Consider the following 68,622-nt stretch of genomic DNA (forward strand, 5'->3'; position numbering starts at 1 on the left):
CTGAAGGGGGGCAAAAATGATTTTCTTTGGGTTCTTCGTTAGACCAAAATTGTGCCTTTTTCTTTTCCTGACAGTTTTCGTGAAAGCCTAAAGCTTTTGGGCTCCTCCTTCCCCACACAGGCCCAAACCCTGAGCTTGGTCTTTCCTTTAAGAATGGTATCCAACTGTGTGGAAGCTCCTGTGCAAGGACTGCCAATGTGAGTGGCAAATGGGAAAGAACAGCAGCATTGCTGTTGCTGTACTGGCACATGAAAGGAAGGTGGGGGCAGGTAGGGAGGAAGTTGACTGAGCTTGCAGAGCATTAACAGGAAAACAGCTTGAGTTTATATGCTTTCCTGTAAAATACGCAGGGGTTAATTGAAGCAACTACCTTTCTCCTACCTTGGAATCAACAGCATCTCAGCAAACTTTGTGTGCCTGAAGTCAGTGGGTTGACTGGTAATTTTGCTCAGGGGTAAAGCAGTGATACAGTGATGGAAGTGTACGGGGAGAGAAGACACACTAGTGCCTCACAAGAGCGGTGAATATTGTGTTTATCATACTCAAACATGTGGTCATGGACATACGAAAAGTACGGCAGTCTTTCCTCCACACACACTGTAAGGGCATGAACTGAGCTCAGTAACACAGATGTGAAGGCATGTGCTAGCCATCCCCTCTCCTCCCCTGAATACTCCTTGATAGCCCAGGGCTTCCCAGTCCACGCAAGCAAACGCACTGTGGAGCCCTTCCGTCAGGTAAGCTGGTTGAAGAGAAACTCCTGCTCCTCTGCCTTGCTAGTAAGGCATAAGGTGTCGTTGACCTGCTGGAGTAGTTGCTGCTGACTGTTGTGGTGAACTGTCTATCCTAAGAGCAGCAAAAGAATACGAGGACATACAAACAGCGCTTGGAAGTAAACTCTTTATTCTCTGTGGGGTGACCATTTCCTGTAGTTTTCTTGCTGACAGTTCTCAGCACTGGTGTCAGAAGAAGAACTGGAGCCTGCAGACACACACCTCCTCAGAACAGGCTCCAGCAGCCGCCCAGCTAATGCTGTCTCTCCCGATTCCCATTGCTGCAGCTCGCCTGGCACAAGCTTTACATGCACGGGTCTACGCTGGGCTCCTCTCTGGGAAGGGGGCTTTGGAGCTAGTGGTGGAGTGGGCTGTCTGGTTAACTGCTGGCCCATGGAGGGCAAGGCTTCTTGCATGCTCCCTGGCCTCGCTTTAGGCATGGGAGTATAAAGTCCTGATGCATGTGCCGAAGGATAATACAGGGGCTTCTGAATGCCTTCTGGTGGGCTCTGAGCATCTTGCGCAGAGCCTTGGAGGACAGAGGGGAGGAGATGAGGTGACAGCTCCTCTGCAGACTGTGCTTCTGCCTCTGAAGGCATGACCATTCCGGGGACCATGATAGGTGGGAGCTTCATGCTTGGTTGAGGCGTGTCTAATATTTTAGCGGGGATTTTCTTTTCCGCTGGCCTTAGAAAGCCCTGGCCCGGAGAGCTCTCCTTCCCATCTCTTGGGAGATCCCAGCTGGAGGGGCTGTGCCACGCGGTGAGGCCTGTTCTCTGCTGACACGCGAGTCGGCACCGTCAGCAGCCCCTGCGGCTCAGAGAGAGCCAGGGAAGGACAGGGGCATACGTGCCACAGAGTGCCGAGCCTTCCCTGGCCCGGCAAAGGCAGCGGGAGTGAGGTGCAGCACAGCCCTCTGCGATGTGCTTCCTGCATGTTCTTCTCCCCACGGATTGTTCAAGAGTCTGAGCAAGCTCCCTGCCTTCTCTTGCTGACCGTCACTTCCGAGCACTGGTGTCAGAAGATGATCTGAAGCCTGGCGCCACGCACCTCCTCAGCTCACCCCCCAGCAGCCACCCAGCTAATGCCCTCCCTCAGCAGGCGCATTACTCCGGCGTGGCCCTCACAAGCTTTCCACGCATGCGTCTCTGCCGGGCTCCTCTCTGGGAAGGGGGCTTTGGAGCTGTTGGAGGGACGGGCTGCCTGGAATACTGCTGGCCCGTGGAGGGGAAGGTGTCTCGCGTGCTCCCTGGCCTCGCTTTAGCTTGGGTTTCTGGCACTGGAGCGCAAGGTCTTGATGGGGGTGCCGAGGGGTAATAGAGGGGCTTCTGCACGCCTTCTGCTGTGCTCTGAGCATCTTGCTGAGAGCCTTGGAGGACAGAGGGGAGGAGATGAGGTGACAGCTCCTCTGCAGACTGTGCTTCTGCCTCTGAAGGCATGACCATTCCGGGGACCATGATAGGTGGGAGCTTCATGCTTGGTTGATGCTTGTCTAATTTTTTAGCGGGGATTTTCTTTTCTGCTGGCCTTAGAAAGCCCTGGCCCGGAGAGCTCTCCTTCCCATCTCTTGGGCTGGGCTGTTTTGCGACCCGCCTTCCACAATGGACTCCTGAAGCCACTGTAGTCAGAGGGGGACCACACCGCTCTAATAGCTGCTCCACTAGCCCACTCTCCTCCGTGCTTTCTTCTGAAGAGTCCTCAAAGGAGCTTGCCTTTGCATGCATTTCTTTTTCTAACTTCTCCTCCTCCTCCTTCTTCAGGGTGTCAAGAGCATCACGGACAATCCTTTCAGCATACGCTTTTAATTCTGCGTGGAGATGCTGAACTTTGCAAATGGCGTTTTGGATGCTACGCCTTGCAAGCGTGCTACTCTCTGGGGATACAGCCGCAAGATTTTGCAAAGGCTGCACCGGGGGCAACCTTGTGGCTTCTGACAGCCAATGTTCAGATTCACGAGATGATCCTTCCCCTTCTTTGGTGACCTGGGTGGAGACAGGCATCTGGGGTGGCTGCGGTTGTCTCTCAGCAATCGTTTCAAGGGGCAGCTTCAGGACTTCAGAAAATTTACACTGGAAGTGCCGTTCAAATTGAGAAGCCACGAATGATTGCAAGGTGGCTCCAACACTCACAACTGCATCTGTGGGGATTTGGTCAAGAGAAGGCAGAGGAGATGCTCCATCATAGCCTGCTCCCTCAGCTTGCCTCGCTCCGCTTCCTCCCGCTTCGGCAGCTCGCGTGGCTCCTCCGGCAACAAGCTGCTGCCTCCGCCTGGCCAACAGCCTGGGCTCAGAGGCGTCTGACGGGCTGCATAGCAAACGCTTCCCTAAGCGATCCCAAAGGGTTGCTGCAATCTCTCTGGCCGCCTGTCCGATTTCCTGCTGGAGATCTGCAGGCGATGTCTCTGAAGGCTCTGCCCTTCTCGCACTAGCCAGTATCCTTCCGCTGATGGCCAGGGGAGCCCTCCTTAAAATGTGGACCGCCGGATGCAGCTCTTTCACCCTCTGCAGCACTTCCTCGACCACGCTCTCAGCCAGCTCTTGCAGCTCCTGGGCTTCTGTCGGTGTGCAAACCAGCGTAGTCTGGACTTCGTGATGCACTTCTCCCGTTAAAGGCTTCTGTAACAGAAACCAGCAGGAACTGATGAGGGAATGGTGAAGAAAAGGGTAGAGGAGAGGGAGGAGGGTAAGTTGTTGGGCTGGACTCTTTGCGCTCTTCTGCCGTGGGTGCTGCCTGCTCTCACGACACCTCTGCCTCTTCTCTGAGGCTCACTTGCACCTTTTCCAGTGCGCATGTGAAGAAGGCTAGTTTTGAGACCAAGAGAATAGAAAAGCAGTCCTTGTTCCTGGAGCACCCAGCTGCTCCTGTACTTTCCCTGCCAGGCTGTTGCACCGAATGGAGCCAGGCAGCATTTCCCACGCCCCGCTAATGAGACTCGGGCAACAGCAGGCTCTCCTCTAAGCTAACCTTGGAGCTCCTGCAGGAGGGAACTAACCCACGGGTGGCTAAGCACTGGCACTATCGGCCTCAGGGACGCTGCATGTCTGGCTGCTCGCCACACGAGAAACAAGCAACAGGGACCGTGGGGACACGTAGTGCAGCTAAGGGATTGATGCTGAGTAGGGGAGTCTGAGAGCACAAGAGCCCACCAAGAGTGCCGGGCACACCTGGTCCTGCTCAGCCTGCTGGGGGAGGCGTTTGTCTGCTTCAGGAGCCTCAGGCTTCTCCATGCTCTCTGCAATCATGGCGAGATACCTTTGAAGAGAAATACAGATGGCTGAAACAGAGCGCCTGCAGCTCTCTTGCCCAGACCACTCCCTGCTCAGCCACTGCCCTCGTCCCGCTCTGGGCTTCCTGGCTCCAGCGCCCCAAACAGCTTCCAGCTGCCTTTGCCAGGCTCCAAACACTGATTGCACCACTCTAGGCACAACCAGCATCTGCTCACGCAGCAATTTGGCGGTCTTTCGTGGAATGCAAGGCTCCAGCCGGCACCTCGCTGAAGGGCCACGGTCCCGCTCCTAGCGCAAGCGTTCCTTGGCCTGTCTCTTACCTGGCCCTCACGTCCCGCTCTGCAGCTCTCCAACTCTCTCGTTGCTCCCACAGCAGCCGCTCTCGCAGGCGAGAAATGTCCATCCCCTGTGGCAGTTCGGGGGCACTCTTCAATTTTGCCAGTTGTTCTCGAAGCCTTTTCTGAAAGTTGACACCGGCTCTCAGCTCCCCTCTGCCACAACACGCTCTCACGCACCTGCGTGTGGAGCCTTCACCCTGGCCCAGAGCAGCACTGTGCTTCAGCCACGCACCCGGGGCGGGAGAGAAGGGCTTGCCTCAGCACTCGCGGCGGGCCCTCGGGCCTGCCTGTGCCCAGCCCCGCGCCCTGCGCTAGCTCAGCACGGAGCCGCGCAGTCGTTTCCATGCCACAAGGCCTGGCACGCCAGCGCAGCCTTCCCCGCTTCTTCAGGTCAGGCCTTGCTGAGAGAAAAGAAGTGAGGCCCCGACCCTCTGCACCGGGAAGCGTGCCTGTGAGCCCTGAGCTGTACGTACTTGTTCTCGACGGTACGTTTTGTCCGCCTCTGTCCTGAGCGTGGCCAGATACTGCCTGTAGTCGTTGAACTCCCGCAGAGTGCACACCACCTGCGGTGGGACGAGGGCAGAAATCACCCAAGGCTTGTCACGCTCGCTACGCAGCCTGCCTTGCCAGCAAGAGCGCTAACGCAGCGGGAGCTGCTCCCCTGCACCCCCTGCCCTGCGCAGCGGCTGGGGGCTCTGCTCCCACCCCCGCAGCGGGCAGCAGCGCTCCTCACTCCGCCGCCAGGCCACGCACCCGCTGCTCCGTCGGCGCCCAGGCAGCGCGGCACGGCCCTGGGAGAGCAGGCGTGGGACTTCCCCGAGCGGGCTTTGGGCTGCTGCTGCCCCCAGGCAAAGCAGCGCAGCAGCCCCGTGCCTTCCGCCCACAAGAGGCGGCTGCAGCAAGCGCTCTGGCAACCCTGCCTCCTGGAAACTCTTCTTCTCACCCCCATAGCCAACCTACTTTGCCATCCCTGGTGACGTAAGCTCCTCTCTTCAGTCTCCGCAGGTTGTCTTTGCGGTTGTAGTAGGCCTGCAAATGCGGGTCATGCAGACCGTTGTACTCGTTGCTTAGTGAGTGGCAGTGTGGATCGCCCAGATTGAAATAACCAGATGGCTGGTGAAGCTGTAAAACGTACCGTCCACAGCATGAGCAGGGTAGGAGGGATCAGGAAAGAGACAAAGACACTTCAGAGCTTCCTCAGCCCATAGGGTAGCTTCTTCAGCCTCTGAGGTTTAGAGTAATTCCTGGCTCAGCACTTAGCGCAGCTCTGAATTTTACCCAAAGGACAGATTTCGCTACTTGAGAAAAAGCCTGGGGCCTACAGCTTCAGTCTTGGGGTCATCTATTGTTACTGTATGCAAGTGAGGAGCTATTTATGGGGCCATTTGAAAAGATGTCCCATTTCTCCACTAACATTTACTTTTCCTTTTCTGCATCCAGTGTTGCAGTTCTAAGGAGCTCGCCAGAAAGTTTGCATCTACCTATGGTTTCTTTCCTTTGGAAATTCACTGTGATTGCAAAACGAGGTTGTTGTCAGGAGAGCCACAAAACTGTGCTTGTGCAAATAGAAAGTGAGTTTGAATAGCTGATACCAAAAGTCTTTCCCATCATTGTGAAGTCCTAACAAATACCACAGCCACACTGCAGGGCAGAGGAGGGTGGGGAGAAGGCAAGAGAAACACCACCACCCCCATCCAAGCAGAAGAGGCATGCAAGCCAAGCAGGAAGAAGTGCAGGAAATCTCCACACCAAAAACTTTTGTCCTGGTGTTTCACAGTTAGCAAATCTCTGCTCCACTGTAAGCAGTCTCCTCAGGGTTAGGCAGTCCTAAGGAGCGCCTTGGCTAACTTTGCCTCCGAGTAGTATCTGTATTGGCAACAGTGTATTGAGGCCTGGAAGGAAAAAGGGACTTCCTCTATTTCCCTAGCAGAGAGGCCATGGCATTGGCATATCCCCAAAGAACTGAAGCAGGAGAAATTTTGACTCTCCTTGATGATGATGGTGAGCCCTCCCATTTCTTCTCCAGGCTGCTCAGTGTATCTGGGCAAGCAGAGGCTGAAAAAGCAGGGACTTTTCCTACTCCTTTCTACTGCTTTTACCTTTTGCCCCAGCTTGCTCCGGTAGAACACAGGGTTGGAGCCAGGCAGCAAAGGGAGTTTGACCCCGAGCGGCATATCCAGCAGCTCAGGACATCCTGCTCCGAGTTGCTGTCTTCTGCGCCCGGGCTGGAAAGACAGAGACGCTCATGGGCATTCAGGCCACCATCTCAAGAGCCTTCTTGCAGAGCGCTTACCGGAAATGCTCTTTAAAGAGCCCAGACAAGGAGAGTGCAAAGAGTGGCCTATTCCACAGCAGCTCTTTGCTTCATCGCCTCCTTCCCCACAGCTCCAACGCCTGTAAACCAACCCCCTGGGGTCCTTGCACAGCACCCCTCCCACCTGCTGAGCTCCAATCCAGCACGGGCAGAGAGACAGGAGCCCCTGGGAGCCTGCACTGGCATCCCTCTAGGCCTACCACTCTCACTTCCCTCCGCACTGCCCCAGGCCCCAGAGCAGCCCGCGCGGTTGCCGGCTCCCAAGCTGAGCCCTCTCCATCCGTCCAGCACGCACCTCGCCCCTCTTCTCCTCTGCACTCAGCAGTCCGTCTGCGTCTCGCAGCCCTGCAGCCAGGTAATGCTCCATGGCTCCTCTCGAGAGCCCTCCTGCAGCTGCGACCCTCCACCGGCACCTCTCGCTCCAGCGGCACCCAGCTCCGGTCGCCCCAGCCGGTCTCCCGGCGAGCGGCACGCCCAGAACAATCGCGCATTGTTGCATTGCCGCTTTCCCGCGCCACCGCCCCGCTGCTGCCGGGCCAGCCCGGGGCCGGCCTGCAGCCCTGGCCTGCCCTCGGCTTGCAGGAGAGTTCAAGAGCAAGGCCGACCCAGTCCTTGAGGAGGCTGTGGCAGGCCCTGCGCAGAGCTCTTGACCTTTCCTAAGCACCAAGCAGAGCACCCAAGCTGCTAATCCCCAACCACAGACGTGCCCAGGCAGCGCTGCCAACCAGGCAGCCTGGGAGGTGCCGAACGGTGAAGGCGGAGCCCCAGCATCCCCCCAAAACCACACAAAACTGGAAGGAGACTCAGCCACAGCTGCTGGGAACTCTTCTGCTCGGTAAGGGGAAGGACATCCGCCTTCTGAGAAGAGCAGCCAAAACTAGAGGCCCGTGCAGGCCCGCATGGTGCTGGCGACCTTAGACCTGCCAGGTCATGGCCCAAAGTGGCTCTCAGGATGTGAGCTTCCACTGCACTGGCGGTGCTGCTCTCTACCTGAGGAAGGTCTCTCTGAGCATGGCTGGGCTTTCTCCTTTGAGCAGGAGATGCCGTGATGCTGTCTGTCGGCGGTCATCACCTTCTCCGAGTGTGCCGGGACAGCCTTTCAGCAGGGCAGGCTCACAGGTCGCGTTCCTTCCACGCCAATGTGCCAGGAAGGCAGTGCAGCACTCACTGCTGCCCTACCTGCCTGTGGCTGGCTGAGCAAGGGCTTTCAGAAGCATCCACCCCATGGACATGGGGTGCTGGTGAACGGGAAGGTCTGGCAAAGTGGCAGTGTGCGTGTGCCAGGAGGATGTCTCTAGCAAGGCTGCAGGTGGAAATGGCAGCTGGAGCCGTTCCCTTCCAGAGGTCTCCCTGGCACAAAGCAAAGGGCGCAGGAGCAGCAGCACTGGGGGTCAAGGGGGAGCTCCAGCTGGCTTGGCTCCGCAAAGAGCTTGCCCCCAGCTTCTGCAGGCAGGGCACAGAGGCTGTGCTGAGCACCGCCACCGCCTCAGCCGCACACGAGCCGAGCTGCTGTCAGCTTGAGTCACCAGGCAAAGGGCTGGCCCTGTGCGGGCACGCAGCACAGCAGGTTGAAGAAGCTGCTTTGGGGAAGGTGCAGTCCCTGCCCACCCGCCGGCTGCAGAACCCAGCACCCACCATCTGGCAGCACCGCTGCCCCGACACCCTCTCTCCGGGACAAGAGCAGCCCACTGCAGCCTGACACTTCCCAGCCACGGCTGCACCCGCTCTCAAGGCCGACTCCTCCAGCCCCAAGCACATCCCCTGCTGACGGCTGCTGGACGGGTCTCGCTTGCCCAGCAAGCTGCCCCCTGTGCCAGGCTGGCTGAAAGGTTCCCTTGCTGGCAGAGATGAATTCCCACCCCTAGGGGAAGGACACTAGAGCCAAGGAGAGACAGAGCGAGAGATTTCCCCGGTGCCGTAGGGTGTCTCCCTGCCTCTGAGAAAAACCAACCCAAACCAAGCAGCGCGGTCCCCCTGCCTAGCAAACTCCTTGAGGTGAGCCGAGTATTTTCCTGCTCTGGAAACGTGCTGGATTTCATGCAGCAGTGCCCCTGCGAGGCATAGCCCAGCCGTTGGGAAGGGGCTGCACCGAAAGGTGCACGGAGGGTTCTGGGTGGCTCCGAAGCAACCCCAGGGCTCGTGCTGCAGTGGATTTACAGCAGGCATTCGACTGCTGGCCATGGAAATGTTTGCGGCGGCCTCTGAAGCACAGCAGTCTTCCCTCCACTGACACCCTAACGTAGGGGCAGGGGCTGAGCTTGGTAACACAGGTGTGAGGGCAAGTGCTGGGAGCCCCCTTGCCTTCCCTGATGACGCCTTGATAGCCCAGGCCTTCCCAGTCCCCCGCCCCCCGCCCCGAGAAAACAGGCTGTGGAGCCCTTCCCTCAGGCAGGCGGGTTGGACAGAAACTCAGGCTCCTCGGCCTTGCTAGCCGGGCAGAAGGTGTCGGCCAGCTCTCGGAGGAGTTGCTGGTGACGAAGAGGAAATCGCAAGAGCAGCAAAAGAATACCAGGACGTAAAAGCAGCGCTTGGAAGTAAAGTCTTTATTCTGTGCTGGGGGCGGGGGGGGTGGTGGGGGATAAGAGGAGGAGGGGGCTCCCCTCCCCGGGGGCTCTCTGGCTCTGGGCAGCAGCTGTGCTGGAAGATGCTTAGAGGATCCCAGCTGGAGGGGCTGTGCCACGCGGTGAGGCCTGTTCTCTGCTGACACGCGAGTCGGCACCGTCAGCAGCCCCTGCGGCTCAGAGAGAGCCAGGGAAGGACAGGGGCATACGTGCCACAGAGTGCCGAGCCTTCCCTGGCCCGGCAAAGGCAGCGGGAGTGAGGTGCAGCACAGCCCTCTGCGATGTGCTTCCTGCGTGTTCTTCTCCCCACGGATTGTTCAAGAGTCTGAGCAAGCTCCCTGCCTTCTCTTGCTGACCGTCACTTCCGAGCACTGGTGTCAGAAGATGATCTGAAGCCTGGCGCCACGCACCTCCTCAGCTCACCCCCCAGCAGCCACCCAGCTAATGCCCTCCCTCAGCAGGCGCATTACTCCGGCGTGGCCCTCACAAGCTTTCCACGCATGCGTCTCTGCCGGGCTTCTCTCTGGGAAGGGGGCTTTGGAGCTGTTGGAGGGACGGGCTGCCTGGAATACTGCTGGCCCATGGAGGGGAAGGTGTCTCGCGTGCTCCCTGGCCTCGCTTTAGCTTGGGTTTCTGGCACTGGAGCGCAAGGCCTTGATGGGGGTGCCGAGGGGTAATAGAGGGGCTTCTGCACGCCTTCTGCTGTGCTCTGAGCATCTTGCTGAGAGCCTTGGAGGACAGAGGGGAGGAGATGAGGTGACAGCTCCTCTGCAGACTGTGCTTCTGCCTCTGAAGGCATGACCATTCCGGGGACCATGATAGGTGGGAGCTTCATGCTTGGTTGACGCTTGTCTAATATTTTAGCGGGGATTTTCTTTTCTGCTGGCCTTAGAAAGCCCTGGCCCGGAGAGCTCTCCTTCCCATCTCTTGGTCTGCGCTGTTTTGCGACCCACCTTCCACAACGGACTCCTGAAGCCACTGTAGTCAGAGGGGGACCACACCGCTGTAATAGCTGCTCCACTAGCCCACTCTCCTCCGTGCTTTCTTCTGAAGAGTCCTCAAAGGAGCTTGCCTTTGCATGCATTTCTTTTTCTAACTTCTCCTCCTCCTCCTTCTTCAGGGTGTCAAGAGCATCACGGACAATCCTTTCAGCATACGCTTTTAATTCTGTGTGGAGATGCTGAACTTTGCAAATGGCGTTTTGGATGCTACGCCTTGCAAGCGTGCTACTCTCTGGGGATACAGCCGCAAGATTTTGCAAAGGCTGCACCGGGGGCAACCTTGTGGCTTCTGACAGCCAATGTTCAGATTCACGAGATGATCCTTCCCCTTCTTTGGTGACCTGGGTGGAGACAGGCGTCTGGGGTGGCTGCGGTTGTCTCTCAGCAATCGTTTCAAGGGGCAGCTTCAGGACTTCAGAAAATTTACACTGGAAGTGCCGTTCAAATTGAGAAGCCACGAGTGCTATTGCCTGCTCACAGCGGGCACCCTCCCACCAGTTGATCCCTTTCCGAGCTGGAGAGCACTGTGGGCAAGGCGGCAGGCAAAGAGCCGGTTTTGTGCCTGTCACCGGCTACCCAGAGCATCGGGAAGGCTGTTCTCCAGGACACACCTGGTCCTTCAGCATCTTCCCTGCAGCTGGGAGAGAGCCTGGGAGGTGGCAGGGCCTTTGTTGCCAGCATGGTTCAGCGCCTTCGCCTCTCCAGCCGTGGCAGCTGTGCCACTTGCCCGCCAATCCTCTGAGCGGCCAGCTCCTCCGCGGCAGGATGGCGAGTGCCTGTGGCCTTTTTGCCCACCCGGGAGGTCACAGCAATGACGGACTCCCATAAGCACTGCTGAGAGCCCGTCCCCAAGTGCTCCTGCCCAGGAAGTGCTTGCAGGAGGAGGCTGACTGCTTATCTGCAGCCAAAGGCATCGCAGTGTCCTGAGGACACCTCCTGGCCTACTCTCCCAGGACTTCCTCAACTGACGTGTTTGGGAGGAAGAGGAAGGACCAAGCCCCGATCGGTGCTCGTCCAGCCAGCTGTGGGGGGAGTACCTGGCCAGTGCTGCCATAGCTCTGCCAGTCCATGGGCTCGGGCTGGTCACCAGCAGCCTGCCCGCCGGTCCCCAGAGCCTGAAACAGAGAAGGAGGCGATTGCAGGGAAAGCCACAAAGGCAGCGGGCTCTGGCACCAGGGCCTGTCTTCCTCCCAGAGCCTTTCCTAGGAGAGCTGCTGTCAGTGGCGCAGTGCCAGAGGCTTCCTGAGCAGACCTGAGCCCAGAGCCAGGGAGAGGGGCTCAGGCAGCAAGCCCCCGAGGGCTGTGCCGCTCCAGCACCTTGGGCGGCAATGCCCCAGCGCCCGTGCCTGGGAGAGCTCCTAGACACCTCTGGCAGGCTCCCCGCTGGCTGCTCTTGGAAAACCAAGCCCTCACCTGTCCCCGTGCAGCCAGCTGGCTGCGGGGGCAGTACCTGGCCACTGCAGCCGTAGCTCTCCCAGTCCATGGCCTCTGGGATGCCACAGGCAGCCATGCCATCCCTCTCCAAAGCCTGCAAGAGAAAAGGAGGCCTTTGCAGGGAGAGCCCTGAAGCCAGTGGGCTCTGGCCCCAGGGCCTCTTTGCGCCTCCCTGCCCGGGACAGGTGATGCACAGCGCAGGCTGAGCTCGGCCTGCCCGCAGCAGCCTCCCTGCCACGGGCGGTCCCTTTTCCAGGGTGGCGGCAAAGTGGAAACTGGAGAAAAGAGAAAAGGGAAATCTGAGTGGTCTGAGCGCAGTCTGGCCTGCAGTGGTTTTGGGCCCTGCCTTCTGAGCCATCACGCAGGCCCTCCTGTACCCCCGCAGCTCCCCTGCGTCTTCTCCCGAGCATCAGTGGCCTGTGGTGCCGGCCGGCCCAGCTACACACCTGGCCTTGTCGCCCTGTGGCCAGCACTGGAGCCACGGTGGGACGGAGCCTCTGGAAGCAAGGCGACCCGCCTTCCACAATTGACTCCTGAAGCCACTGTAGTCAGAGGGGGACCACACCGCAAATCTGGAGCAAATGCAGTTTCGGAGCATCTTGCCAAGTCCACAAGCTTTTGTGAGTCTGCTGCGAAGCATTAGCGGCAGATAAGGCCTCCTTGGAGATGGATGTCTGGCGAGGGAGCCGAGTCTCCCTCTTCTCTTCCCAGCCTGGGGACACCGCTGACTGTGCAGGGAGGGCGCTGGGCTTCAGCCAGCCCCGGGATACCAGCTGCCACCTCTCCTCGCCTCTCCTCTCCCCCATCCCAGCCGCTGCCGGGCTCCGCGAGGCAGAGGGATTCCTGGAGGCTGCTCCTCCTGGCATCCCGGGGCGCTCCAGCATCCACCGCCGGGCTCCCTGGGGTGCTCAGTACCTGAGCGAGCAAGGGCAAGGGCGCATGGCTTTGCCGTGGTGAGGTTGGGACGGACCTACCACGGCGTAGGTTGGTGCTGAGCCTATGCACGGAGCCACTGTGGCCTCCAAGGCCGGATTCATCCACCTTGCAGCCACAGGAGCGGTGGAGCTCCACAGGCCCGAGCGGGCAAATTCCCCTCCCGCCTCGTCTGCGCATGGGCCGTGTCCCGTGGCGCCCCAGGCCTGCCCTGGGGAGGTATTGCTCCTGAGACCCTGCACTCCCCGCGAGCCCCCCGAGCCTGGGCGCCAGAGCCGCACTGGGCGCAGCATGGCTGCTGCAAGCCCTGGTGCCCCCGGCCCCTTCCCAAATCGTCCTCCCCGCCTGGGGCTCGAGGCTGCGAGCAGCCGCGGGGCGGCATGGCTGGGGCAGCAGGGAGAGGTGGGCGACGCAGGCGACGCAGGCGGGGCGGAGGGGAGCGGTGGGGAGGTTAAGGCCGTTATAACACGGTGCGGGGGGGGTCTCTAACAGCCGAGGGATCGCTGGCCAGATGGGGAGCCTCGCCTGCTGCTCCGGGTGTGCAGGCCATGGCCACAAAGGAGGGTCCCCTCGTAGCAGCTGGCCGCGAGGAAGAGGTTAAAGAGACACGTGTCGGGGCAAAGCCCAAGGGTGGGAGACGCAGCCCTGGCTTTTGTCTGGGGGCACTTCCCATCTGACGGGCGAGCAGGTGGGACGGGAGCCCTGCAGCGCGCCGCTTGCACCCAGGGCCGCGGCGCCGAGCGGCACTGGGGAGGCCGGGCAGAGGCCATCTCAGCCGGGCCGGGCCGCCGGCCGTCTCCAGGGGCACGGCTTCAGCTGCAAGGCCTATTCAGCGCTGCGACTGCCTTTGTTGCTTTTGCGGATAATGAATCGCTGCTTTTTTTTTTTTTTTTTTTTTTTTTGGTCCCCTCTCTGGAAAGAATGGAGACATCCCCATTGTGCGAAGCCTTCACAGAGGTAGCCAGAGGCCCCTGCCCGGCACAGGGACAGAGGAGGGGGCAGAGCCAGCCGTCACGCACTGCCTGGGAGGGGGCACAGCCTGGGAAGGGGCACCGCCGTCCCTGCACAGGGACCCCCCGAAGCATCACCGGGCTCAGCCACACCGTCCTCCCTGGTCCAGCTCGTGGGACCCTCGCGGGCGCAGGGCCGGCGCTGGCATCAGCTTGCCTCTCGCCTCACTTCTTCATACTAAATGTAGCCCAAACTCCAGGCAATCGTTCAGGGATGGATCTGCTGCAGCAGTGCCGGCATCCCTGGTGCTTCTCCGGGCCAGGCGTGAGCTGGTCGGGGACCGGCGTCCAGTGGAGCCTGTGCACCCTCCAAGAGGCCTCTGGCAGGGTGAGAGTGTCCCCTCTCCAAGGGCTGCCCCTCACCGACCCGTCCGGGCCCCAGGCTGTTGCAGGCAGTACATGTGCACGCCCATCCGAGCACACGCGTGCACACTCGCAGATGGGCACGTGTGCATCTACACACACGCACACACAGACGCCTGTGTGCACGCGCCGTGCTGCGTTGCCCCTTCCCTCCTCCGCCCTTTGGCCTCGCCTGCGTCTCCGCACTCCCCCGTCCCCTTGGCTGCACTAGAGACACCGTGGCACCGGCCCGGTGCAGCTCCCCAGCCCGTGGGCACCGCTGGGGGCCGGGACTGGCAGCGCAGAGGCGGGGGCTCAGCCGGAGGTGGTGGCGGCAGGAGCCTGCCGCTCCCGAGGCACGGCTGCGGTTTGGCTGAGCACCTCGCATCCGGCTCGGAGCCTGGCTTTCTGCTGCCCCCTTGTCCTCCCCTTGCAAACGGCGCGGAGCTAATTTTGGTTATCTTCTCCGGGCCATATGAATTCTATTAATATGAAAGTAATGAGGTAATTACTGTGATTTGGAGAAATGGCTGGGGAATTGCTTTGGATAGGATTTCACCAGCCAAGAGGGCAAATTCAAACCGCTGTTTGGAAAGGAGCAAAGGGCTGTTCTGGACGGGGCGCTCTGCGGTGACCGGGGAGTGGTGGCTGCCGGCCCCGATGCCGCGAGTCCTGCTCAGGCTGCCCGTCTCCTGGGGGTCCGCGCTGCCCTCCCTGGGGTCTCTTCTCCTGGGGCAGCCGCTGGGGTTGGCAGGCTCCTTGGGAAGCGTCGTGGACTGCAAGGGGAAGCCCGTGGCCAGCGGCAAAGAGCAGCAGCCCTTTCTTGCCCCGGGTAGCAGCGTGGCCCGGGGCAGACCCTTGGGTCTGGCAGCCTGAGGAGGGACAGCTGATGTTCACGGCCACTCTGCGCTAGCTACACAGCCCCCGGACCTGAGGAGCTGGAGCTCTCCCAGGTCCAGCAGCCCTTTCCTGACCATCCAAAATACCTGGCAGAGCTCCCAGCTGGCTGTGTCCCAGGGAGCCCTGAGTTTGCCAGGGGAAGGAGGCTTGACTGTCACCAAGATTGACAGGAAACCAGCCAGAGACAAGATGTCCATCTCTGGCCCTGGTCCTGCTGCTGGGATAGGCAGCTGAGAAGACCACTGGGAAGGGGGAAATAGCAGAGGCCGTGTACATACACAAGTCCTCCCACCAAACAAGCTCCAGTTAACTTGTCAGGCCACAAAAAAGAGCTTTGTACTGCCAGGTGGAAGGGGGCACTCGGGAAGGAAGAGCTCAGCCCACGGCAAAGTGGGGGACGGGGGGAGGCATTTGGGACCTCTGTGTCAGTTCCTGGACAGACACACCAAGAAGGAGGATAAGGATGTGGGCTCCTAACCAGTGCTGTGTTGCCTTGGGACCATGTCCCTCCCACCCAGGGAAGAAGAAGTGACAACCCCAATGAAGAGAAACGCCCGTCCTGTTTCCCTTCCCGGCGTGGAGGCTGTTGGGGGTACACGCAGGTGAAAACAAGCAGAACCTGGCGCCAAGGCAGCAGAAGGCTGGGTCCCATTGGGCTACTGGGAGGGGAAGCAGGGATGGTTGACACCACAGCAGCAGTGACGAGGGTCCCTGGGCACGGCGGGGCAGGGAGACAAGCGGGCCCCGTGACGCCCGAGATCGGGAGCTCCTCCGGCAGGTTTGAAGGCGGGAGTGTGTGCACAGCTAGGAGTAAAAATAACTCTTGTTGCAGAGCAGGAGTAGCATGGACATCTACCAATCAGGTAGGGAGCGTGAGATGCAACCCCAGCTGGTATCAAAGGAATTTGCTAAGAAACTTGCTGTCCCAGTGAGGACAGCTTTGCGGAGCCCTCGAGAGCCGGGGCCATGTGGCCTAGCAGACAGCCAGAGCATGCAGAGGAGGGACATGGGGCTCAGCACCACCCTGTGAAAACCAGGGCTGGGCTAGCTGAGGGCTGGAGGGGCTGGGCTGTCAGTTCAGTGGGAAGGAGCTCCCAAAGCCCTCTTCAGAGACTCTCTCAGCCTAGATAACCAACAGGGAAGCGGTCAGTGGTCAGCCTGGTGAAGCGTGTCCCCTGTCCCCGTGGGGTGCTGCTCCAGGACTCAAGGGCACAACGCCGTGCCTGCAAGATGGACCAGAGGGGAGCCATGGCCCCATCCCTCTCCGTGCTGCCAGCTGTTGCGCCAGGGCAGAGGGCAGGGAGAGGAGCCCGGGGCTGCAGCGGGCACTTGCAGCTCTGAACATGGAGCTGCTCCCGCCTCCTCCGCGGAAGGGGTGGGGGTGCTTGGGGCCCAGCTTCGGTGCCCTCTGGAGAGAGGCGCAGCCTCTGTCCAGGGAGCCAGCTCTGACAGGGCTCCTGTCCCCTTCTCCAGGCTGTGGGACACCCAAGCCCATGCCCCGTGCTTCAGCTCTAGGTCCAAAAACCCACAAGCACACCCAGCCCCAAGAGGCTGGGTGCACCCCCCCGGCAGGAGCTGGGTGCACCCCTGCTTGCACCCACCAGGCTGCCAGGTCAGGGCTGATGTTACAGTTTGTGAGAAGCTTGGTCTCTAGTCTGCAGCACCCAGCGGGCCGGGTCAGGCCATGCTGGGCCTGGCAGCCCTCGGGCGGGGTGTGCAGAAGATGCCCAGCATTGCACACGGTGCTGAAGCCGAACACCCCCTGCACACAACAGGCCTCCACTTGCTGTAGAATAGCTCTTTGCTGGCACCTGCTGTCAGCTTTAAATTATGCATTTGCCTTTTCCCACAGTGCATCAGCAGCAAGAGGTCAATCCAGCAGCACCTGGTGTGGCAAGAGCAAGGGCAGTGCATCTGGGGCTTCCCTCAGCTGCTCTGCACCCCAGGACCACGGCTTGGCCCCAGCTCTGCAGCTGTGCCTGTGCCCGGAGGACGATGCTGCCGGGCTGGGATGCATCCTGCCATCCCACAGTACCCCAACAGGATGAGAAGAGCAGACGTGGTGACAGTAACCAGGGCCAGCTGACACTTTGGCGGTTGCCAGCACGGCCATAGCGACGAGGCAGGTCATGGGCAAGGCAAGGGCAGGATCAAGGAGGTCGTGCACAGCTTCCCCCCCCCCGCCGCGTAGCTCAGGCAAGGTCCATGGGGAAGGGTCAGAGATTAAATGAGGCTCTGGAGCCTGTGGGAGGAGGATGCATTGGTGGAGACACCCCGGAGGCGTCCCACAGCTGTTTCTCACACCCTTAGCAGTTTCTGCAGCAGCCTGCCCCGCGCTTACCCAGCGTGCCGTACCGGAGCAGACCCTGGGCACCGGGCACCACGACTGCTGCAGGGGGAAGCTGCAGCGCCTCATGGTTATGGGCTCACCAGAGCAGCTACAGCCTGGGGGTCACTAGTCCAGATTTGCTCCGCAGCATTTCTCCAGATGAACCCTGACACAAATAACTTGATCCAGAGCTACTCCTCACCCCACACGTGGGAAGGAGAAATGGTCCCTTGGAGGGTGGGTCAGCACCAGCAAGCCCACCAGCCACGACACAACAGCAGCAGCTATTGAGGCACCATCAGCAGCACCCTGCCAGAGCCATAGCCCAGCTTGTGCCTGAGCATGGGCCAAACACCTGCTGGAAAGGTGAACCCCAAGGCAAAATTTAATTTACAAAACTGACGCTGAAGGGTCTTTTCTTCCAGATGCGGAGGAGCATCCTTCAGGGCCCATAAACAACCTTTTCCTAGGACATGAGGGTCTTCCTGCCCGTCCTGCCCCCCTGCTCTGAGAAGCCCCACGTTGGCGACAGAAGACTTTTCCTCCAGTGTTTCCCACTGGGCCTGGGAACTAAATATTGCAGCCAGCTGCTCTAATACTTCTGCTCTCTTAAAGCTTCAAGTAACATCCATCAAGATCTCCTCTCGCTCCAGGACATTTCCCACAGGCATCCCGGCTGCATGCAGAAGCCAGGAGGGCAGCTGGCCTGCCCATGCATCACCCAGCGCTGGCCTGTCCTCCCCCGGGGGCTCGGGTAAGAGGGTGGGTAACTGGCACAAGGGGGGCTGCAGGCAGCAGCAGATCACTCCAGGCCCATGGGGACAGGGTGGCTCGCTCGTGGGGGCGAGGAGGCTGGGCTGAGCAGGGCAGGGTATTGGGGTGGCGGCTTTCAGCCTGCAGCTTTCTTCTTTTCTTTTTTTTTTTTTTGCAGGTCTCTCCGCCGGCCAGACTGCCAGTGGCTCTGCATTTGCAAGGCAGGAGGATTTTGCCTTTCCCCTGGCCCAGCCTGCAAGCACGCGTGGCCATTTGCCTCTCCCCTCTGCACTCACAGCCCACTCCAGGGCTAGTGCAATGTCCCTAGCAGACATGTGAGGCGCAATAGATGCTGGGCCTGGAGCAGACAGGAACAGGGCTAGGGTGGGAGGGTTTTGCTACGTCTAAACAAAGCATCTCTGAGGTCAAACACCTTGGCAGGCAGCATGCGCCCTGGCACCTGCCAGTCTTAGAGAAGGAGGCCGCCTGTGCCCATGGGAAAGGCCACGTCACCGGTGTTTGCCAGCAGATAACGCCCCCGAGCCAGCGAGCACCCGCGTGTTGCCTGTGCAGCTGGGAAGCGTGATTTCAGTGCCTGCACTTCTTGCAGGGCCATGCCCATTTTGACTGCCCATGAGCTCGGAAGTGCCAGGGCTTGAAATACCGGGGTTCAGATCCTGCCCTGCTGTGTTTGTCCTGACTTCTGCACTTCTGTCTTGACTTCAGCATCAGGCTGAGCTGGGCTGGGAGGAGGACCCAGGCCGGGAGCAGAGCTGCACTGACGCTCCCAGCCTGAGTTTTTGCTCTCAGCCAGTGGAAAACATACTCTCTTTGCTGGGTCTGGAGCTGTCCCATGTCTGCAAGGTTGCTCCCAGCTGCAGCAGCCTCCAGGAGCCAGGAGAAATGAGGGCAGCTGTGGCTTCGCCTTCAGCCAGCTGCTGAGAGCCGAGGGGCTGCTGCGAATAACGCGTCTGTGCTGCCAGCCCAGGGTGATCGTCGCTGTGGGACAGCCGGGCTGCTCTCCCCGGGGAGGCACTGCCCAGGCAGCAAAGGGGAGCGGGCCAAGCCCTGGCTGCGGTGGCACAGACCCTTCAGCATCCCGCACCCAGCCGGGACCTGCATCACCTCGCTCTGTGTCTCAGTTTCTCCATGAGCACGGTGTGGGTGAGCAGCTCCTGGCCAGAGGGGAATGCTGCACCCATGGGAGCTGCGCCCACGGGAGCCAGGGGATGAGCAAAATCATCCGCTAATGTCTCCAGGAGGCAGTTCCCAGCCCAGCTCTAGACTCTGTGCCATCCAAGGGTACCTCTCCTCACCTCTCTGTGCTAAAGTTAAAGCTAGGACCCCACCACAACACTGGGCTCCAGAGAGCCGTGTCCAAACAAAGAGGAGCGTTTCTCCCGGCAGAGAGGCAGACGGCCCTCAGCATAGCTGGAGAAGCCATAAGCACCTGCGAGCAGTGTTTAAACAGAGGAGGCAGCCAGTGCTTTTTTCAGCTGGGTTTACCCCTTTGCACCAGGGCCTTGTCTCAAGGGACTGCCACGTGCTGGGGGAACTGGAGCGGCAAGTTGGCCCTGGGCTGCTCAGGCAAAACTGGGGCTGCTCCCTGTGCGGGCTGGGGGCTGCTCCCTGCCTCCCACTGCTAGCGAGGGCATTTGCCCTGAGCCCATGCGTCTCCGAGGCCGTGCTGGGCAGGGCCTGGCAGGAAAGCAACAGCACTATCGTTTGCAAGATGCTGATTAGCCACAACACTGGGGTCTCACGCCCATTCCCCAAGAGGCCAGCGGGGCTAATCAACCCAGCATAAATTGCAGACATGACAGTAGATTTTACAGTCTGCAATTCATGTGCTGACTTTTATGTTTAACTTATGTCAACTACATCACCCGAGGGGCTGACTGAAGTCCTTGCCGTTGATGTCACTTGGTTGTAGAGCAGATGTATAGCATGCAGTAAATATTTGGGTTTAATGTGTAAAGTTTCACTGATGTGCAGGCCAAGAAATAGTCTTCCAGAAGATTAACAGCTTCACTTAAGCAAAGAGTAACTGTTAGAATTGCTGGATTTCATAGTCAGTGATTCACTGGCAGAAAGGATGGGATGGACTCCAGCACAGGTATGTCGCAGCACTCAACTCTTGCCTTTCCCAAAGCGGTTTTACTGCCCAAGGGCTACTTTTTCCCATCCTGTCCCTTGTTCTTCATTAGAAATTATCCTACCTTGATAGCCTAAGTCCTGCAGTGTGGTAGCAAAAGTCTTTGCACACCAGGAGAGTCCAGGTGACTGTGACTTTCTTGTAGGGATGTTGTAAGAGGAGAACCCAGACTGAGAAGGAAGAAACTTTGCAAGAACAAATTACATCCTAGAGCAAAGAGAAAGTGCTGTCAAGTTAAGAGAGTGATAGATTTCAGTGATTTTAAGATCAGGCAATACCATTTCGCTGCATCTCCTGTATAACAAAGGATGAATCAGTCAGTCAACCATATATTGCACATCTGAATCTCTTCAGCCATTTCCCTCTCCATCCATTTCAGCATTTTCCCAGGGCTTAGCCCTGCACCGTAGGGATGGTGACAAGCCCACCGATGCCAGGTCGGGCAGACCGGGCTTGCAATACGCATCGGTGTAATCCTGGGGACGGCGTGCCACCAGCCTTGCTCGTCCTCTGCAACAGCCCAGTCTCCGTAAGGAAGGGGCTGCTAATCAGAGGGGGCGCAAGCAAGCGGGATCAGTGATGGGAAAGGTGGTGACTGATGCTGCTCTCTCCCCCTCCTCGCTCTGCCAGGACCCTCATGTAAAGCCACACCAGGTTTGGGGAGCTCTGGCTGAGAAGCCTGGCAGCAAATGCCCAGCACAGCTGGGGCTGGATCCCTCCTGGGGTGTACGTCTGTCTGTGTGTCTGTGTGTCCGCATCCTCTGTGCCCAGCTCATTCCCACCCCTGGCCCCGCTGCTGCCGACAGCCCCTGGCAGCCCCTCGGCCGCCCTCCCTGATTCCCGCGGAGCTGCCCGGGGAGAGCCGGCGGTGCCTCTGCACAGCAGCCCTCACCTGGGCGCTGAGCACTAATTAGTGCCTGAATAGACACAGCACCGCAGGAAGCCCGATGGATTGTTATCCGGATGCTTGCAGCCTGGGAATCTTGTTCCACACTCTGAACGTGAGCTCTTAAGGTCTTTTATTTTTTCAGAAGGGATCAATTTAATTAATGCAACTAACAAAACGTCTAACTGCGCTCTGTAAGTAGACCTGCAGGCTTTGTCACAGCTCCTGTCTATGCCAAGAAATGAGTCTAATAATAGCTGCTTAACGATGAAGTTCAGGGGACCAGAGAGATTATGCAGAGAAAATGCCAGGACAGGCTCAAGCAGGGGATGGAAATCAGCTGTGAAAGTAGCATCAGAAGGTCTCAACAGGACTCTGAGAGACTGCTGCTGGAAGGAGCTCCTCAGCAGCCCCAGATATGGCTTTTATCGAACAGGAGAGACACACAGCTCAACAAAACCCGGCTTGCGAAAGGCTAAGGAGCCCATTAGCTACCAGCAAGCAGTCTTTGGCTTTGCTGCCGCAGGAGGGTAACGTGGTCGTACACGCGCGCACGTGTGGGCTGTGGGAAGGGGCCAGTAGATCATCCTAAGCCATACAGCTTACGGATTTTACGTGTGGCCCAGCTGTCCCACACGGGAATCTGGACAGTTGCTTCAGAAATGCTGGAAATCAGTGTGCTATACAGGCACGCAGTCACACGTGCTCGCTGAAAGGTAAAACACACACAGCCACAGCAGCAGAGCAGCGTCTCAGCACCCAGCCTGCAGCTTCTCTCGCTCCTGGTCCTCTTCCCCTTCACACTGATTTTGCTGTCGGTGAGGAGCTCCAAGCTGGGCCTCTGCCACTGACGCACGAACGCTTCTCTGTTTCTGTGAATCAGATTTTTTCAAACAACCCCCTACTCCAGTTCATCAAAAAAGTCCTGACTAAGGATGCTGACCTGCCTGGAAGCGCGCAACTCACTTGCACGTGCCAGGCAGCCCAGACTCAGGCCCCACCCAGGCCCCTGGCCCAGAGCCAAGGCATGAATCAATCAAGCTCCCGGCCGTTTGTCCTTCCTGCAGGACATCGCGGCAGTTATTCCCACGACGTCTCGCCGTGTGTCAAATAGAGCTGCAGGCCGGGACGCCTCCAGCGCTGGGTGCTTCTCCCATAGCTCACCACATGCCTGGGACACGCATGGGGGTCCTAGAAATGCGGGAGTCTCCTGCCTGAGAAAGGATGGGCTTCGGAGCATGCCCAGGGGGGAGCATGCCATCCCAAAAGCATGAACCCCCCGCAGAGCATCCCAGCGTGTCCGTCCTCCCAGTACTGCAGCACCTCTCACCTGACCCTGGTTGGGGAGGTATAGTGGGGCTTCCCTCAGCTGCTCTGCACCCCAGGACCACGGCTTGGCCCCAGCTCTGCAGCTGTGCCTGTGCCGGGAGGACGATGCTGCCGGGCTGGGATGCATCCTGCCATCCCACAGTACCCCAACAGGATGAGAAGAGCAGACGTGGTTGTTAAAGAATAGCGAACTGAAACTGTCTAGAGGTAGCCGCTTAGCACAACTTCTATAAGACTTGCTTAGCATGAGTAGCTAAATTTGCTGAAGCCTTAGGCTGCACTTAGATAAAATAATGAACTTTTACTTAGTCCAGTAAGAAAAGGGCCTCAGAGCTGGTTCAAGCTAGGAAGATAAGGAAGTTACAAGCAGTCTGCATTCCTGCCTCTCACACTCCGAAAGGGAGGGTGTCTGCAGGAATGTATCTCACACCCCGAAAGGGAGGGTGTCAAGGCTTTGAAAGAAGACCAGCGCAGGGCATTAGGACCTTGAGGGACAAAGCCTCAGCTCACTGCTGGGGCAGTGTTAATTGTTATGATTTAGAATCACCTCCTCCTCAGGACCTTAAGACACAACAGTAAGACTCAACAAAAACAGAGGTACAACCGTCATCAGAGACCGCAAAAAACAAAAATAAGGAGAAAAACAGCTTACCTCAGAATGATGATGAGACCCAATGAGGAGCAGGAGACCCCAGGCCAAAAAATTACTATTGGTCTAACTATCGCGTGAGGGGTGGGAAATGTAAGTTGAAAAAACTATAATTGCCCAGGATTTGTTTATGTTAGGGTCCCTCTTAGGAGGCACCCAGCTCGAGCTGTAATTATGGCACGCGCGTGATTAAAATTTAATTTGTTTTGATTTGGCTCTGAACTTTACTTGCGGGAACCTAGGGTCGAGCCCTGTTATGGTGGCCAACAAGCCTAATTTCCATAACAGTGGTGACAGTAACCAGGGCCAGCTGACACTTTGGCAGTTGCCAGCAAGCCCATAGCGACGAGGCAGGTCACGGGCAAGCCAGGAAATCAGGTGGGCAAGGCAAGGGCAGAATCAGCAAGGTCGGGCACAGGCCCCCTGTGGCGTAGCTCAGGCAAGGTCCGTGGGGAAGGGTCAGAGATTAAATGAGGCTCCGGAGCCTGTGGGCGCAGGATGTGTTGGTGGAGACACCCCGGAGGCATCCCGCAGCTCTTTCTCATTTGGGTGCTTTGAGAATAAAGCCCTTCCACCAGGAAGCTAGAGGAGTGAACTAAGTATGGGGCAGGGGGCAGTGATGGTGAGGCAGGAAAGGCTCAGGATAAAGAGAAGAAAGTCTTCTGAACCCTATCAGTGGGTACCCCTAAACCATGTCAGAGCATGACAGCTGCTATCTTCTGAGATGTAGGGGGATGCTGATGTCATACCTGCAAAAATCTTCTGCTCTCTTTCAAGTCAGAGTCATTGTCTTCTTCAGAGGCTCCTGAAGAGAGGGATGTTCTTGTCTCAGGACAGAGACACAGCTGTCTAGAAGAATCCTCTGTACTGCCTTCTGCAAGAAGAAACAACCAGCCACCAATGAGTAACTTCTAAGCCTGCAGTTCTACCTTGGCAAGAGGGTATAGAAAGCTAAGCGAGACATCATCCCTCAGCTAGAAAGTCTTCCTGTTGTGAGTATGACTGATGCTCATCACTTGCTTAGAGACATTACTCTTTGGAAACCTCCTCTGTCTGCTGTTTAATCTTGTCGTGAACTCTGGTCAGCACACAGGCTCCAGCCCTCCCCACTGTTTCCCCTCAGGTGCTGTGACGGGGGCCAGCAAAGCAGCCATGGCTCTGTTAGGCTAGAGCTCTTCTCTTGGAGCCTCCTGTAAAAGACTTCTGAACTAGAGGAAAGGGGAGGTTTGAGAAGGAAGGAGAGCACTGCCTGCAGTCCTGGGAGGGAAGACAGAGGCTTCGGGCACTGCAGCCCAGACGTGTATATACCTTGGTTTTCAGTGTCTTGGTCCTCCTGCGATGGCTCACTCAAGCTGTCTTCAGGACTCTGAAGTTCCTGACGAGCAGGCTCTTGGGAGCTCAGCAGCTTGCTGCTGGACAGAGTTTCTTCTTCCTGAAGAGATAAGAAATGCATTAAAGAATAAGCTTCACGACACAACAAAAACAGGCAGGAATTGTGATTCAGCCCCCAAATTTCTTCATCTTCAGGATTAGGACATGGTGCACACTGGAACAGCTGGCTCCAAGACAAGCTGAATTCCAGACAAATAGAGAGGGCTGAAACAGAGCGCCTGCAGCTCTCTTGCCCAGACCACTCCCTGCTCAGCCACTGTCCTCGTCCCGCTCTGGGCTTCCTGGCTCCAGCGCCCCAAACAGCTTCCAGCTGCCTTTGCCAGGCTCCAAACACTGATTGCACCACTCCAGGCACAACCAGCATCTGCTCGCGCAGCAATTTGGCGGTCTTCCGTGGAACGCAAGGCTCCAGCCGGCACCTCGCTGAAGGGCCACGGTCCCGCTCCTAGCGCAAGCATTCCTTGTCCTGTCTCTTACCTGGCCCTCACGTCCCGCTCTGCAGCTCTCCAACTCTCTCGTTGCTCCCACAGCAGCCGCTCTCGCAGGTGAGAAATGTCCATCCCCTGTGGCAGTTCGGGGGCACTCTTTAATTTTGCCAGTTGTTCTCAAAGCCTTTTCTGAAAGTTGACACCGGCTCTCAGCTCCCCTCTGCCACAACACGCTCTCACGCACCTGCGTGTGGAGGCTTCACCCTGGCCCAGAGCAGCACTGTGCTTCAGCCACAAACCAGGGGAGAAGAGAAGGGCTTGCCTCAGCACTCCAGGCACTCGGGGATGACTTTCCTGCCTGTCCCCACCCCTGTGCCATCTCAGCTCAGACCCAGGGAGTTGTTTCTATACCAGAATGCCCAGCCCGCCAGCACAGCCCCCACTGCTTCTTCAGTTCACGCCTTGCCGAGATAAAACAAGTAAAGCCCCAACCCTCTGCACCGGGAAACGTGCCTATGAACAGTGAGCTTTACTTACTTGTTCTCAACGGTACATTTTGTCCGCCTCTGTCCTGAGCGTGGCCAGATACTGCCTGTAGTCGTTGAACTCCCGCAGAGTGCACACGACCTGCGGTGGGACGAGGGCAGAAATCACCCAAGGCTTGTCACGCTCGCTACGCAGCCTGCCTTGCCAGCAAGAGCGCTAACGCAGCGGGAGCTGCTCCCCTGCACCCCCTGCCCTGCGCAGCGGCTGGGGGCTCTGCTCCCACCCCCGCAGCGGGCAGCAGCGCTCCTCGCTCCGCCGCCAGGCCACGCACCCGCTGCTCCGTCGGCGCCCAGGCAGCGCGGCACGGCCCTGGCAGAGCAGGCGTGGGACTTCCCCGAGCGGGCTTTGGGCTCCTGCTGCCCCCAGGCAAAGCAGCGCAGCAGCCCCGCGCCCTCCGCCCACAAGAGGCGGCTGCAGCAAGCGCTCTGGCAACCCTGCCTCCTGGAAACTCTTCTTCTCACCCCCATAGCCAACCTACTTTGCCATCCCTGGTGACGTAACCTCCTCTCTTCAGTCTCCGCAGGTTGTCTTTGCGGTTGTAGTAGGCCTGCAAATGCGGGTCATGCAGACCGTTGTACTCGTTGCTTAGTGAGTGGCAGTGTGGATCGCCCAGATTGAAATAACCAGATGGCTGGTGAAGCTGTAAAACGTACCGTCCACAGCATGAGCAGGGTAGGAGGGATCAGGAAAGAGACAAAGACACTTCAGAGCTTCCTCAGCCCATAGGGTAGCTTCTTCAGCCTCTGAGGTTTAGAGTAATTCCTGGCTCAGCACTTAGCGCAGCTCTGAATTTTACCCAAAGGACAGATTTCGCTACTTGAGAAAAAGCCTGGGGCCTACAGCTTCAGTCTTGGTGTCATCTATTGTTACTGTATGCAAGTGAGGAGCTATTTATGGGGCCATTTGAGAAGATGTCCCATTTCTCCACTAACATTTACTTTTCCTTTTCTGCATCCAGTGTTGCAGTTCTAAGGAGCTCGCCAGAAAGTTTGCATCTACCTATGGTTTCTTTCCTTTGGAAATTCACTGTGATTGCAAAACGAGGTTGTTGTCAGGAGAGCCACAAAACTGTGCTTGTGCAAATAGAAAGTGAGTTTGAATAGCTGATACCAAAAGTCTTTCCCATCATTGTGAAGTCCTAACAAATACCACAGCCACACTGCAGGGCAGAGGAGGGTGGGGAGAAGGCAAGAGAACCACCCCCCACCCCCCCACCCAAGCAGAAGAGGCATGCAAGTCAAGCAGGAAGAAGTGCAGGAAATCTCCACACCAAAAACTTTTGTCTTGGTGTTTCACAGTTAGCAAATCTCTGCTCCACTGTAAGCAGTCTCCTCAGGGTTAGGCAGTCCTAAGGAGCGCCTTGGCTAACTTTGCCTCCGAGTAGTATCTGTATTGGCAACAGTGTATTGAGGCCTGGAAGGAAAAAGGGACTTCCTCTATTTCCCTAGCAGAGAGGCCATGGCATTGGCATATCCCCAAAGAACTGAAGCAGGAGAAATTTTGACTCTCCTTGATGATGATGGTGAGCCCTCCCATTTCTTCTCCAGGCTGCTCAGTGTATCTGGGCAAGCAGAGGCTGAAAAAGCAGGGACTTTTCCTACTCCTTTCTACTGCTTTTACCTTTTGCCCCAGCTTGCTCCAGTAGAAGACAGGGTTGGAGCCAGGCAGCAAAGGGAGTTTGACCCCAAGCGGCATATCCAGCAGCTCAGGACATCCTGCTCCGAGTTGCTGTCTTCTGCGCCCGGGCTAGAAAGACAGAGACGCTCATGGGCATTCGGGCCACCATCTCAAGAGCCTTCTTGCAGAGCGCTTACTGGAAATGCTCTTTAAAGAGCCCAGACAAGGAGAGTGCAAAGAGTGGCCTATTCCACAGCAGCTCTTTGCTTCATCGCCTCCTTCCCCACAGCTCCAACGCCTGTAAACCAACCCCCTGGGGTCCTTGCACAGCACCCTTCCCACCTGCTGAGCTCGAATCCAGCACGGGCAGAGAGACAGGAGCCCCTGGGAGCCTGCACTGGCATCCCTCTAGGCCTACCACTCTCACTTCCCTCCGCACTGCCCCAGGCCCCAGAGCAGCCCGCGCGGTCGCCGGCTCCCAAGCTGAGCCCTCTCCATCCGTCCAGCACGCACCTCGCCCCTCTTCTCCTCTGCACTCAGCAGTCCGTCTGCGTCTCGCAGCCCTGCAGCCAGGTAATGCTCCATGGCTCCTCTCGAGAGCCCTCCTGCAGCTGCGACCCTCCACCGGCACCTCTCGCTCCAGCGGCACCCAGCTCCGGTCGCCCCAGCCGGTCTCCCGGCGAGCGGCACGCCCAGAACAATCGCGCATTGTTGCATTGCCGCTTTCCCGCGCCACCGCCCCGCTGCTGCCGGGCCAGCCCGGGGCCGGCCTGCAGCCCTGGCCTGCCCTCGGCTTGCAGGAGAGTTCAAGAGCAAGGCCGACCCAGTCCTTGAGGAGGCTGTGGCAGGCCCTGCGCAGAGCTCTTGACCTTTCCTAAGCACCAAGCAGAGCACCCAAGCTGCTAATCCCCAACCACAGACGTGCCCAGGCAGCGCTGCCAACCAGGCAGCCTGGGGGGTGCCGAACGGTGAAGGCGGAGCCCCAGCATCCCCCCAAAACCACACAAAACTGGAAGGAGACTCAGCCACAGCTGCTGGGAACTCTTCTGCTCAGTAAGGGGAAGGACATCCGCCTTCTGAGAAGAGCAGCCAAAACTAGAGGCCCGTGCAGGCCCGCATGGTGCTGGCGACCTTAGACCTGCCAGGTCATGGCCCAAAGTGGCTCTCAGGATGTGAGCTTCCACTGCACTGGCGGTGCTGCTCTCTACCTGAGGAAGGTCTCTCTGAGCATGGCTGGGCTTTCTCCTTTGAGCAGGAGATGCCGTGATGCTGTCTGTCGGCGATCATCACCTTCTCCGAGTGTGCCGGGACAGCCTTTCAGCAGGGCAGGCTCACAGGTCGCGTTCCTTCCACGCCAATGTGCCAGGAAGGCAGTGCAGCACTCACTGCTGCCCTACCTGCCTGTGGCTGGCTGAGCAAGGGCTTTCAGAAGCATCCACCCCATGGACATGGGGTGCTGGTGAACGGGAAGGTCTGGCAAAGTGGCAGTGTGCGTGTGCCAGGAGGATGTCTCTAGCAAGGCTGCAGGTGGAAATGGCAGCTGGAGCCGTTCCCTTCCAGAGGTCTCCCTGGCACAAAGCAAAGGGCGCAGGAGCAGCAGCACTGGGGGTCAAGGGGGAGCTCCAGCTGGCTTGGCTCCGCAAAGAGCTTGCCCCCAGCTTCTGCAGGCAGGGCACAGAGGCTGTGCTGAGCACCGCCACCGCCTCAGCCGCACACGAGCCGAGCTGCTGTCAGCTTGAGTCACCAGGCAAAGGGCTGGCCCTGTGCGGGCACGCAGCACAGCAGGTTGAAGAAGCTGCTTTGGGGAAGGTGCAGTCCCTGCCCACCCGCCGGCTGCAGAACCCAGCACCTGCCATCTGGCAGCACCGCTGCCCCGACACCCTCTCTCCGGGACAACAGCAGCCCACTGCAGCCTGACACTTCCCAGCCACGGCTGCACCCGCTCTCGAGGCCGACTCCTCCAGCCCCAAGCACATCCCCTGCTGACGGCTGCTGGACGGGTCTCGCTTGCCCAGCAAGCTGCCCCCTGTGCCAGGCTGGCTGAAAGGTTCCCTTGCTGGCAGAGATGAATTCCCACCCCTAGGGGAAGGACACTAGAGCCAAGGAGAGACAGAGCGAGAGATTTCCCCGGTGCCGTAGGGTGTCTCCCTGCCTCTGAGAAAAACCAACCCAAACCAAGCAGCGCAGGGCCCCTGCCTAGCAAACTCCTTGAGGTGAGCCGAGTATTTTCCTGCTCTGGAAACGTGCTGGATTTCATGCAGCAGTGCCCCTGCGAGGCATAGCCCAGCCGTTGGGAAGGGGCTGCACCGAAAGGTGCACGGAGGGTTCTGGGTGGCTCCGAAGCAACCCCAGGGCTCGTGCTGCAGTGGATTTACAGCAGGCATTCGACTGCTGGCCATGGAAATGTTTGCGGCGGCCTCTGAAGCACAGCAGTCTTCCCTCCACTGACACCCTAACATAGGGGCGGGAGCTGAGCTCGGTAACACAGGTGTGAGGGCAAGTGCTGGGAGCCCCCTTGCCTTCCCTGATGACGCCTTGATAGCCCAGGCCTTCCCAATCCCCTGCCCTGAGAAAACAGGCTGTGGAGCCCTTCCCTCAGGCAGGCGGGCTGGACAGAAACTCGGGCTCCTCTGCCTTGCTAGCCGGGCAGAAGGTGTCGGCCAGCTCTCGGAGGAGTTGCTGGTGACGAAGAGGAAATCGCAAGAGCAGCAAAAGAATACCAGGACGTAAAAGCAGCACTTGGAAGTAAAGTCTTTATTCTGTGCTGGGGGCGGGGGGGGGGGTGGGGGATAAGAGGAGGAGGGGGCTCCCCTCCCCGGGGGCTCTCTGGTTCTGGGCAGCAGCTGTGCTGGAAGATGCTTAGAGGATCCCAGCTGGAGGGGCTGTGCCACGCGGTGAGGCCTGTTCTCTGCTGACACGCGAGTCGGCACCGTCAGCAGCCCCTGCGGCTCAGAGAGAGCCAGGGAAGGACAGGGGCATGCGCGTCACAGAGTGTCGAGCCTTCCCTGGCCCGGCAAAGGCAGCGGGAGTGAGGTGCAGCACAGCCCTCTGCGATGTGCTTCCTGCATGTTCTTCTCCCCACGGATTGTTCAAGAGTCTGAGCAAGCTCCCTGCCTTCTCTTGCTGACCGTCACTTCCGAGCACCGGTGTCAGAAGATGATCTGAAGCCTGGCGCCACGCACCTCCTCAGCTCACCCCCCAGCAGCCACCCAGCTAATGCCCTCCCTCAGCACGCGCATTACTCCGGCGTGGCCCTCACAAGCTTTCCACGCATGCGTCTCTGCCGGGCTCCTCTCTGGGAAGGGGGCTTTGGAGCTGTTGGAGGGACGGGCTGCCTGGAATACTGCTGGCCCGTGGAGGGGAAGGTGTCTCGCGTGCTCCCTGGCCTCGCTTTAGCTTGGGTTTCTGGCACTGGAGCGCAAGGTCTTGATGGGGGTGCCGAGGGGTAATAGAGGGGCTTCTGCACGCCTTCTGCTGTGCTCTGAGCATCTTGCTGAGAGCTTTGGAGGACAGAGGGGAGGAGATGAGGTGACAGCTCCTCTGCAGACTGTGCTTCTGCCTCTGAAGGCATGACCATTCCGGGGACCATGATAGGTGGGAGCTTCATGCTTGGTTGACGCTTGTCTAATATTTTAGCGGGGATTTTCTTTTCCGCTGGCCTTAGAAAGCCCTGGCCCGGAGAGCTCTCCTTCCCATCTCTTGGGCTGGGCTGTTTTGCGACCCGCCTTCCACAACGGACTCCTGAAGCCACTGTAGTCAGAGGGGGACCACACCGCTGTAATAGCTGCTCCACTAGCCCACTCTCCTCCGTGCTTTCTTCTGAAGAGTCCTCAAAGGAGCTTGCCTTTGCATGCATTTCTTTTTCTAACTTCCCCTCCTCCTCCTTCTTCAGGGTGTCAAGAGCATCACGGACAATCCTTTCAGCATACGCTTTTAATTCTGCGTGGAGATGCTGAACTTTGCAAATGGCGTTTTGGATGCTACGCCTTGCAAGCGTGCTACTCTCTGGGGATACAGCCGCAAGATTTTGCAAAGGCTGCACCGGGGGCAACCTTGTGGCTTCTGACAGCCAATGTTCAGATTCACGAGATGATCCTTCCCCTTCTTTTGTGACCTGGGTGGAGACAGGCATCTGGGGTGGCTGCGGTTGTCTCTCAGCAATCGTTTCAAGGGGCAGCTTCAGGACTTCAGAAAATTTACACTGGAAGTGCCGTTCAAATTGAGAAGCCACGAATGATTGCAAGGTGACTCCAACACTCACAACTGCATCTGTGGGGATTTGGTCAAGAGAAGGCAGAGGAGATGCTCCATCATAGCCTGCTCCCTCAGCTTGCCTCGCTTCGCTTCCTCCCGCTTCGGCAGCTCGCGTGGCTCCTCCGGCAACAAGCTGCTGCCTCCGCCTGGCCAACAGCCTGGGCTCAGAGGCGTCTGACGGGCTGCATAGCAAACGCTTCCCTAAGCGATCCCAAAGGGTTGCTGCAATCTCTCTGGCCGCCTGTCCGATTTCCTGCTGGAGATCTGCAGGCGATGTCTCTGAAGGCTCTGCCCTTCTCGCACTAGCCAGTATCCTTCCGCTGATGGCCAGGGGAGCCCTCCTTAAAACGTGGACCGCCGGATGCAGCTCTTTCACCCTCTGCAGCACTTCCTCGACCACGCTCTCAGCCAGCTCTTGCAGCTCCTGGGCTTCTGTCGGCGTAGTGCACACCAGCGTAGTCTGGACTTCGTGATGCACTTCTCCCGTTAAAGGCTTCTGTAACAGAAACCAGCAGGAACTGATGAGGGAACGGTGAAGAAAAGGGTAGAGGAGAGGGAGGAGGTTAAGTTGTTGGGCTGGACTCTTTGCGCTCTTCTGCCGTGGGTGCTGCCTGCTCTCACGACACCTCTGCCTCTTCTCTGAGGCTCACTTGCACCTTTTCCAGTGCGCATGTGAAGAAGGCTAGTTTTGAGACCAAGAGAATAGAAAAGCAGTCCTTGTTCCTGGAGCACCCAGCTGCTCCTGTACTTTCCCTGCCAGGCTGTTGCACCGGATGGAGCCAGGCAGCATTTCCCACGCCCCGCTAATGAGACTCGGGCAACAGCAGGCTCTCCTCTAAGCTAACCTTGGAGCTCCTGCAGGAGGGAACTAACCCACGGGTGGCTAAGCACTGGCACTATCGGCCTCATGGACGCTGCATGTCTGGCTGCTCACCACACGAGAAACAAGCAACAGGGACCGTGGGGACACGTAGTGCAGCTAAGGGATTGATGCTGAGTAGGGGAGTCTGAGAGCACAAGAGCCCACCAAGAGTGCCGGGCACACCTGGTCCTGCTCAGCCTGCTGGGGGAGGCGTTTGTCTGCTTCAGGAGCCTCAGGCTTCTCCATGCTCTCCGCAATCATGGCCAGATACCTTTGAAGAGAAACAGAGATGGCTGAAACAGAGCGCCTGCAGCTCTCTTGCCCAGACCACTCCCTGCTCAGCCACTGCCCTCGTCCCGCTCTGGGCTTCCTGGCTCCAGCGCCCCAAACAGCTTCCAGCTGCCTTTGCCAGGCTCCAAACACTGATTGCACCACTCTAGGCACAACCAGCATCTGCTCACGCAGCAATTTGGCGGTCTTCCGTGGAACGCAAGGCTCCAGCCGGCACCTCGCTGAAGAGCCACGGTCCCGCTCCTAGCGCAAGCGTTCCTTGTCCTGTCTCTTACCTGGCCCTCACGTCCCGCTCTGCAGCTCTCCAACTCTCTCGTTGCTCCCACAGCAGCCGCTCTCGCAGGCGAGAAATGTCCATCCCCTGTGGCAGTTCGGGGGCACTCTTCAATTTTGCCAGTTGTTCTCGAAGCCTTTTCTGAAAGTTGACACCGGCTCTCAGCTCCCCTCTGCCACAACACGCTCTCACGCACCTGCGTGTGGAGGCTTCACCCTGGCCCAGAGCAGCACTGTGCTTCAGCCACGCACCCGGGGCGGGAGAGAAGGGCTTGCCTCAGCACTCGCGGCGGGCCCTCGGGCCTGCCTGTGCCCAGCCCCGCGCCCTGCACTAGCTCAGCACGGAGCTGCGCAGTCGTTTCCATGCCACAAGGCCTGGCACGCCAGCGCAGCCTTCCCCGCTTCTTCAGGTCAGGCCTTGCTGAGAGCAAAGAAGTGAGGCCCCGACCCTCTGCACCGGGAAGCGTGCCTGTGAGCCCTGAGCTGTACGTACTTGTTCTCGACGGTATGTTTTGTCCGCCTCTGTCCTGAGCGTGGCCAGATACTGCCTGTAGTCGTTGAACTCCCGCAGAGTGCACACCACCTGCGGTGGGACGAGGGCAGAAATCACCCAAGGCTTGTCACGCTCGCTACGCAGCCTGCCTTGCCAGCAAGAGCGCTAACGCAGCGGGAGCTGCTCCCCTGCACCCCCTGCCCTGCGCAGCGGCTGGGGGCTCTGCTCCCACCCCCGCAGCGGGCAGCAGCGCTCCTCGCTCCGCCGCCAGGCCACGCACCCGCTGCTCCGTCGGCGCCCAGGCAGCGCGGCACGGCCCTGGCAGAGCAGGCGTGGGACTTCCCCGAGCGGGCTTTGGGCTCCTGCTGCCCCCAGGCAAAGCAGCGCAGCAGCCCCGCGCCCTCCGCCCACAAGAGGCGGCTGCAGCAAGCGCTCTGGCAACCCTGCCTCCTGGAAACTCTTCTTCTCACCCCCATAGCCAACCTACTTTGCCATCCCTGGTGACGTAACCTCCTCTCTTCAGTCTCCGCAGGTTGTCTTTGCGGTTGTAGTAGGCCTGCAAATGCGGGTCATGCAGACTCTTGTACTCGTTGCTTAGTGAGCGGCAGTGTGGATCGCCCAGATTGAAATAACCAGATGGCTGGTGAAGCTGTAAAACATATCGTCCACAGCATGAGCAGGGTAGGAGAGAGCAGGAAAGCGACAAAGACATTCCCAAGCTCCTTCAGCCCACAGGGTAGCGCTTTCAAGCCTCCGAAGTTTAGAGTACTGCCTGCAGAGCCGGTAGTCATATCTGTGGCCCTGCCGGAAGGACACCGTCCCCCAGCATCTGGACGCCTTGCTGCCGGCTGCACGCAGGGCACCAGCCACACACTTGCATGGTGCCGCAAGCCAGGCTGGCGTTGGCTCTGGCAAGCTCACGCACAGGCAGAGACCAGTGGTGGGACACGCTCTCCCGCCCTCTGGCCAGTATTGGGCCCTGCTCTTTGCAACTCCTGCCTTCTCTCAGCACCACGGAGCCCGGAGCTTGCTTTGCCCTCCCAGCCCTGTCTCATTTAAGGACTGCAGCTCCCACTCTACAGCATGTCGCCACCCTGATTTCTGTGAAAGGCTGTTTCTTCTCCAGGCTGCTCAGTGTATCTGGGCAAGCAGAGGCTGAAAAAGCAGGGACTTTTCCTACTCCTTTCTACTGCTTTTACCTTTTGCCCCAGCTTGCTCCGGTAGAAGACAGGGTTGGAGCCAGGCAGCAAAGGGAGTTTGACCCCGAGCGGCATATCCAGCAGCTCAGGACATCCTGCTCCGAGTTGCTGTCTTCTGCGCCCGGGCTAGAAAGACAGAGACGCTCATGGGCATTCGGGCCACCATCTCTAGAGCCTTCTTGCAGAGCGCTTACCGGAAATGCTCTTTAAAGAGCCCAGACAAGGAGAGTGCAAAGAGTGGCCTATTCCACAGCAGCTCTTTGCTTCATCGCCTCCTTCCCCACAGCTCCAACGCCTGTAAACCAACCCCCTGGGGTCCTTGCACAGCACCCCTCCCACCTGCTGAGCTCCAATCCAGCACGGGCAGAGAGACAGGAGCCCCTGGGAGCCTGCACTGGCATCCCTCTAGGCCTACCACTCTCACTTCCCTCCGCACTGCCCCAGGCCCCAGAGCAGCCCGCGCGGTCGCCGGCTCCCAAGCTGAGCCCTCTCCATCCGTCCAGCACGCACCTCGCCCCTCTTCTCCTCTGCACTCAGCAGTCCGTCTGCGTCTCGCAGCCCTGCAGCCAGGTAATGCTCCATGGCTCCTCTCGAGAGCCCTCCTGCAGCTGCGACCCTCCACCGGCACCTCTCGCTCTGCTGTGACCTCCTGGGTTGACAAAAAAGCCAGAGGCACCATGGCAGAGAGAGCCATTGCCCTGCAGGGCCTTGCCCACACGGCTCCATGCCGCCGGTGGCGGCGCCCGGGGCGCGGGGAGGGCATTCGTGCGGCCGCTGCGGCCCGGGCCCGCTTGGGAGCCGCCTGTGCCGCGGGACTACAGCTCCCAGCATGCCGCGGGGCGCCGCGCATGCTCCGTGGCGCTGCGCTGCTGCTGCTGCTGCTGCCGCCCCGGCCCTTCCGTTGCGTCCCGTTGCGCTCGGCGGCCCTTCCCCTCCCCCTGCCGCACGGCCGCCGGCGGCGCCGCCGAGGCCTGGGCCCCCGCACGAAGCCCCGCACCACGGCGGCACCTGCGGAATCGTGAATGAAATGCTGTCGTGGGGGTGGGCAGCTCCGAGCGAGTGGTAGGCATAACGCTGTCTGACCTCAGGCTTTGACCTCGCTTGTGATTTCACTGCTCCAAAAACTAGTGGCCTGGCAGGGCGCTTTGAATCTTCTGGAGCAGAAGACGCTGTCGGTGATGTTTCTTGGCCTGTCATGTGCTTGTGGAAAACCGCTCCGGAGCTTTCACAAGCTACTTAGGTGGGAGATGAAGAAAGATTTCTTTTCTGGGAGAAAAGAGTTAACCTTGTTTTGTCACAACAATCAGTTTGTCGAGGTGCAAAAGAGGGAGTGATGGGCCAGGCCATCTTCCAAGCAGGCGTTTTTACATGGTGATAGGATCAGCTCGGAGCCTTTTTTTCTCCAGGCTCAACTCCATGCCAGCTCTCTCAGCCTCTGCTCATAGGACAGATGCTCCAGTCTGTTACTCTCAGCCTCTGCTCATAGGACAGATGCTCCAATCTGTTAAGTCCTGAGATCTAGTCCCATTTAGTCTTGAAGACTTCTCTTTCCAATGAAGGGCGCACTAAAGACTTCTCACTCACTGAAGCCAGTGGAGAGATTGATTTATGTCAGTGTTCTTGGGAGTGAGTTCAAAGACAACAATTATAAATCAGACTTTCAGAAAGCATGACTTACCATGAATCCTAATATTACCATGCTAATAAAGGTAGAGAAAATAAAAAGCCTCCACTGAGCTCTCCTCCTGTCAAGCTAGGAAGTCTGGGAACAACTGACTCAAACCATTCAGCCAGGAGAGCTGGTGTTCCAGCTGAGGGTGCATAAAGACTAAGGCCTGCAGCAGGTACAAGAGATGCCTCTCAGGCCAGAGGAAGCTGTCTTCTCTGCAGGGTCTCTCCTGTGCTGCAGGAGCCTAGCGCCTTGAGCTGCTGTGCCTGCCAGGACAAGGCTTCTTCCCACCGGGCAACACCAGGGCTGCTTGCGGAGGCTCCGGTTGTACACAGAGCAGCCGCAGGCTGTGGCCCAAGGCTGTTGCAGTCCCTGGACCTTTTCTCTCCCACCTGCTTCCCCCTCTTGCTGGAGTGGCTCTGGCATCATGGCAGCAGTGGCCCTTCAGCCGCCCTTTGGAGGCAACGCTGCTGGCTCAGTGCCTGGTTGCCAGCTTTGCAGAGGCCTCTCTGTTTCACCTGTGGTGGAGCTGTGAGTGTGCTGGGGCTTGGCGAGGGCAGGTGCACTGCTAAAATGCACCAGCTACGCCAGTGCCTGCAGCTGGCCCACGCTGGCGCTGGGCTGTGGCCATGGCAGTGCTCGCAGCCCCTTTGCCCACGGCCCAGCAGTGCCTGCAAACCCTGCTGACGGTCATGCACACAGCGCTGCCGAGCTGCAGAGCAAAGCCCATGCAGAGACTTGTGTCTCCTCCCTGGCAGGAGAGGTAGGACACTGCCAACCGGCTACCAGAAATGCCATGCTGGGGAATGGCAGTGGGGGGGTCTTCTGCCTTTCCAAGCCCTCGGGTAGGCGCCACGGAGGCTGGAGGGGGCTGAGCTGCCAGGCAAGAGACCATCATCTTAGAGCCGGGGTTGCTGCAGGCTCCCCATGCCAGCCCACCAGCCTTGCTGGGGCGATGCCTTTGCTCAGCAGGTCTGCAACAGCTTCAGGTCTCCTCTGGTCAGAGCAGCCATGTGCCCCTTCTCCCCTCTCCAGGTGGAGCAGGCCAAAGGAACCTGTGTGATGGGCAGTAGTGGATGAGCCATGGGAAGGCTGGGCTCAGCCAAGGGACATGGCACCTGCAAGGTGCCCAGCATGAGAAGAGAAGGAGCCAAAGAGGTCACCAGAGGCTCCCAGGCCACCAACACAACAGTTTCAGCTCTCTGCTAAGGATGTGTGTCCCCGGGCAGGACAGTGTCTGCCCTCCAGGAGCAACAGCCCCATCCAGTTGTCCCCCACTGCCTCTGCCATCTCGCGTCTGGGTCCCCCAGGCGCCAGGGCTGCAGTGGGGCCAGAGCTGGGCCATGGGCACAACTATGTGGCCCCAGTGGGGCTGCTCCCAGGCTGCCGCCTGCCCAGGAGCCCGAGGCCAGGAGCGCTCGGGGACGCGATGGGGCCATCCCACTGCCCAGCTCTGCGCCAAGGGGTTTGCTGTGGCTGCGCTGGCTGATGTCAGTGTCCGCCACCTGGGAGCCCCTGACAAGCCCCAAATGCCTGCTGGCTCCACTGCCCAGGGCCTGGCAAGCCGCACAGGGGGGTGTCTGCAGCCCTTAGCACTGACCCCCGGGACTCACACTGCTGGGCTGGCTCCATCGCCAGCTGAAAGCATCTTTGGGAGAGCAGCCAGCACAGCACTAGAAAGCCTCATTGCCACCCAGCAAGCCCAACCCAACGGGGCCGTACCAGAGGCAAGCTGCAGTACTGGCACTCTGGGGTTTAGGGGCCTCCTGAGCCAAAGGCTCCCCAGGATCAGCATTTTAAATTTAAAGGGCTAGAGCTTAGGACACAGACAGAAGTGACGGAAAGCTTAATCACTGCAATCTCCAAAGTCATAACACGGACTGCAGTAACAGTCCGAAGCTCAACAAATACCTGCGCAAACTCAAGAGCCCTCAGAGCCAGTCTGGCTCAACCTGCTCTCCTCTGTACTGCCATGCCAAGGAAAGAGCTTCCCAGGCCTGGCCAAAGCCAGCAAACACTGCAGGACTAGTATGCCCAGCCGCTGTGCCGTACTCCACAGACAGAGCTCTGCTGTTTAAAACACAAGCCTCCTGTTCAATACTTCTTGCTTAGACTGGCTGGGGGCACTAGATCCACAGAGGTCCTGTATGGAGATGGGCCCGCAAAGGAGGAAGTCCTTGCTTCAAAAGGATGAGAAAGAAAGTACAACACAGGATCAGAGTTGTGGATGCCAAAGACAGTTACATAGGTTCAAAAAGTAAACACAGAAATTCATGCCGGGGGACGGGGAGGGAAGACGTGCCAGGCATCACCAAAGGCTCAAGAAGAACCAAGCTGCAAAACCGCTGGGAGACTGGGCATTTTGGACTGTTGCCTCAGCATCTGATGTTAGCCTCTGCCAAACACAGGATGCCAGCACAGATGGGCCACAAGAAGTCTGAGCAAAAGCAGCTGACCTGGTTAAGCAGCAGTGGAAGAGCAAGCTAACCAGAGCAGCTCTGACAAGTGCTACCGCCACACACCAACTTTCCCCCAGGATCATAGTCCTGAAGGGGGGCAAAAATGATTTTCTTTGGGTTCTTCGTTAGACCAAAATTGTGCCTTTTTCTTTTCCTGACAGTTTTCGTGAAAGCCTAAAGCTTTTGGGCTCCTCCTTCCCCACACAGGCCCAAACCCTGAGCTTGGTCTTTCCTTTAAGAATGGTATCCAACTGTGTGGAAGCTCCTGTGCAAGGACTGCCAGTGTGAGTGGCAAATGGGAAAGAACAGCAGCATTGCTGTTGCTGTACTGGCACCTGAAAGGAAGGTGGGGGCAGGTAGGGAGGAAGTTGACTGAGCTTGCAGAGCATTAACAGGAAAACAGCTTGAGTTTATATGCTTTCCTGTAAAATACACAGGGGTTAATTGAAGCAACTACCTTTCTCCTACCTTGGAATCAACAGCATCTCAGCAAACTTTGTGTGCCTGAAGTCAGTGGGTTGACTGGTAATTTTGCTCAGGGGTAAAGCAGTGATACAGTGATGGAAGTGTACGGGGAGAGAAGACACACTAGTGCCTCACAAGAGCGGTGAATATTGTGTTTATCATACTCAAACATGTGGTCATGGACATACGAAAAGTACGGCAGTCTTTCCTCCACACACACTGTAAGGGCATGAACTGAGCTCAGTAACACAGATGTGAAGGCATGTGCTAGCCATCCCCTCTCCTCCCCTGAATACTCCTTGATAGCCCAGGGCTTCCCAGTCCACGCAAGCAAACGCACTGTGGAGCCCTTCCGTCAGGTAAGCTGGTTGAAGAGAAACTCCTGCTCCTCTGCCTTGCTAGTAAGGCATAAGGTGTCGTTGACCTGCTGGAGTAGTTGCTGCTGACTGTTGTGGTGAACTGTCTATCCTAAGAGCAGCAAAAGAATACGAGGACATACAAACAGCGCTTGGAAGTAAACTCTTTATTCTCTGTGGGGTGACCATTTCCTGTAGTTTTCTTGCTGACAGTTCTCAGCACTGGTGTCAGAAGAAGAACTGGAGCCTGCAGACACACACCTCCTCAGAACAGGCTCCAGCAGCCGCCCAGCTAATGCTGTCTCTCCCGATTCCCATTGCTGCAGCTCGCCTGGCACAAGCTTTACATGCACGGGTCTACGCTGGGCTCCTCTCTGGGAAGGGGGCTTTGGAGCTAGTGGTGGAGTGGGCTGTCTGGTTAACTGCTGGCCCATGGAGGGGAAGGCTTCTTGCATGCTCCCTGGCCTCGCTTTAGGCATGGGAGTATAAAGTCCTGATGCATGTGCCGAAGGATAATACAGGGGCTTCTGAATGCCTTCTGGTGGGCTCTGAGCATCTTGCGCAGAGCCTTGGAGGACAGAGGGGAGGAGATGAGGTGACAGTTCCTCTGCAGACTGTGCTTCTGCCTCTGAAGGCATGACCATTCCGGGGACCATGATAGGTGGGAGCTTCATGCTTGGTTGAGGCGTGTCTAATATTTTAGTGGGGATTTTCTTTTCCGCTGGCCTTAGAAAGCCCTGGCCCGGAGAGCTCTCCTTCCCATCTCTTGGGAGATCCCAGCTGGAGGGGCTGTGCAAAGCGGTGAGGCCTGTTCTCTGCTGACATGCGAGTCGGCACCGTCAGCAGCCCCTGCGGCTCAGAGAGAGCCAGGGAAGGACAGGGGCATACGTGCTACAGAGTGTCGAGCCTTCCCTGGCCCAGCAAAGGCAGCGGGAGTGAGGTGCAGCACAGCCCTCTGCGATGTGCTTCCTGCATGTTCTTCTCCCCACGGATTGTTCAAGAGTCTGAGCAATCTCCCTGCCTTCTCTTGCTGACCGTCACTTCCGAGCACCGGTGTCAGAAGATGATCTGAAGCCTGGCGCCACGCACCTCCTCAGCTCACCCCCCAGCAGCCACCCAGCTAATGCCCTCCCTCAGCATGCGCATTACTCCGGCGTGGCCCTCACAAGCTTTCCACGCATGCGTCTCTGCCGGGCTCCTCTCTGGGAAGGGGGCTTTGGAGCAGTTGGAGGGACGGGCTGCCTGGAATACTGCTGGCCCGTGGAGGGGAAGGTGTCTCGCGTGCTCCCTGGCCTCGCTTTAGCTTGGGTTTCTGGCACTGGAGCGCAAGGTCTTGATGGGGGTGCCGAGGGGTAATAGAGGGGCTTCTGCACGCCTTCTGCTGTGCTCTGAGCATCTTGCTGAGAGCTTTGGAGGACAGAGGGGAGGAGATGAGGTGACAGCTCCTCTGCAGACTGTGCTTCTGCCTCTGAAGGCATGACCATTCCGGGGACCATGATAGGTGGGAGCTTCATGCTTGGTTGACGCGTGTCTAATATTTTAGCGGGGATTTTCTTTTCCGCTGGCCTTAGAAAGCCCTGGCCCGGAGAGCTCTCCTTCCCATCTCTTGGTCTGCGCTGTTTTGCGACCCGCCTTCCACAACGGACTCCTGAAGCCACTGTAGTCAGAGGGGGACCACACCGCTGTAATAGCTGCTCCACTAGCCCACTCTCCTCCGTGCTTTCTTCTGAAGAGTCCTCAAAGGAGCTTGCCTTTGCATGCATTTCTTTTTCTAACTTCTCCTCCTCCTCCTTCTTCAGGGTGTCAAGAGCATCACGGACAATCCTTTCAGCATACGCTTTTAATTCTGCGTGGAGATGCTGAACTTTGCAAATGGCGTTTTGGATGCTACGCCTTGCAAGCGTGCTACTCTCTGGGGATACAGCCGCAAGATTTTGCAAAGGCTGCACCGGGGGCAACCTTGTGGCTTCTGACAGCCAATGTTCAGATTCATGAGATGATCCTTCCCCTTCTTTTGTGACCTGGGTGGAGACAGGCATCTGGGGTGGCTGCGGTTGTCTCTCAGCAATCGTTTCAAGGGGCAGCTTCAGGACTTCAGAAAATTTACACTGGAAGTGCCGTTCAAATTGAGAAGCCACGAATGATTGCAAGGTGACTCCAACACTCACAACTGCATCTGTGGGGATTTGGTCAAGAGAAGGCAGAGGAGATGCTCCATCATAGCCTGCTCCCTCAGCTTGCCTCGCTCCGCTTCCTCCCGCTTCGGCAGCTCGCGTGGCTCCTCCGGCAACAAGCTGCTGCCTCCGCCTGGCCAACAGCCTGGGCTCAGAGGCGTCTGACGGGCTGCATAGCAAACGCTTCCCTAAGCGATCCCAAAGGGTTGCTGCAATCTCTCTGGCCGCCTGTCCGATTTCCTGCTGGAGATCTGGAGGCGATGTCTCTGAAGGCTCTGCCCTTCTCGCACTAGCCAGTATCCTTCCGCTGATGGCCAAGGGAGCCCTCCTTAAAACGTGGACCGCCGGATGCAGCTCTTTCACCCTCTGCAGCACTTCCTCGACCACGCTCTCAGCCAGCTCTTGCAGCTCCTGGGCTTCTGTCGGCGTAGTGCACACCAGCGTAGTCTGGACTTCGTGATGCACTTCTCCCGTTAAAGGCTTCTGTAACAGAAACCAGCAGGAACTGATGAGGGAACGGTGAAGAAAAGGGTAGAGGAGAGGGAGGAGGGTAAGTTGTTGGGCTGGACTCTTTGCGCTCTTCTGCCGTGGGTGCTGCCTGCTCTCACGACACCTCTGCCTCTTCTCTGAGGCTCACTTGCACCTTTTCCAGTGCGCATGTGAAGAAGGCTAGTTTTGAGACCAAGAGAATAGAAAAGCAGTCCTTGTTCCTGGAGCACCCAGCTGCTCCTGTACTTTCCCTGCCAGGCTGTTGCACCGGATGGAGCCAGGCAGCATTTCCCACGCCCCGCTAATAAGACTCGGGCAACAGCAGGCTCTCCTCTAAGCTAACCTTGGAGCTCCTGCAGGAGGGAACTAACCCACGGGTGGCTAAGCACTGGCACTATCGGCCTCAGGGACGCTGCATGTCTGGCTGCTCGCCACACGAGAAACAAGCAACAGGGACCGTGGGGACACGTAGTGCAGCTAAGGGATTGATGCTGAGTAGGGGAGTCTGAGAGCACAAGAGCCCACCAAGAGTGCCGGGCACATCTGGTCCTGCTCAGCCTGCTGGGGGAGGCGTTTGTCTGCTTCAGGAGCCTCAGGCTTCTCCATGCTCTCCGCAATCATGGCCAGATACCTTTGAAGAGAAACAGAGATGGCTGAAACAGAGCGCCTGCAGCTCTCTTGCCCAGACCACTCCCTGCTCAGCCACTGCCCTCGTCCCGCTCTGGGCTTCCTGGCTCCAGCGCCCCAAACAGCTTCCAGCTGCCTTTGCCAGGCTCCAAACACTGATTGCACCACTCTAGGCACAACCAGCATCTGCTCACGCAGCAATTTGGCGGTCTTCCGTGGAACGCAAGGCTCCAGCCGGCACCTCGCTGAAGGGCCACGGTCCCGCTCCTAGCGCAAGCGTTCCTTGTCCTGTCTCTTACCTGGCCCTCACGTCCCGCTCTGCAGCTCTCCAACTCTCTCGTTGCTCCCACAGCAGCCGCTCTCGCAGGCGAGAAATGTCCATCCCCTGTGGCAGTTCGGGGGCACTCTTCAATTTTGCCAGTTGTTCTCGAAGCCTTTTCTGAAAGTTGACACCGGCTCTCAGCTCCCCTCTGCCACAACACGCTCTCACGCACCTGCGTGTGGAGGCTTCACCCTGGCCCAGAGCAGCACTGTGCTTCAGCCACGCACCCGGGGCGGGAGAGAAGGGCTTGCCTCAGCACTCGCGGCGGGCCCTCGGGCCTGCCTGTGCCCAGCCCCGTGCCCTGCGCTAGCTCAGCACGGAGCTGCGCAGTCGTTTCCATGCCACAAGGCCTGGCACGCCAGCGCAGCCTTCCCCGCTTCTTCAGGTCAGGCCTTGCTGAGAGCAAAGAAGTGAGGCCCCGACCCTCTGCACCGGGAAGCGTGCCTGTGAGCCCTGAGCTGTACGTACTTGTTCTCGACGGTACGTTTTGTCCGCCTCTGTCCTGAGCGTGGCCAGATACTGCCTGTAGTCGTTGAACTCCCGCAGAGTGCACACGACCTGCGGTGGGACGAGGGCAGAAATCACCCAAGGCTTGTCACGCTCGCTACGCAGCCTGCCTTGCCAGCAAGAGCGCTAACGCAGCGGGAGCTGCTCCCCTGCACCCCCTGCCCTGCGCAGCGGCTGGGGGCTCTGCTCCCACCCCCGCAGCGGGCAGCAGCGCTCCTCACTCCGCCGCCAGGCCACGCACCCGCTGCTCCGTCGGCGCCCAGGCAGCGCGGCACGGCCCTGGCAGAGCAGGCGTGGGACTTCCCCGAGCGGGCTTTGGGCTCCTGCTGCCCCCAGGCAAAGCAGCGCAGCAGCCCCGCGCCCTCCGCCCACAAGAGGCGGCTGCAGCAAGCGCTCTGGCAACCCTGCCTCCTGGAAACTCTTCTTCTCACCCCCATAGCCAACCTACTTTGCCATCCCTGGTGACGTAACCTCCTCTCTTCAGTCTCCGCAGGTTGTCTTTGCGGTTGTAGTAGGCCTGCAAATGCGGGTCATGCAGACCGTTGTACTCGTTGCTTAGTGAGTGGCAGTGTGGATCGCCCAGATTGAAATAACCAGATGGCTGGTGAAGCTGTAAAACGTACCGTCCACAGCATGAGCAGGGTAGGAGGGATCAGGAAAGAGACAAAGACACTTCAGAGCTTCCTCAGCCCATAGGGTAGCTTCTTCAGCCTCTGAGGTTTAGAGTAATTCCTGGCTCAGCACTTAGCGCAGCTCTGAATTTTACCCAAAGGACAGATTTCGCTACTTGAGAAAAAGCCTGGGGCCTACAGCTTCAGTCTTGGGGTCATCTACTGTTACTGTATGCAAGTGAGGAGCTATTTATGGGGCCATTTGAGAAGATGTCCCATTTCTCCACTAACATTTACTTTTCCTTTTCTGCATCCAGTGTTGCAGTTCTAAGGAGCTCGCCAGAAAGTTTGCATCTACCTATGGTTTCTTTCCTTTGGAAATTCACTGTGATTGCAAAACGAGGTTGTTGTCAGGAGAGCCACAAAACTGTGCTTGTGCAAATAGAAAGTGAGTTTGAATAGCTGATACCAAAAGTCTTTCCCATCATTGTGAAGTCCTAACAAATACCACAGCCACACTGCAGGGCAGAGGAGGGTGGGGAGAAGGCAAGAGAACCACCCCCCACCCCCCCACCCAAGCAGAAGAGGCATGCAAGTCAAGCAGGAAGAAGTGCAGGAAATCTCCACACCAAAAACTTTTGTCTTGGTGTTTCACAGTTAGCAAATCTCTGCTCCACTGTAAGCAGTCTCCTCAGGGTTAGGCAGTCCTAAGGAGCGCCTTGGCTAACTTTGCCTCCGAGTAGTATCTGTATTGGCAACAGTGTATTGAGGCCTGGAAGGAAAAAGGGACTTCCTCTATTTCCCTAGCAGAGAGGCCATGGCATTGGCATATCCCCAAAGAACTGAAGCAGGAGAAATTTTGACTCTCCTTGATGATGATGGTGAGCCCTCCCATTTCTTCTCCAGGCTGCTCAGTGTATCTGGGCAAGCAGAGGCTGAAAAAGCAGGGACTTTTCCTACTCCTTTCTACTGCTTTTACCTTTTGCCCCAGCTTGCTCCGGTAGAAGACAGGGTTGGAGCCAGGCAGCAAAGGGAGTTTGACCCCAAGCGGCATATCCAGCAGCTCAGGACATCCTGCTCCGAGTTGCTGTCTTCTGCGCCCGGGCTGGAAAGACAGAGACGCTCATGGGCATTCGGGCCACCATCTCTAGAGCCTTCTTGCAGAGCGCTTACCGGAAATGCTCTTTAAAGAGCCCAGACAAGGAGAGTGCAAAGAGTGGCCTATTCCACAGCAGCTCTTTGCTTCATCGCCTCCTTCCCCACAGCTCCAACGCCTGTAAACCAACCCCCTGGGGTCCTTGCACAGCACCCCTCCCACCTGCTGAGCTCGAATCCAGCACGGGCAGAGAGACAGGAGCCCCTGGGAGCCTGCACTGGCATCCCTCTAGGCCTACCACTCTCACTTCCCTCCGCACTGCCCCAGGCCCCAGAGCAGCCCGCGCGGTCGCCGGCTCCCAAGCTGAGCCCTCTCCATCCGTCCAGCACGCACCTCGCCCCTCTTCTCCTCTGCACTCAGCAGTCCGTCTGCGTCTCGCAGCCCTGCAGCCAGGTAATGCTCCATGGCTCCTCTCGAGAGCCCTCCTGCAGCTGCGACCCTCCACCGGCACCTCTCGCTCCAGCGGCACCCAGCTCCGGTCGCCCCAGCCGGTCTCCCGGCGAGCGGCACGCCCAGAACAATCGCGCATTGTTGCATTGCCGCTTTCCCGCGCCACCGCCCCGCTGCTGCCGGGCCAGCCCGGGGCCGGCCTGCAGCCCTGGCCTGCCCTCGGCTTGCAGGAGAGTTCAAGAGCAAGGCCGACCCAGTCCTTGAGGAGGCTGTGGCAGGCCCTGCGCAGAGCTCTTGACCTTTCCTAAGCACCAAGCAGAGCACCCAAGCTGCTAATCCCCAACCACAGACGTGCCCAGGCAGCGCTGCCAACCAGGCAGCCTGGGGGGTGCCGAACGGTGAAGGCGGAGCCCCAGCATCCCCCCAAAACCACACAAAACTGGAAGGAGACTCAGCCACAGCTGCTGGGAACTCTTCTGCTCAGTAAGGGGAAGGACATCCGCCTTCTGAGAAGAGCAGCCAAAACTAGAGGCCCGTGCAGGCCCGCATGGTGCTGGCGACCTTAGACCTGCCAGGTCATGGCCCAAAGTGGCTCTCAGGATGTGAGCTTCCACTGCACTGGCGGTGCTGCTCTCTACCTGAGGAAGGTCTCTCTGAGCATGGCTGGGCTTTCTCCTTTGAGCAGGAGATGCCGTGATGCTGTCTGTCGGCGGTCATCACCTTCTCCGAGTGTGCCGGGACAGCCTTTCAGCAGGGCAGGCTCACAGGTCGCGTTCCTTCCACGCCAATGTGCCAGGAAGGCAGTGCAGCACTCACTGCTGCCCTACCTGCCTGTGGCTGGCTGAGCAAGGGCTTTCAGAAGCATCCACCCCATGGACATGGGGTGCTGGTGAACGGGAAGGTCTGGCAAAGTGGCAGTGTGCGTGTGCCAGGAGGATGTCTCTAGCAAGGCTGCAGGTGGAAATGGCAGCTGGAGCCGTTCCCTTCCAGAGGTCTCCCTGGCACAAAGCAAAGGGCGCAGGAGCAGCAGCACTGGGGGTCAAGGGGGAGCTGCAGCTGGCTTGGCTCCGCAAAGAGCTTGCCCCCAGCTTCTGCAGGCAGGGCACAGAGGCTGTGCTGAGCACCGCCACCGCCTCAGCCGCACACGAGCCGAGCTGCTGTCAGCTTGAGTCACCAGGCAAAGGGCTGGCCCTGTGCGGGCACGCAGCACAGCAGGTTGAAGAAGCTGCTTTGGGGAAGGTGCAGTCCCTGCCCACCTGCCGGCTGCAGAACCCAGCACCTGCCATCTGGCAGCACCGCTGCCCCGACACCCTCTCTCCGGGACAACAGCAGCCCACTGCAGCCTGACACTTCCCAGCCACGGCTGCACCCGCTCTCGAGGCCGACTCCTCCAGCCCCGAGCACATCCCCTGCTGACGGCTGCTGGACGGGTCTCGCTTGCCCAGCAAGCTGCCCCCTGTGCCAGGCTGGCTGAAAGGTTCCCTTGCTGGCAGAGATGAATTCCCACCCCTAGGGGAAGGACACTAGAGCCAAGGAGAGACAGAGCGAGAGATTTCCCCGGTGCCGTAGGGTGTCTCCCTGCCTCTGAGAAAAACCAACCCAAACCAAGCAGCGCAGTGCCCCTGCCTAGCAAACTCCTTGAGGTGAGCCGAGTATTTTCCTGCTCTGGAAACGTGCTGGATTTCATGCAGCAGTGCCCCTGCGAGGCATAGCCCAGCCGTTGGGAAGGGGCTGCACCGAAAGGTGCACGGAGGGTTCTGGGTGGCTCCGAAGCAACCCCAGGGCTCGTGCTGCAGTGGATTTACAGCAGGCATTCGACTGCTGGCCATGGAAATGTTTGCGGTGGCCTCTGAAGCACAGCAGTCTTCCCTCCACTGACACCCTAAAGTAGGGGCGGGAGCTGAGCTTGGTAACACAGGTGTGAGGGCAAGTGCTGGGAGCCCCCTTGCCTTCCCTGATGACGCCTTGATAGCCCAGGCCTTCCCAATCCCCTGCCCTGAGAAAACAGGCTGTGGAGCCCTTCCCTCAGGCAGGCGGGTTGGACAGAAACTCGGGCTCCTCTGCCTTGCTAGCCGGGCAGAAGGTGTCGGCCAGCTCTCGGAGGAGTTGCTGGTGACGAAGAGGAAATCGCAAGAGCAGCAAAAGAATACCAGGACGTAAAAGCAGCACTTGGAAGTAAAGTCTTTATTCTGTGCTGGGGGCGGGGGGGGGGGTGGGGGATAAGAGGAGGAGGGGGCTCCCCTCCCCGGGGGCTCTCTGGCTCTGGGCAGCAGCTGTGCTGGAAGATGCTTAGAGGATCCCAGCTGGAGGGGCTGTGCCACGCGGTGAGGCCTGTTCTCTGCTGACACGCGAGTCGGCACCGTCAGCAGCCCCTGCGGCTCAGAGAGAGCCAGGGAAGGACAGGGGCATGCGCGTCACAGAGTGTCGAGCCTTCCCTGGCCCGGCAAAGGCAGCGGGAGTGAGGTGCAGCACAGCCCTCTGCGATGTGCTTCCTGCATGTTCTTCTCCCCACGGATTGTTCAAGAGTCTGAGCAATCTCCCTGCCTTCTCTTGCTGACCGTCACTTCCGAGCACCGGTGTCAGAAGATGATCTGAAGCCTGGCGCCACGCACCTCCTCAGCTCACCCCCCAGCAGCCACCCAGCTAATGCCCTCCCTCAGCACGCGCATTACTCCGGCGTGGCCCTCACAAGCTTTCCACGCATGCGTCTCTGCCGGGCTCCTCTCTGGGAAGGGGGCTTTGGAGCTGTTGGAGGGACGGGCTGCCTGGAATACTGCTGGCCCGTGGAGGGGAAGGTGTCTCGCGTGCTCCCTGGCCTCGCTTTAGCTTGGGTTTCTGGCACTGGAGCGCAAGGCCTTGATGGGGGTGCCGAGGGGTAATAGAGGGGCTTCTGCACGCCTTCTGCTGTGCTCTGAGCATCTTGCTGAGAGCCTTGGAGGACAGAGGGGAGGAGATGAGGTGACAGCTCCTCTGCAGACTGTGCTTCTGCCTCTGAAGGCATGACCATTCCGGGGACCATGATAGGTGGGAGCTTCATGCTTGGTTGACGCTTGTCTAATATTTTAGCGGGGATTTTCTTTTCCGCTGGCCTTAGAAAGCCCTGGCCCGGAGAGCTCTCCTTCCCATCTCTTGGGCTGGGCTGTTTTGCGACCCGCCTTCCACAACGGACTCCTGAAGCCACTGTAGTCAGAGGGGGACCACACCGCTCTAATAGCTGCTCCACTAGCCCACTCTCCTCCGTGCTTTCTTCTGAAGAGTCCTCAAAGGAGCTTGCCTTTGCATGCATTTCTTTTTCTAACTTCCCCTCCTCCTCCTTCTTCAGGGTGTCAAGAGCATCACGGACAATCCTTTCAGCATACGCTTTTAATTCTGCGTGGAGATGCTGAAATTTGCAAGTGGCGTTTTGGATGCTACGCCTTGCAAGCGTGCTACTCTCTGGGGATACAGTTGCAAGATTTTGCAAAGGCTGCACCGGGGGCAACCTTGTGGCTTCTGACAGCCAATGTTCAGATTCACGAGATGATCCTTCCCCTTCTTTTGTGACCTGGGTGGAGACAGGCATCTGGGGTGGCTGCGGTTGTCTCTCAGCAATCGTTTCAAGGGGCAGCTTCAGGACTTCAGAAAATTTACACTGGAAGTGCCGTTCAAATTGAGAAGCCACGAATGATTGCAAGGTGACTCCAACACTCACAACTGCATCTGTGGGGATTTGGTCAAGAGAAGGCAGAGGAGATGCTCCATCATAGCCTGCTCCCTCAGCTTGCCTCGCTCCGCTTCCTCCCGCTTCGGCAGCTCGCGTGGCTCCTCCGGCAACAAGCTGCTGCCTCCGCCTGGCCAACAGCCTGGGCTCAGAGGCGTCTGACGGGCTGCATAGCAAACGCTTCCCTAAGCGATCCCAAAGGGTTGCTGCAATCTCTCTGGCCGCCTGTCCGATTTCCTGCTGGAGATCTGGAGGCGATGTCTCTGAAGGCTCTGCCCTTCTCGCACTAGCCAGTATCCTTCCGCTGATGGCCAGGGGAGCCCTCCTTAAAACGTGGACCGCCGGATGCAGCTCTTTCACCCTCTGCAGCACTTCCTCAACCACGCTCTCAGCCAGCTCTTGCAGCTCCTGGGCTTCTGTCAGTGTAGTGCACACCAGCGTAGTCTGGACTTCGTGATGCACTTCTCCCGTTAAAGGCTTCTGTAACAGAAACCAGCAGGAACTGATGAGGGAATGGTGAAGAAAAGGGTAGAGGAGAGGGAGGAGGGTAAGTTGTTGGGCTGGACTCTTTGCGCTCTTCTGCCGTGGGTGCTGCCTGCTCTCACGACACCTCTGCCTCTTCTCTGAGGCTCACTTGCACCTTTTCCAGTGCGCATGTGAAGAAGGCTAGTTTTGAAACCAAGAGAAGAGAAAAGCAGTCCTTGTTCCTGGAGCACCCAGCTGCTCCTGTACTTTCCCTGCCAGGCTGTTGCACCGGATGGAGCCAGGCAGCATTTCCCACGCCCCGCTAATGAGACTCGGGCAACAGCAGGCTCTCCTCTAAGCTAACCTTGGAGCTCCTGCAGGAGGGAACTAACCCACGGGTGGCTAAGCACTGGCACTATCGGCCTCAGGGACGCTGCATGTCTGGCTGCTCGCCACACGAGAAACAAGCAACAGGGACCGTGGGGACACGTAGTGCAGCTAAGGGATTGATGCTGAGTAGGGGAGTCTGAGAGCACAAGAGCCCACCAAGAGTGCCCGGCACACCTGGTCCTGCTCAGCCTGCTGGGGGAGGCGTTTGTCTGCTTCAGGAGCCTCAGGCTTCTCCATGCTCTCCGCAATCATGGCGAGATACCTTTGAAGAGAAACAGAGATGGCTGAAACAGAGCGCCTGCAGCTCTCTTGCCCAGACCACTCCCTGCTCAGCCACTGCCCTCGTCCCGCTCTGGGCTTCCTGGCTCCAGCGCCCCAAACAGCTTCCAGCTGCCTTTGCCAGGCTCCAAACACTGATTGCACCACTCTAGGCACAACCAGCATCTGCTCACGCAGCAATTTGGCGGTCTTCCGTGGAACGCAAGGCTCCAGCCAGCACCTCGCTGAAGGGCCACGGTCCCACTCCTAGCGCAAGCGTTCCTTGTCCTGTCTCTTACCTGGCCCTCATGTCCCGCTCTGCAGCTCTCCAACTCTCTCGTTGCTCCCACAGCAGCCGCTCTCGCAGGCGAGAAATGTCCATCCCCTGTGGCAGTTCGGGGGCACTCTTCAATTTTGCCAGTTGTTCTCGAAGCCTTTTCTGAAAGTTGACACTGGCTCTCAGCTCCCCTCTGCCACAACACGCTCTCACGCACCTGCGTGTGGAGCCTTCACCCTGGCCCAGAGCAGCACTGTGCTTCAGCCACGCACCCGGGGCGGGAGAGAAGGGCTTGCCTCAGCACTCGCGGCGGGCCCTCGGGCCTGCCTGTGCCCAGCCCCGCGCCCTGCACTAGCTCAGCACGGAGCTGCGCAGTCGTTTCCATGCCACAAGGCCTGGCACGCCAGCGCAGCCTTCCCCGCTTCTTCAGGTCAGGCCTTGCTGAGAGCAAAGAAGTGAGGCCCCGACCCTCTGCACCGGGAAGCGTGCCTGTGAGCCCTGAGCTGTACGTACTTGTTCTCGACGGTACGTTTTGTCCGCCTCTGTCCTGAGCGTGGCCAGATACTGCCTGTAGTCGTTGAACTCCCGCAGAGTGCACATGACCTGCGGTGGGACGAGGGCAGAAATCACCCAAGGCTTGTCACGCTCGCTACGCAGCCTGCCTTGCCAGCAAGAGCGCTAACGCAGCGGGAGCTGCTCCCCTGCACCCCCTGCCCTGCGCAGCGGCTGGGGGCTCTGCTCCCACCCCCGCAGCGGGCAGCAGCGCTCCTCGCTCCGCCGCCAGGCCACGCTCCCGCTGCTCCGTCGGCGCCCAGGCAGCGCGGCACGGCCCTGGCAGAGCAGGCGTGGGACTTCCCCGAGCGGGCTTTGGGCTCCTGCTGCCCCCAGGCAAAGCAGCGCAGCAGCCCCGCGCCCTCCGCCCACAAGAGGCGGCTGCAGCAAGCGCTCTGGCAACCCTGCCTCCTGGAAACTCTTCTTCTCACCCCCATAGCCAACCTACTTTGCCATCCCTGGTGACGTAACCTCCTCTCTTCAGTCTCCGCAGGTTGTCTTTGCGGTTGTAGTAGGCCTGCAAATGCGGGTCATGCAGACCGTTGTACTCGTTGCTTAGTGAGTGGCAGTGTGGATCGCCCAGATTGAAATAACCAGATGGCTGGTGAAGCTGTAAAACGTACCGTCCACAGCATGAGCAGGGTAGGAGGGATCAGGAAAGAGACAAAGACACTTCAGAGCTTCCTCAGCCCATAGGGTAGCTTCTTCAGCCTCTGAGGTTTAGAGTAATTCCTGGCTCAGCACTTAGCGCAGCTCTGAATTTTACCCAAAGGACAGATTTCGCTACTTGAGAAAAAGCCTGGGGCCTACAGCTTCAGTCTTGGGGTCATCTACTGTTACTGTATGCAAGTGAGGAGCTATTTATGGGGCCATTTGAGAAGATGTCCCATTTCTCCACTAACATTTACTTTTCCTTTTCTGCATCCAGTGTTGCAGTTCTAAGGAGCTCGCCAGAAAGTTTGCATCTACCTATGGTTTCTTTCCTTTGGAAATTCACTGTGATTGCAAAACGAGGTTGTTGTCAGGAGAGCCACAAAACTGTGCTTGTGCAAATAGAAAGTGAGTTTGAATAGCTGATACCAAAAGTCTTTCCCATCATTGTGAAGTCCTAACAAATACCACAGCCACAGTGCAGGGCAGAGGAGGGTGGGGAGAAGGCAAGAGAACCACCCCCCACCCCCCCACCCAAGCAGAAGAGGCATGCAAGTCAAGCAGGAAGAAGTGCAGGAAATCTCCACACCAAAAACTTTTGTCTTGGTGTTTCACAGTTAGCAAATCTCTGCTCCACTGTAAGCAGTCTCCTCAGGGTTAGGCAGTCCTAAGGAGCGCCTTGGCTAACTTTGCCTCCGAGTAGTATCTGTATTGGCAACAGTGTATTGAGGCCTGGAAGGAAAAAGGGACTTCCTCTATTTCCCTAGCAGAGAGGCCATGGCATTGGCATATCCCCAAAGAACTGAAGCAGGAGAAATTTTGACTCTCCTTGATGATGATGGTGAGCCCTCCCATTTCTTCTCCAGGCTGCTCAGTGTATCTGGGCAAGCAGAGGCTGAAAAAGCAGGGACTTTTCCTACTCCTTTCTACTGCTTTTACCTTTTGCCCCAGCTTGCTCCGGTAGAAGACAGGGTTGGAGCCAGGCAGCAAAGGGAGTTTGACCCCAAGCGGCATATCCAGCAGCTCAGGACATCCTGCTCCGAGTTGCTGTCTTCTGCGCCCGGGCTGGAAAGACAGAGACGCTCATGGGCATTCGGGCCACCATCTCTAGAGCCTTCTTGCAGAGCGCTTACCGGAAATGCTCTTTAAAGAGCCCAGACAAGGAGAGTGCAAAGAGTGGCCTATTCCACAGCAGCTCTTTGCTTCATCGCCTCCTTCCCCACAGCTCCAACGCCTGTAAACCAACCCCCTGGGGTCCTTGCACAGCACCCCTCCCACCTGCTGAGCTCCAATCCAGCACGGGCAGAGAGACAGGAGCCCCTGGGAGCCTGCACTGGCATCCCTCTAGGCCTACCACTCTCACTTCCCTCCGCACTGCCCCAGGCCCCAGAGCAGCCCGCGCGGTTGCCGGCTCCCAAGCTGAGCCCTCTCCATCCGTCCAGCACGCACCTCGCCCCTCTTCTCCTCTGCACTCAGCAGTCCGTCTGCGTCTCGCAGCCCTGCAGCCAGGTAATGCTCCATGGCTCCTCTCGAGAGCCCTCCTGCAGCTGCGACCCTCCACCGGCACCTCTCGCTCCAGCGGCACCCAGCTCCGGTCGCCCCAGCCGGTCTCCCGGCGAGCGGCACGCCCAGAACAATCGCGCATTGTTGCATTGCCGCTTTCCCGCGCCACCGCCCCGCTGCTGCCGGGCCAGCCCGGGGCCGGCCTGCAGCCCTGGCCTGCCCTCGGCTTGCAGGAGAGTTCAAGAGCAAGGCCGACCCAGTCCTTGAGGAGGCTGTGGCAGGCCCTGCGCAGAGCTCTTGACCTTTCCTAAGCACCAAGCAGAGCACCCAAGCTGCTAATCCCCAACCACAGACGTGCCCAGGCAGCGCTGCCAACCAGGCAGCCTGGGGGGTGCCGAACGGTGAAGGCGGAGCCCCAGCATCCCCCCAAAACCACACAAAACTGGAAGGAGACTCAGCCACAGCTGCTGGGAACTCTTCTGCTCAGTAAGGGGAAGGACATCTGCCTTCTGAGAAGAGCAGCCAAAACTAGAGGCCCGTGCAGGCCCGCATGGTGCTGGCGACCTTAGACCTGCCAGGTCATGGCCCAAAGTGGCTCTCAGGATGTGAGCTTCCACTGCACTGGCGGTGCTGCTCTCTACCTGAGGAAGGTCTCTCTGAGCATGGCTGGGCTTTCTCCTTTGAGCAGGAGATGCCGTGATGCTGTCTGTCGGCGGTCATCACCTTCTCCGAGTGTGCCGGGACAGCCTTTCAGCAGGGCAGGCTCACAGGTCGCGTTCCTTCCACGCCAATGTGCCAGGAAGGCAGTGCAGCACTCACTGCTGCCCTACCTGCCTGTGGCTGGCTGAGCAAGGGCTTTCAGAAGCATCCACCCCATGGACATGGGGTGCTGGTGAACGGGAAGGTCTGGCAAAGTGGCAGTGTGCGTGTGCCAGGAGGATGTCTCTAGCAAGGCTGCAGGTGGAAGTGGCAGCTGGAGCCGTTCCCTTCCAGAGGTCTCCCTGGCACAAAGCAAAGGGCGCAGGAGCGGCAGCACTGGGGGTCAAGGGGGAGCTCCAGCTGGCTTGGCTCCGCAAAGAGCTTGCCCCCAGCTTCTGCAGGCAGGGCACAGAGGCTGTGCTGAGCACCGCCACCGCCTCAGCCGCACACGAGCCGAGCTGCTGTCAGCTTGAGTCACCAGGCAAAGGGCTGGCCCTGTGCGGGCACGCAGCACAGCAGGTTGAAGAAGCTGCTTTGGGGAAGGTGCAGTCCCTGCCCACCTGCCGGCTGCAGAACCCAGCACCTGCCATCTGGCAGCACCGCTGCCCCGACACCCTCTCTCCGGGACAAGAGCAGCCCACTGCAGCCTGACACTTCCCAGCCACGGCTGCACCCGCTCTCAAGGCCGACTCCTCCAGCCCCAAGCACATCCCCTGCTGACGGCTGCTGGACGGGTCTCGCTTGCCCAGCAAGCTGCCCCCTGTGCCAGGCTGGCTGAAAGGTTCCCTTGCTGGCAGAGATGAATTCCCACCCCTAGGGGAAGGACACTAGAGCCAAGGAGAGACAGAGCGAGAGATTTCCCCGGTGCCGTAGGGTGTCTCCCTGCCTCTGAGAAAAACCAACCCAAACCAAGCAGCGCAGGGCCCCTGCCTAGCAAACTCCTTGAGGTGAGCCGAGTATTTTCCTGCTCTGGAAACGTGCTGGATTTCATGCAGCAGTGCCCCTGCGAGGCATAGCCCAGCCGTTGGGAAGGGGCTGCACCGAAAGGTGCACGGAGGGTTCTGGGTGGCTCCGAAGCAACCCCAGGGCTCGTGCTGCAGTGGATTTACAGCAGGCATTCGACTGCTGGCCATGGAAATGTTTGCGGCGGCCTCTGAAGCACAGCAGTCTTCCCTCCACTGACACCCTAACATAGGGGCGGGAGCTGAGCTCGGTAACACAGGTGTGAGGGCAAGTGCTGGGAGCCCCCTTGCCTTCCCTGATGACGCCTTGATAGCCCAGGCCTTCCCAATCCCCTGCCCCAAGAAAACAGGCTGTGGAGCCCTTCCCTCAGGCAGGCGGGTTGGACAGAAACTCAGGCTCCTCGGCCTTGCTAGCCGGGCAGAAGGTGTCGGCCAGCTCTCGGAGGAGTTGCTGGTGACGAAGAGGAAATCGCAAGAGCAGCAATAGAATACCAGGACGTAAAAGCAGCGCTTGGAAGTAAAGTCTTTATTCTGTGCTGGGGGCGGGGGGGGGGGTGGGGGATAAGAGGAGGAGGGGGCTCCCCTCCCCGGGGGCTCTCTGGCTCTGGGCAGCAGCTGTGCTGGAAGATGCTTAGAGGATCCCAGCTGGAGGGGCTGTGCCACGCGGTGAGGCCTGTTCTCTGCTGACACGCGAGTCGGCACCGTCAGCAGCCCCTGCGGCTCAGAGAGAGCCAGGGAAGGACAGGGGCATGCGCGTCACAGAGTGTCGAGCCTTCCCTGGCCCGGCAAAGGCAGCGGGAGTGAGGTGCAGCACAGCCCTCTGCGATGTGCTTCCTGCATGTTCTTCTCCCCACGGATTGTTCAAGAGTCTGAGCAATCTCCCTGCCTTCTCTTGCTGACCGTCACTTCCGAGCACTGGTGTCAGAAGATGATCTGAAGCCTGGCGCCACGCACCTCCTCAGCTCACCCCCCAGCAGCCACCCAGCTAATGCCCTCCCTCAGCATGCGCATCACTCCGGCGTGGCCCTCACAAGCTTTCCACGCATGCGTCTCTGCCGGGCTCCTCTCTGGGAAGGGGGCTTTGGAGCTGTTGGAGGGACGGGCTGCCTGGAATACTGCTGGCCCGTGGAGGGGAAGGTGTCTCGCGTGCTCCCTGGCCTCGCTTTAGCTTGGGTTTCTGGCACTGGAGCGCAAGGCCTTGATGGGGGTGCCGAGGGGTAATAGAGGGGCTTCTGCACGCCTTCTGCTGTGCTCTGAGCATCTTGCTGAGAGCCTTGGAGGACAGAGAGGAGGAGATGAGGTGACAGCTCCTCTGCAGACTGTGCTTCTGCCTCTGAAGGCATGACCATTCCGGGGACCATGATAGGTGGGAGCTTCATGCTTGGTTGAGGCGTGTCTAATTTTTTAGCGGGGATTTTCTTTTCCGCTGGCCTTAGAAAGCCCTGGCCCGGAGAGCTCTCCTTCCCATCTCTTGGTCTGCGCTGTTTTGCGACCCGCCTTCCACAATGGACTCCTGAAGCCACTGTAGTCAGAGGGGGACCACACCGCTCTAATAGCTGCTCCACTAGCCCACTCTCCTCCGTGCTTTCTTCTGAAGAGTCCTCAAAGGAGCTTGCCTTTGCATGCATTTCTTTTTCTAACTTCCCCTCCTCCTCCTTCTTCAGGGTGTCAAGAGCATCACGGACAATCCTTTCAGCATACGCTTTTAATTCTGCGTGGAGATGCTGAACTTTGCAAATGGCATTTTGGATGCTACGCCTTGCAAGCGTGCTACCCTCTGGGGATACAGTTGCAAGATTTTGCAAAGGCTGCACCGGGGGCAACCTTGTGGCTTCTGACAGCCAATGTTCAGATTCACGAGATGATCCTTCCCCTTCTTTTGTGACCTGGGTGGAGACAGGCGTCTGGGGTGGCTGCGGTTGTCTCTCAGCAATCGTTTCAAGGGGCAGCTTCAGGACTTCAGAAAATTTACACTGGAAGTGCCGTTCAAATTGAGAAGCCACGAATGATTGCAAGGTGACTCCAACACTCACAACTGCATCTGTGGGGATTTGGTCAAGAGAAGGCAGAGGAGATGCTCCATCATAGCCTGCTCCCTCAGCTTGCCTCGCTCCGCTTCCTCCCGCTTCGGCAGCTCGCGTGGCTCCTCCGGCAACAAGCTGCTGCCTCCGCCTGGCCAACAGCCTGGGCTCAGAGGCGTCTGATGGGCTGCATAGCAAACGCTTCCCTAAGCGATCCCAAAGGGTTGCTGCAATCTCTCTGGCCGCCTGTCCGATTTCCTGCTGGAGATCTGGAGGCGATGTCTCTGAAGGCTCTGCCCTTCTCGCACTAGCCAGTATCCTTCCGCTGATGGCCAGGGGAGCCCTCCTTAAAACGTGGACCGCCGGATGCAGCTCTTTCACCCTCTGCAGCACTTCCTCGACCACGCTCTCAGCCAGCTCTTGCAGCTCCTGGGCTTCTGTCGGCGTAGTGCACACCAGCGTAGTCTGGACTTCGTGATGCACTTCTCCCGTTAAAGGCTTCTGTAACAGAAACCAGCAGGAACTGATGAGGGAACGGTGAAGAAAAGGGTAGAGGAGAGGGAGGAGGGTAAGTTGTTGGGCTGGACTCTTTGCGCTCTTCTGCCGTGGGTGCTGCCTGCTCTCACGACACCTCTGCCTCTTCTCTGAGGCTCACTTGCACCTTTTCCAGTGCGCATGTGAAGAAGGCTAGTTTTGAGACCAAGAGAATAGAAAAGCAGTCCTTGTTCCTGGAGCACCCAGCTGCTCCTGTACTTTCCCTGCCAGGCTGTTGCACCGGATGGAGCCAGGCAGCATTTCCCACGCCCCGCTAATGAGACTCGGGCAACAGCAGGCTCTCCTCTAAGCTAACCTTGGAGCTCCTGCAGGAGGGAACTAACCCACGGGTGGCTAAGCACTGGCACTATCGGCCTCAGGGACGCTGCATGTCTGGCTGCTCGCCACACGAGAAACAAGCAACAGGGACCGTGGGGACACGTAGTGCAGCTAAGGGATTGATGCTGAGTAGGGGAGTCTGAGAGCACAAGAGCCCACCAAGAGTGCCGGGCACACCTGGTCCTGCTCAGCCTGCTGGGGGAGGCGTTTGTCTGCTTCAGGAGCCTCAGGCTTCTCCATGCTCTCCGCAATCATGGCGAGATACCTTTGAAGAGAAATACAGATGGCTGAAACAGAGCGCCTGCAGCTCTCTTGCCCAGACCACTCCCTGCTCAGCCACTGCCCTCGTCCCGCTCTGGGCTTCCTGGCTCCAGCGCCCCAAACAGCTTCCAGCTGCCTTTGCCAGGCTCCAAACACTGATTGCACCACTCCAGGCACAACCAGCATCTGCTCACGCAGCAATTTGGCGGTCTTTCGTGGAACGCAAGGCTCTAGCCGGCACCTCGCTGAAGGGCCACGGTCCCGCTCCTAGCGCAAGCGTTCCTTGTCCTGTCTCTTACCTGGCCCTCACGTCCCGCTCTGCAGCTCTCCAACTCTCTCGTTGCTCCCACAGCAGCCGCTCTCGCAGGCGAGAAATGTCCATCCCCTGTGGCAGTTCGGGGGCACTCTTCAATTTTGCCAGTTGTTCTCGAAGCCTTTTCTGAAAGTTGACACCGGCTCTCAGCTCCCCTCTGCCACAACACGCTCTCACGCACCTGCGTGTGGAGCCTTCACCCTGGCCCAGAGCAGCGCTGTGCTTCAGCCACGCACCCGGGGCGGGAGAGAAGGGCTTGCCTCAGCACTCGCGGCGGGCCCTCGGGCCTGCCTGTGCCCAGCCCCGCGCCCTGCGCTAGCTCAGCACGGAGCCGCGCAGTCGTTTCCATGCCACAAGGCCTGGCACGCCAGCGCAGCCTTCCCCGCTTCTTCAGGTCAGGCCTTGCTGAGAGCAAAGAAGTGAGGCCCCGACCCTCTGCACCGGGAAGCGTGCCTGTGAGCCCTGAGCTGTACGTACTTGTTCTCGACGGTACGTTTTGTCCGCCTCTGTCCTGAGCGTGGCCAGATACTGCCTGTAGTCGTTGAACTCCCGCAGAGTGCACACGACCTGCGGTGGGACGAGGGCAGAAATCACCCAAGGCTTGTCACGCTCGCTACGCAGCCTGCCTTGCCAGCAAGAGCGCTAACGCAGCGGGAGCTGCTCCCCTGCACCCCCTGCCCTGCGCAGCGGCTGGGGGCTCTGCTCCCACCCCCGCAGCGGGCAGCAGCGCTCCTCGCTCCGCCGCCGGGCCACGCACCCGCTGCTCCGTCGGCGCCCAGGCAGCGCGGCACGGCCCTGGCAGAGCAGGCGTGGGACTTCCCCGAGCGGGCTTTGGGCTCCTGCTGCCCCCAGGCAAAGCAGCGCAGCAGCCCCGCGCCCTCCGCCCACAAGAGGCGGCTGCAGCAAGCGCTCTGGCAACCCTGCCTCCTGGAAACTCTTCTTCTCACCCCCATAGCCAACCTACTTTGCCATCCCTGGTGACGTAACCTCCTCTCTTCAGTCTCCGCAGGTTGTCTTTGCGGTTGTAGTAGGCCTGCAAATGCGGGTCATGCAGACCGTTGTACTCGTTGCTTAGTGAGTGGCAGTGTGGATCGCCCAGATTGAAATAACCAGATGGCTGGTGAAGCTGTAAAACGTACCGTCCACAGCATGAGCAGGGTAGGAGGGATCAGGAAAGAGACAAAGACACTTCAGAGCTTCCTCAGCCCATAGGGTAGCTTCTTCAGCCTCTGAGGTTTAGAGTAATTCCTGGCTCAGCACTTAGCGCAGCTCTGAATTTTACCCAAAGGACAGATTTCGCTACTTGAGAAAAAGCCTGGGGCCTACAGCTTCAGTCTTGGGGTCATCTACTGTTACTGTATGCAAGTGAGGAGCTATTTATGGGGCCATTTGAGAAGATGTCCCATTTCTCCACTAACATTTACTTTTCCTTTTCTGCATCCAGTGTTGCAGTTCTAAGGAGCTCGCCAGAAAGTTTGCATCTACCTATGGTTTCTTTCCTTTGGAAATTCACTGTGATTGCAAAACGAGGTTGTTGTCAGGAGAGCCACAAAACTGTGCTTGTGCAAATAGAAAGTGAGTTTGAATAGCTGATACCAAAAGTCTTTCCCATCATTGTGAAGTCCTAACAAATACCACAGCCACACTGCAGGGCAGAGGAGGGTGGGGAGAAGGCAAGAGAACCACCCCCCACCCCCCCACCCAAGCAGAAGAGGCATGCAAGTCAAGCAGGAAGAAGTGCAGGAAATCTCCACACCAAAAACTTTTGTCTTGGTGTTTCACAGTTAGCAAATCTCTGCTCCACTGTAAGCAGTCTCCTCAGGGTTAGGCAGTCCTAAGGAGCGCCTTGCTAACTTTGCCTCCGAGTAGTATCTGTATTGGCAACAGTGTATTGAGGCCTGGAAGGAAAAAGGGACTTCCTCTATTTCCCTAGCAGAGAGGCCATGGCATTGGCATATCCCCAAAGAACTGAAGCAGGAGAAATTTTGACTCTCCTTGATGATGATGGTGAGCCCTCCCATTTCTTCTCCAGGCTGCTCAGTGTATCTGGGCAAGCAGAGGCTGAAAAAGCAGGGACTTTTCCTACTCCTTTCTACTGCTTTTACCTTTTGCCCCAGCTTGCTCCGGTAGAAGACAGGGTTGGAGCCAGGCAGCAAAGGGAGTTTGACCCCGAGCGGCATATCCAGCAGCTCAGGACATCCTGCTCCGAGTTGCTGTCTTCTGCGCCCGGGCTAGAAAGACAGAGACGCTCATGGGCATTCGGGCCACCATCTCAAGAGCCTTCTTGCAGAGCGCTTACCGGAAATGCTCTTTAAAGAGCCCAGACAAGGAGAGTGCAAAGAGTGGCCTATTCCACAGCAGCTCTTTGCTTCATCGCCTCCTTCCCCACAGCTCCAACGCCTGTAAACCAACCCCCTGGGGTCCTTGCACAGCACCCCTCCTACCTGCTGAGCTCGAATCCAGCACGGGCAGAGAGACAGGAGCCCCTGGGAGCCTGCACTGGCATCCCTCTAGGCCTACCACTCTCACTTCCCTCCGCACTGCCCCAGGCCCCAGAGCAGCCCGCGCGGTCGCCGGCTCCCAAGCTGAGCCCTCTCCATCCGTCCAGCACGCACCTCGCCCCTCTTCTCCTCTGCACTCAGCAGTCCGTCTGCGTCTCGCAGCCCTGCAGCCAGGTAATGCTCCATGGCTCCTCTCGAGAGCCCTCCTGCAGCTGCGACCCTCCACCGGCACCTCTCGCTCCAGCGGCACCCAGCTCCGGTCGCCCCAGCCGGTCTCCCGGCGAGCGGCACGCCCAGAACAATCGCGCATTGTTGCATTGCCGCTTTCCCGCGCCACCGCCCCGCTGCTGCCGGGCCAGCCCGGGGCCGGCCTGCAGCCCTGGCCTGCCCTCGGCTTGCAGGAGAGTTCAAGAGCAAGGCCGACCCAGTCCTTGAGGAGGCTGTGGCAGGCCCTGCGCAGAGCTCTTGACCTTTCCTAAGCACCAAGCAGAGCACCCAAGCTGCTAATCCCCAACCACAGACGTGCCCAGGCAGCGCTGCCAACCAGGCAGCCTGGGGGGTGCCGAACGGTGAAGGCGGAGCCCCAGCATCCCCCCAAAACCACACAAAACTGGAAGGAGACTCAGCCACAGCTGCTGGGAACTCTTCTGCTCAGTAAGGGGAAGGACATCCACCTTCTGAGAAGAGCAGCCAAAACTAGAGGCCCGTGCAGGCCCGCATGGTGCTGGCGACCTTAGACCTGCCAGGTCATGGCCCAAAGTGGCTCTCAGGATGTGAGCTTCCACTGCACTGGCGGTGCTGCTCTCTACCTGAGGAAGGTCTCTCTGAGCATGGCTGGGCTTTCTCCTTTGAGCAGGAGATGCCGTGATGCTGTCTGTCGGCGGTCATCACCTTCTCCGAGTGTGCCGGGACAGCCTTTCAGCAGGGCAGGCTCACAGGTCGCGTTCCTTCCACGCCAATGTGCCAGGAAGGCAGTGCAGCACTCACTGCTGCCCTATCTGCCTGTGGCTGGCTGAGCAAGGGCTTTCAGAAGCATCCACCCCATGGACATGGGGTGCTGGTGAACGGGAAGGTCTGGCAAAGTGGCAGTGTGCGTGTGCCAGGAGGATGTCTCTAGCAAGGCTGCAGGTGGAAGTGGCAGCTGGAGCCGTTCCCTTCCAGAGGTCTCCCTGGCACAAAGCAAAGGGCGCAGGAGCAGCAGCACTGGGGGTCAAGGGGGAGCTCCAGCTGGCTTGGCTCCGCAAAGAGCTTGCCCCCAGCTTCTGCAGGCAGGGCACAGAGGCTGTGCTGAGCACCGCCACCGCCTCAGCCGCACACGAGCCGAGCTGCTGTCAGCTTGAGTCACCAGGCAAAGGGCTGGCCCTGTGCGGGCACGCAGCACAGCAGGTTGAAGAAGCTGCTTTGGGGAAGGTGCAGTCCCTGCCCACCCGCCGGCTGCAGAACCCAGCACCCGCCATCTGGCAGCACCGCTGCCCCGACACCCTCTCTGCGGGACAAGAGCAGCCCACGGCAGCCTGACACTTCCCAGCCACGGCTGCACCCGCTCTCAAGGCCGACTCCTCCAGCCCCGAGCACATCCCCTGCTGACGGCTGCTGGACGGGTCTCGCTTGCCCAGCAAGCTGCCCCCTGTGCCAGGCTGGCTGAAAGGTTCCCTTGCTGGCAGAGATGAATTCCCACCCCTAGGGGAAGGACACTAGAGCCAAGGAGAGACAGAGCGAGAGATTTCCCCGGTGCCGTAGGGTGTCTCCCTGCCTCTGAGAAAAACCAACCCAAACCAAGCAGCGCAGGGCCCCTGCCTAGCAAACTCCTTGAGGTGAGCCGAGTATTTTCCTGCTCTGGAAACGTGCTGGATTTCATGCAGCAGTGCCCCTGCGAGGCATAGCCCAGCCGTTGGGAAGGGGCTGCACCGAAAGGTGCACGGAGGGTTCTGGGTGGCTCCGAAGCAACCCCAGGGCTCGTGCTGCAGTGGATTTACAGCAGGCATTCGACTGCTGGCCATGGAAATGTTTGCGGCGGCCTCTGAAGCACAGCAGTCTTCCCTCCACTGACACCCTAACATAGGGGCGGGAGCTGAGCTCGGTAACACAGGTGTGAGGGCAAGTGCTGGGAGCCCCCTTGCCTTCCCTGATGACGCCTTGATAGCCCAGGCCTTCCCAATCCCCTGCCCCGAGAAAACAGGCTGTGGAGCCCTTCCCTCAGGCAGGCGGGCTGGACAGAAACTCGGGCTCCTCTGCCTTGCTAGCCGGGCAGAAGGTGTCGGCCAGCTCTCGGAGGAGTTGCTGGTGACGAAGAGGAAATCGCAAGAGCAGCAATAGAATACCAGGACGTAAAAGCAGCGCTTGGAAGTAAAGTCTTTATTCTGTGCTGGGGGCGGAGGGGGGTGGGGGATAAGAGGAGGAGGGGGCTCCCCTCCCCGGGGGCTCTCTGGCTCTGGGCAGCAGCTGTGCTGGAAGATGCTTAGAGGATCCCAGCTGGAGGGGCTGTGCCACGCGGTGAGGCCTGTTCTCTGCTGACACGCGAGTCGGCACCGTCAGCAGCCCCTGCGGCTCAGAGAGAGCCAGGGAAGGACAGGGGCATGCGCGTCACAGAGTGTCGAGCCTTCCCTGGCCCGGCAAAGGCAGCGGGAGTGAGGTGCAGCACAGCCCTCTGCGATGTGCTTCCTGCATGTTCTTCTCCCCACGGATTGTTCAAGAGTCTGAGCAATCTCCCTGCCTTCTCTTGCTGACCGTCACTTCCGAGCACTGGTGTCAGAAGATGATCTGAAGCCTGGCGCCACGCACCTCCTCAGCTCACCCCCCAGCAGCCACCCAGCTAATGCCCTCCCTCAGCATGCGCATCACTCCGGCGTGGCCCTCACAAGCTTTCCACGCATGCGTCTCTGCCGGGCTCCTCTCTGGGAAGGGGGCTTTGGAGCTGTTGGAGGGACGGGCTGCCTGGAATACTGCTGGCCCGTGGAGGGGAAGGTGTCTCGCGTGCTCCCTGGCCTCGCTTTAGCTTGGGTTTCTGGCACTGGAGCGCAAGGCCTTGATGGGGGTGCCGAGGGGTAATAGAGGGGCTTCTGCACGCCTTCTGCTGTGCTCTGAGCATCTTGCTGAGAGCCTTGGAGGACAGAGGGGAGGAGATGAGGTGACAGCTCCTCTGCAGACTGTGCTTCTGCCTCTGAAGGCATGACCATTCCGGGGACCATGATAGGTGGGAGCTTCATGCTTGGTTGAGGCGTGTCTAATATTTTAGCGGGGATTTTCTTTTCTGCTGGCCTTAGAAAGCCCTGGCCCGGAGAGCTCTCCTTCCCATCTCTTGGTCTGCGCTGTTTTGCGACCCGCCTTCCACAATGGACTCCTGAAGCCACTGTAGTCAGAGGGGGACCACACCGCTCTAATAGCTGCTCCACTAGCCCACTCTCCTCCGTGCTTTCTTCTGAAGAGTCCTCAAAGGAGCTTGCCTTTGCATGCATTTCTTTTTCTAACTTCCCCTCCTCCTCCTTCTTCAGGGTGTCAAGAGCATCACGGACAATCCTTTCAGCATACGCTTTTAATTCTGCGTGGAGATGCTGAACTTTGCAAATGGCGTTTTGGATGCTACGCCTTGCAAGCGTGCTACCCTCTGGGGATACAGTTGCAAGATTTTGCAAAGGCTGCACCGGGGGCAACCTTGTGGCTTCTGACAGCCAATGTTCAGATTCACGAGATGATCCTTCCCCTTCTTTTGTGACCTGGGTGGAGACAGGCGTCTGGGGTGGCTGCGGTTGTCTCTCAGAAATCGTTTCAAGGGGCAGCTTCAGGACTTCAGAAAATTTACACTGGAAGTGCCGTTCAAATTGAGAAGCCACGAATGATTGCAAGGTGACTCCAACACTCACAACTGCATCTGTGGGGATTTGGTCAAGAGAAGGCAGAGGAGATGCTCCATCATAGCCTGCTCCCTCAGCTTGCCTCGCTCCGCTTCCTCCCGCTTCGGCAGCTCGCGTGGCTCCTCCGGCAACAAGCTGCTGCCTCCGCCTGGCCAACAGCCTGGGCTCAGAGGCGTCTGATGGGCTGCATAGCAAACGCTTCCCTAAGCGATCCCAAAGGGTTGCTGCAATCTCTCTGGCCGCCTGTCCGATTTCCTGCTGGAGATCTGGAGGCGATGTCTCTGAAGGCTCTGCCCTTCTCGCACTAGCCAGTATCCTTCCGCTGATGGCCAGGGGAGCCCTCCTTAAAACGTGGACCGCCGGATGCAGCTCTTTCACCCTCTGCAGCACTTCCTCGACCACGCTCTCAGCCAGCTCTTGCAGCTCCTGGGCTTCTGTCGGCGTAGTGCACACCAGCGTAGTCTGGACTTCGTGATGCACTTCTCCCGTTAAAGGCTTCTGTAACAGAAACCAGCAGGAACTGATGAGGGAACGGTGAAGAAAAGGGTAGAGGAGAGGGAGGAGGGTAAGTTGTTGGGCTGGACTCTTTGCGCTCTTCTGCCGTGGGTGCTGCCTGCTCTCACGACACCTCTGCCTCTTCTCTGAGGCTCACTTGCACCTTTTCCAGTGCGCATGTGAAGAAGGCTAGTTTTGAGACCAAGAGAATAGAAAAGCAGTCCTTGTTCCTGGAGCACCCAGCTGCTCCTGTACTTTCCCTGCCAGGCTGTTGCACCGGATGGAGCCAGGCAGCATTTCCCACGCCCCGCTAATGAGACTCGGGCAACAGCAGGCTCTCCTCTAAGCTAACCTTGGAGCTCCTGCAGGAGGGAACTAACCCACGGGTGGCTAAGCACTGGCACTATCGGCCTCAGGGACGCTGCATGTCTGGCTGCTCGCCACACGAGAAACAAGCAACAGGGACCGTGGGGACACGTAGTGCAGCTAAGGGATTGATGCTGAGTAGGGGAGTCTGAGAGCACAAGAGCCCACCAAGAGTGCCGGGCACACCTGGTCCTGCTCAGCCTGCTGGGGGAGGCGTTTGTCTGCTTCAGGAGCCTCAGGCTTCTCCATGCTCTCCGCAATCATGGCGAGATACCTTTGAAGAGAAATACAGATGGCTGAAACAGAGCGCCTGCAGCTCTCTTGCCCAGACCACTCCCTGCTCAGCCACTGCCCTCGTCCCGCTCTGGGCTTCCTGGCTCCAGCGCCCCAAACAGCTTCCAGCTGCCTTTGCCAGGCTCCAAACACTGATTGCACCACTCCAGGCACAACCAGCATCTGCTCACGCAGCAATTTGGCGGTCTTTCGTGGAACGCAAGGCTCTAGCCGGCACCTCGCTGAAGGGCCACGGTCCCGCTCCTAGCGCAAGCGTTCCTTGTCCTGTCTCTTACCTGGCCCTCACGTCCCGCTCTGCAGCTCTCCAACTCTCTCGTTGCTCCCACAGCAGCCGCTCTCGCAGGCGAGAAATGTCCATCCCCTGTGGCAGTTCGGGGGCACTCTTCAATTTTGCCAGTTGTTCTCGAAGCCTTTTCTGAAAGTTGACACCGGCTCTCAGCTCCCCTCTGCCACAACACGCTCTCACGCACCTGCGTGTGGAGCCTTCACCCTGGCCCAGAGCAGCGCTGTGCTTCAGCCACGCACCCGGGGCGGGAGAGAAGGGCTTGCCTCAGCACTCGCGGCGGGCCCTCGGGCCTGCCTGTGCCCAGCCCCGCGCCCTGCGCTAGCTCAGCACGGAGCCGCGCAGTCGTTTCCATGCCACAAGGCCTGGCACGCCAGCGCAGCCTTCCCCGCTTCTTCAGGGCAGGCCTTGCTGAGAGCAAAGAAGTGAGGCCCCGACCCTCTGCACCGGGAAGCGTGCCTGTGAGCCCTGAGCTGTACGTACTTGTTCTCGACGGTACGTTTTGTCCGCCTCTGTCCTGAGCGTGGCCAGGTACTGCCTGTAGTCGTTGAACTCCCGCAGAGTGCACACGACCTGCGGTGGGACGAGGGCAGAAATCACCCAAGGCTTGTCACGCTCGCTACGCAGCCGGCCTTGCCAGCAAGAGCGCTAACGCAGCGGGAGCTGCTCCCCTGCACCCCCTGCCCTGCGCAGCGGCTGGGGGCTCTGCTCCCACCCCCGCAGCGGGCAGCAGCGCTCCTCACTCCGCCGCCAGGCCACGCACCCGCTGCTCCGTCGGCGCCCAGGCAGCGCGGCACGGCCCTGGGAGAGCAGGCGTGGGACTTCCCCGAGCGGGCTTTGGGCTCCTGCTGCCCCCAGGGAAAGCAGCGCAGCAGCCCCGCGCCCTCCGCCCACAAGAGGCGGCTGCAGCAAGCGCTCTGGCAACCCTGCCTCCTGGAAACTCTTCTTCTCACCCCCATAGCCAACCTACTTTGCCATCCCTGGTGACGTAACCTCCTCTCTTCAGTCTCCGCAGGTTGTCTTTGCGGTTGTAGTAGGCCTGCAAATGCGGGTCATGCAGACCGTTGTACTCGTTGCTTAGTGAGTGGCAGTGTGGATCGCCCAGATTGAAATAACCAGATGGCTGGTGAAGCTGTAAAACGTACCGTCCACAGCATGAGCAGGGTAGGAGGGATCAGGAAAGAGACAAAGACACTTCAGAGCTTCCTCAGCCCATAGGGTAGCTTCTTCAGCCTCTGAGGTTTAGAGTAATTCCTGGCTCAGCACTTAGCGCAGCTCTGAATTTTACCCAAAGGACAGATTTCGCTACTTGAGAAAAAGCCTGGGGCCTACAGCTTCAGTCTTGGGGTCATCTACTGTTACTGTATGCAAGTGAGGAGCTATTTATGGGGCCATTTGAGAAGATGTCCCATTTCTCCACTAACATTTACTTTTCCTTTTCTGCATCCAGTGTTGCAGTTCTAAGGAGCTCGCCAGAAAGTTTGCATCTACCTATGGTTTCTTTCCTTTGGAAATTCACTGTGATTGCAAAACGAGGTTGTTGTCAGGAGAGCCACAAAACTGTGCTTGTGCAAATAGAAAGTGAGTTTGAATAGCTGATACCAAAAGTCTTTCCCATCATTGTGAAGTCCTAACAAATACCACAGCCACACTGCAGGGCAGAGGAGGGTGGGGAGAAGGCAAGAGAACCACCCCCCACCCCCCCACCCAAGCAGAAGAGGCATGCAAGTCAAGCAGGAAGAAGTGCAGGAAATCTCCACACCAAAAACTTTTGTCTTGGTGTTTCACAGTTAGCAAATCTCTGCTCCACTGTAAGCAGTCTCCTCAGGGTTAGGCAGTCCTAAGGAGCGCCTTGCTAACTTTGCCTCCGAGTAGTATCTGTATTGGCAACAGTGTATTGAGGCCTGGAAGGAAAAAGGGACTTCCTCTATTTCCCTAGCAGAGAGGCCATGGCATTGGCATATCCCCAAAGAACTGAAGCAGGAGAAATTTTGACTCTCCTTGATGATGATGGTGAGCCCTCCCATTTCTTCTCCAGGCTGCTCAGTGTATCTGGGCAAGCAGAGGCTGAAAAAGCAGGGACTTTTCCTACTCCTTTCTACTGCTTTTACCTTTTGCCCCAGCTTGCTCCGGTAGAAGACAGGGTTGGAGCCAGGCAGCAAAGGGAGTTTGACCCCGAGCGGCATATCCAGCAGCTCAGGACATCCTGCTCCGAGTTGCTGTCTTCTGCGCCCGGGCTAGAAAGACAGAGACGCTCATGGGCATTCGGGCCACCATCTCAAGAGCCTTCTTGCAGAGCGCTTACCGGAAATGCTCTTTAAAGAGCCCAGACAAGGAGAGTGCAAAGAGTGGCCTATTCCACAGCAGCTCTTTGCTTCATCGCCTCCTTCCCC

General features: G+C 58.6%; 1 protein-coding gene and 1 long non-coding RNA gene across 2 annotated transcripts; both read right to left on the minus strand.

Moving 5' to 3' along the window:
- Window positions 1–23,055: 23,055 nt before the first annotated feature.
- On the minus strand, window positions 23,056–24,363 carry LOC135330093 (uncharacterized). The gene is made up of 2 exons (XR_010391849.1): window positions 24,243–24,363; window positions 23,056–23,808 (listed from the first exon to the last, which is right to left on the minus strand). It is a non-coding gene; the product is annotated as an uncharacterized LOC135330093 (long non-coding RNA).
- Window positions 24,364–29,866: 5,503 nt separating this feature from the next.
- LOC135330070 (uncharacterized) lies at window positions 29,867–32,300 on the minus strand. Its single transcript, XM_064521253.1, has 2 exons — window positions 32,217–32,300; window positions 29,867–31,667 (listed from the first exon to the last, which is right to left on the minus strand). The coding sequence occupies exons 1-2, from the start codon at window positions 32,292–32,294 to the stop codon at window positions 30,156–30,158; spliced, it is 1,590 nt and encodes a 529-aa protein (XP_064377323.1). The 5' UTR covers window positions 32,295–32,300; the 3' UTR covers window positions 29,867–30,155.
- Window positions 32,301–68,622: the final 36,322 nt, after the last annotated feature.

The sequence above is a fragment of the Dromaius novaehollandiae genome, chromosome 16 (genome assembly GCF_036370855.1).
Source record: "Dromaius novaehollandiae isolate bDroNov1 chromosome 16, bDroNov1.hap1, whole genome shotgun sequence".
Lineage (NCBI taxonomy): Eukaryota > Metazoa > Chordata > Aves > Casuariiformes > Dromaiidae > Dromaius > Dromaius novaehollandiae.

Bases quoted from the DNA above. Each gene is read 5' to 3' on its own strand.
- LOC135330070 (XM_064521253.1), bottom strand. From the start codon at position 32,294: ATGATTGCGGAGAGCATGGAGAAGCCTGAGGCTCCTGAAGCAGACAAA. The intron at 31,668-32,216 runs GTGTGCCCGGCA...TTTCTGTTACAG, and splicing joins AGCAGGCTGAGCAGGACCAG to AAGCCTTTAACGGGAGAAGT.